Source organism: Coffea eugenioides, chromosome 11 (assembly GCF_003713205.1).
Source record: "Coffea eugenioides isolate CCC68of chromosome 11, Ceug_1.0, whole genome shotgun sequence".
Lineage (NCBI taxonomy): Eukaryota > Viridiplantae > Streptophyta > Magnoliopsida > Gentianales > Rubiaceae > Coffea > Coffea eugenioides.
Genome location: NC_040045.1, coordinates 32776515 through 32848603, shown reverse-complemented (window position 1 = coordinate 32848603; position 72089 = coordinate 32776515). Strand labels below are relative to the sequence as shown.

At 36.1% G+C, this 72089-nt stretch overlaps 5 protein-coding genes and 1 pseudogene across 6 annotated transcripts; 2 read left to right on the top strand and 4 right to left on the bottom strand.

The window, feature by feature from the left end:
* The first annotated feature begins 1644 nt into the window (after nucleotides 1-1644).
* On the top strand, nucleotides 1645-9447 carry LOC113754213 (receptor-like protein 9a). Of its 2 annotated transcripts, XM_027298569.1 has the most exons (5): nucleotides 1645-2187; nucleotides 4452-4607; nucleotides 5126-5200; nucleotides 6587-6724; nucleotides 6947-9447. In XM_027298569.1, exons 1-5 carry the CDS (start codon nucleotides 1782-1784, stop codon nucleotides 9196-9198), a joined length of 3027 nt encoding a protein of 1008 aa, XP_027154370.1. In that variant the 5' UTR covers nucleotides 1645-1781; the 3' UTR covers nucleotides 9199-9447. The 2 variants fall into 2 exon arrangements, with proteins under 2 accessions (XP_027154370.1, XP_027154371.1); XM_027298570.1 differs by lacking the exon at nucleotides 5126-5200.
* Nucleotides 9448-13061: 3614 nt separating this feature from the next.
* On the top strand, nucleotides 13062-14501 carry LOC113752307 (receptor-like protein 9a). The gene is made up of 2 exons (XM_027296424.1): nucleotides 13062-14041; nucleotides 14201-14501. The coding sequence occupies exons 1-2, from the start codon at nucleotides 13062-13064 to the stop codon at nucleotides 14499-14501; spliced, it is 1281 nt and encodes a 426-aa protein (XP_027152225.1).
* A 5993-nt stretch (nucleotides 14502-20494) lies between these two features.
* Nucleotides 20495-25308, bottom strand: LOC113753526 (transmembrane 9 superfamily member 2-like). The gene is made up of 8 exons (XM_027297703.1): nucleotides 25192-25308; nucleotides 23878-24030; nucleotides 23230-23270; nucleotides 22538-23093; nucleotides 22284-22421; nucleotides 22029-22185; nucleotides 21465-21949; nucleotides 20495-20925 (listed from the first exon to the last, which is right to left on the bottom strand). The coding sequence occupies exons 1-8, from the start codon at nucleotides 25209-25211 to the stop codon at nucleotides 20709-20711; spliced, it is 1767 nt and encodes a 588-aa protein (XP_027153504.1). The 5' UTR covers nucleotides 25212-25308; the 3' UTR covers nucleotides 20495-20708.
* A 30183-nt stretch (nucleotides 25309-55491) lies between these two features.
* On the bottom strand, nucleotides 55492-58045 carry LOC113753769 (macrophage migration inhibitory factor homolog). Its single transcript, XM_027298009.1, has 4 exons — nucleotides 57903-58045; nucleotides 57116-57589; nucleotides 56091-56291; nucleotides 55492-55761 (listed from the first exon to the last, which is right to left on the bottom strand). Exons 2-4 carry the CDS (start codon nucleotides 57224-57226, stop codon nucleotides 55726-55728), a joined length of 348 nt encoding a protein of 115 aa, XP_027153810.1. The 5' UTR covers nucleotides 57227-57589; nucleotides 57903-58045; the 3' UTR covers nucleotides 55492-55725.
* A 2415-nt stretch (nucleotides 58046-60460) lies between these two features.
* LOC113752306 lies at nucleotides 60461-63492 on the bottom strand (annotated as a pseudogene).
* A 3803-nt stretch (nucleotides 63493-67295) lies between these two features.
* On the bottom strand, nucleotides 67296-70371 carry LOC113752881 (probable ribosomal protein S11, mitochondrial). Its single transcript, XM_027296920.1, has 2 exons — nucleotides 70211-70371; nucleotides 67296-68417 (listed from the first exon to the last, which is right to left on the bottom strand). Exons 1-2 carry the CDS (start codon nucleotides 70350-70352, stop codon nucleotides 67666-67668), a joined length of 894 nt encoding a protein of 297 aa, XP_027152721.1. The 5' UTR covers nucleotides 70353-70371; the 3' UTR covers nucleotides 67296-67665.
* Nucleotides 70372-72089: the final 1718 nt, after the last annotated feature.

Below are 72089 nucleotides of genomic sequence, written 5' to 3'. Positions count from 1 at the left end.
TAAAAATGGATAATTGACTGTGAATAATGTAATTATAAAGAAATAGAATAAATTTTTTTTCTTAATTTCTTAAATTGGAAAATAGATGAAATTAATTTGTAAAAAATATAAATAGTTTTTCTAATTTTGTAAATCAAAGAATAAACATTCTAATTTTTTGTTACAGAAATTTATTAGTTTCTTAGAGATAAAAATTTGATAACAGAAAACTGATTTGGAATAAAAAAGAGATGAAACGAAAAAAGGACAAAAACTTACATAGTAGAGGGGTATTTTTTGTCTCTCAGGGGGTTAAATGACATAAAATAAATGTTAGGGGATAAAGTGAGAATCAAGGTATACCATAAGGGAATAAATTGCAATTAACCATTTGGTAGGGACAGGGTCACAAATACAAAGAGTGCGTGACAGTTCAACAGAACGTCATATTAAAACAATGTCATATTGAGATAAAGTATTGAAAAGGAAAAAAAAAATCCATTAGAAAACTGGAAGGAGATTTTTTGGAAAATAGGAATTGTTTGGAAAATTGTTGTCAGTTAAAATCCATTAGACACCAACTGATGTTTTACTGTGATCTTTCTTCCAAATATTTGAGCTCCAGCAAACAGTAACTACGGTTTGTGCGTACTCCATAATGTTGGTATAAAGATTTGCACAACAAATTTGGCTTTTTTTTTCAGGAATAAAATCTTGAAGTGGAAGGAAATTGTTATGTAGGGTGGTCTGTCCATGGAGATGGGACATTGTGTTGGGATGGCCTAACAAAACTAAACAGAAATGCAAAAAAAAAAAAAAGAAATGTGATAGGGAGAATTTATATCTTGAACTAACTTAGAGAAACATACAAAATATTTTTGTATGTTTCCTGATACAAGAGAATATTAAGATCCACATTACAACATGATTAACAGGTTAGCGCATGAAAAAGGTGAAATGAAAAAATCCAACTAAAATACTTTAATTTTTTAAAAAAAAAGTAGAAAGAAAAGCGAAACAAAAGTTGAAATACTGGTTCTGTCACAAAGATATTAAGTGAGAATGAATATGTGAACGAGTTTATTGTTCAATATTTAGAGTAAAACCGATAACGATGTTGCAGCTCTTAGTATACCACTAAGAGTTGGGATTGTTGACACATTTTAAATCAAGTATATTTAGAATTTTAATAGTTTTAAAAATTAATTTGTTATTTGGTAACTATATTAGATTTGGTGTCATATTTAGTCTTGGAAATATAGTTGAATCATATTTTGGTATTTTAATTAAAATAGGATTTATGATTATGTGTATGTATTTAAGGACTTAAAATTCTAATTTTGTAGTTGAAGAAAATTAGTAAATTGAAACACAATATTTTGTTTCTCGTGTCTTTCTTATTGTTTATTATTTATAAAATTTCAACGATACTTCTGCTGCGTGATTTTTCGTGCTAACAAAGATCATGGAGATGAACAATGATAATCTAAGACTAAGAGTTTATTTTTCAATATTTATTGCCCAAGGCACCTTGTGAGCGTTTGCTCGGCCAACTCGACCACAAAAGCTCCCACGTGTCCATGTAGCATTTGGCCACGCATCAACGCATTCCTACCACAAAGGGAGTCGACGTCGATCAGACGCATAACAGACCGGCATCCGAGTTGACTTGACTTGTGTAGTCTTCTGCCGTCCCCGACACTCCGCCCAGCTGGAAGCCTGGAATATGGTGGGATTATAAACTATTCTGCCGCCCATTTTGGTTACGACGCTTTCCTCCACCAATTCTCCATACTGAAATCATGCGCGGTCATTCCATCCTGATTGCCTTGTGGGCTCTCGTTGTATCTTTGATACTCGATGGAAGGCAACTTTGTTTAGGTTGCTTTTTAGAAGAAAAACTTGCTCTATTAGATTTCAAGGCTTCCTTAAATGAGACTGAAAATGCTCACCTTATCCTTCCTTCATGGACTGGAAAAGGAGGTGATGGTGCAAACACTGATTGCTGCACCTGGGAACGGGTCAAATGTAGTAATATTACTGGGAGGATTGTTGAACTCCAGCTCAGTGATTTGAGAAAGAAGATGGTTGAGGAATCCTTAGGTGATTATTCTCGGGATTGGTATCTAAATATCAGCACCTTCATAAGTCTGAAGGGCCTGCGAGCTCTAGACCTGAGTGGTAATGTTTTCCAGAGTGAAGTGACAGGTAACTGCGCTGCCATATATCTTTCTTCAAATCATTTGTTTACTTCAATTTTGTAATTGTTTTTGTCGTATGGTTTGGGATTTCTTGTTCTTGGTAATTGCTATAAGGAAACTTCTAATCAATAATATTTTTACCATCTGAAAGAGGTTTTTGCACACAATATAAGCAGATTTTTGGGGAGTAATACATTTATCTTGACGTTTACAAATGTTAGATATTGTAAAGTGTAGTTATTGATATATTGGTTGAGAATCCCACATTGATTGCAAAGCTACAAGAAGATGACAACTCATATAAGTAAGTATCTTGTTTTATACCAATCCAATTGGAGGGATCTTCATATCGTTATGAGAAATTTTAGTTTGGCTTTGTTAATCTTGCAGGAAAGTGCTATTTACCCAACAGCAAACATACTGAGGGCTTAATTTCCTTGAAGATAATTGTTTTCGCATCAAATCCTAGTTTTCACATTACGTTGTTTTATAAATTTTTCAAACAACAAAAGGAGACAAACTTTTGTTGGGGTCTGGAGATGTTAGTATGAACAATGAAAACTGATATGGATGCCTATTTGACTGACGTTTTGCATATGTATCAGTCAAGTGCAAAACAACAGAGTTGAACCACTGAAGTGAATCTGTAATTTGTCAAAATGGGTGAATTGGATAGGTTTAAATTGGTGGTCACAATAGGGTGGTGGTATAATTAATTGGATCAATCATCAGTTATACAGTTTAATTATTTAGTCAAAATTGGTATGCGATTGTGTGGGTCGAGGTCTTAGACAGCTAGATTAATCCAATTGAGCAAAAAATCACCTTTAAGGTGTTTTCACTGCCAAAGTCATGAACTCAAATTCCAATTCATTTGCTTGAGCTATTGGTAATGTGTATTTTAGTTGGACTCCATTTGCGTGGTTTTAAAACTTAGTCCGAACAATTTGACCGAACAGGTTGAATCATCAATCGGAATCGGTTATGCATCAAACCCAATCAGATAATAAAATTGCTCTATTTTATAAACCCAGTTGATTCAACCGGTGAACCGTTGAACTGGACCGGGTTGCTAAACTAGTCTGGTTCTTTGTATTGATTAAAATTGGTCAAGCTTGAAAAATAAAAAGTCTTTAAAAAAGCAAAAGTTTGACCAAGACTTCCAAGAAAGCTGCCGGTCATCTCAAACTTCTTCCATCGTTAATGCATCTTCATCCGTCATCTTTTCTTTTCTTTTTTTTAGGCTTATTTTCAACATTATTGCCAGTGGCTGGATACAAGTTTTCCACATTTCTTCATCTCTATTTTTTGGCCTTATTTCTTATAGTTTCTCTTAATCTGGGTGTATATCAATATTATATTTGTAGAAGACTCAAAATCTCTCACAAACTGATGACTAGTTTAATTCAGCAGGAAACTATCTTACAAATCATATTCATCCTTCCATCCTTTACTTTTCTTGACAACATTTTATTCCCAGTCAGTATTAGTGCAATTAAAGTGATCTTTCATTTTGGTTATTATACCATTGTACTATATTTCTGGTGTTTCTCGTTTCGGGTCTAAGGTTTAAGGAAATGGACGTGCAGATACAAGTGTAGTAGCAATATATTAATTATTTTTATTTATTTATGATGTCACCAATCGATAATAGTTAGTACGTCCAACAGTTGAATTAATGACCCTTAATTCAATAACCTTTTCTGCAAAACCTTGTCTATTTGTATTCGTCCTTAGTTAATTGTACTTTATACCCTTAGTTTTTAACACCAAAGTCAATCAATTTTAAAAACCGAAGAGTCATCTAAACATTTTGGGTAGGTAGAAGAGAAAAAACAAAAGGAACAAAATAAAAGAACATCAAAAAGTTATTTAACACAAGTCACGAGACATAACCAGGAGGCAAAGTGGACGGTAAAAATAGATGAAATGATCCAAAATATGCACGTTTGGGAGTTGAGTGGGTAATTTCATAATTTTGAAAAAAACATTATACTCTTAAAAGTTGAATAGCCAAAACTATACGATTTCAAAAGTTTAATAGGTTACTGGGTAATTTGCCCAAAGAAAATACTAAAGTGTGACAAAATTCTAACCACGTCCTTTGGGATGATTCTGCAGGGAACAGCCATGGTGAATTTCTACACTCTTTCTTTTGCAAGAAAGCAGTAGCGAATAAGCTTTTTTCTAGAATTTAATTTATACCATGAAATATTTTTAGAATTATATTTTGACCCCAAACTTCATTTAGAATATGACCGTGCTTTGCAGGTTGCAGGAATTGGGCTAAGTTGCAAAATCTCGAGTCCTTATATCTCGATTGGAACAAATTCAACAACAGTATAATTCCATTTATAACCGCAATTACTAAACTTAAAAGGTTGTCTCTGGCTGGTCTGCAGTTAGAGGGATTGTTTCCTTTAGAAGGTATTTTCACTTAGAATTCATAATTCATATTTAGTCCAGTATAATTATTACAATTTTAAAGGCATTGTTTCCTTTCAGTATAATTCCATGGATAGTCCAGTAAAATTCTTTTATGAGGCTTTCTTGAACTTTGTTTACGCAATTTTTCTTTTTTTGCTTCGATCTGTTATATTTTGTTTTTTCTATTTCTTTGGTTTTGCATATAAATATAAATGAGAATCTAAACTTAGAACTCTATTGCAATTAATACCATTGAAATGTGAACTTTATTAAAGAGGAACAAATTGTAAAGAATCTTTTTTTTTTTCATTTTTACCTTCACAAATATTGGATTAGAGGGGTAAGTTAATTAGTTTTTTGTTTTTAATTGCGAGAGATGTTGCATGTACTAAAATTATGAAAGTATAGATATACCCAAAAAAAAAAAAAAGATACAAGGTCCAATCTATAGGCATGAGAGTTGTTTTGGAGCACAATCTGTGCATTCTAACTGTTCTTGGATCATCTTATTGCTATAGAATTCTATCGACTGGAAAACTTGGAGCTTCTTGACTTAAGTCGTACTAGATTTTCTGGTTCCTTGTCGTTTGCAGGTATGTGTATCTAATTTGATATAAAGTTGTATATGATTTACCTTGAATTACCTAAATTAGAGATACTCCATTCGTTTTAGTAGGTTTAATGAACATTAAATGGAACATAGATAAAAGGCAGGAGATCTATTTGTGAATCTAGAAGGATCAGTTATGTAAATTTTTCTTTCATTTTTAATTCAAAAATCCATTCACTAACAATCAGGAAATTCAAGTATCTTATGCTAAATTTCAATTAATTTAATATTGCAAAGGCTATTTGGTTTATGAAGCTACACTTCTAGTAATGAAGTCAAACTGTTGTTTTTCAGGGCGAAGTGTGAAACACGAATCACTAAAACTTTTCTAAAATCTCCTTTAACCTATTATACTAGTTTCTGTGTCAACTTGCTCACTAAACTCCTAAAAGTAATCAATTGCATCATTCCATCTATTTTTCTCAAATAAAAGGGGCAAAATTTACGTCACGTAATTAAATTGCACGTTACATTTGCAAGAATATTTCCATCAATTCATATATGAAAATAGTAGAGTGTACTAAAGTGAGAATTTAGAAAAGTTTAGTAACTATAGATGTATTTCATTGGCAAACTTTTTGGTAATTAAAGAAAAATTATATTAGCGAAAACTTAAGACGCAAGTGGTCCTTGTACTCCTAAATCTTTTGAGAAATAATATAAGTACTGTAGTAAGAGAGTTAGTTGATTTACGAAAAAATTTAGAAAAAAAAAATAGAAGAAAGTGTTACAGCAAAATTTTGGAAAAGAAATTCAGCATTTCCTCTTCTAAAAAGAAGTATTTTCTTTTTATTCTTCTTTACTTGTTCATCAACACAATACATCCTTCAATATTTTGTACCGACTCTTTTTTGTAGTTTTTCTTTCTTTGTTTTCTTGAAATGGAAATCCTCCTTGCTAAAAGCACTTCTGTAATCTTTAAAAGAATTAGAAATGCAACGATTAATTTGTGGTTCTAACTTTTCTCTGAGAGATTTTTGTTATTCTTCTTTAGTTTCAAAAATTTTTCCCAAAAAGGTGTATTCTTCTAAAGTCCCATTTAGCCGACTAAACAACTTTTCCACTACAATATGACAAAGATGCCCTACTTAGTGTGCAGCTCACATGCTGTAACTTTCGTCCACTTTAACCAAAAAAATGGATACAATAACCCAATTTGATCACTTTTAGTAGTTCAATGGGTCAATTGACAAGAAAAAATTATAGTGATTAAATAATATTTTGAAAAAAATTCGGTTGACCTGATCTTACTTTATTATTATTTTTTTTAGACTACTTGAGTTTCTAAAAGAATACGGTATTCAATGATAGTTATTTAATTTTGATATATCCAAAACTATAATACGAACGTAAAAGTTTTGAACTGCAGAATTGAAGCTGGAGAACTTGAAGCTACTCAATCTTGAAGATACAAGCTTTAACACACTCTCAGACATTGAGGTTTTAACTTCCCTTAAAGCCTTGTCTTTGAGTGGCATCGGTATGAATGATTCCTCCATCCTTCAAGGTAATAATCTAGGCTATGAAAGGCTCACTTTTTTCGCTTAAAGTTGCTATTTACTTTTAAAAGGTTGATTGAGAACGGACTGAAAATTGACAACAACATTTCAGTATTTTTGTGTGTAAGATATGATTTCATGGTTTCTGAATTGGCTATGTATTGACAATTCATACCTATCATCAACAATTACTGTATGAAAAGTTTATAAGGAACTGGTTTTCTGGGCAGGAATTTGCAGTTTGAAGAATCTCCATGAACTTGAACTAGGTCGGAATGAATTTAACGGGTCTATTCCTATGTGCTTCAGCAACTTGACATCTCTTCGACTTCTTGATCTCTCCGAAAATAAACTTAGCGGCAACATACCTGCAGCTCTTATTACTCCTCTCATACACCTTGAGTTTCTCTCCCTCTCTGGTAACCCTTTTGGAGGTTCTTTCTCTTTCAGTTCTTTGGCCAACCATTCGAAGCTTCAGGTGTTCGAACTTGTACCTCAAAGCAATGATTTACATGTCGACACTGAGAATCTTCCTCTCCCCCCACCATTTCAGCTAAAGGTTCTCTATTTATCTGGCTGCAACTTGAACAATCAGACTCGAAAAATCCCAAGTTTTCTGCTCTATCAGAAAGAAATACAGCTTCTTGATCTTTCTTCAAATAAGTTAGTCGGCCAGATTCCTACTTGGCTTCTGCAAAATAATACACACTTGGAAACTCTCGAATTAATGAATAACTATTTTAGGGGTCCATTTCTACTGGATGACTCTCCAGGATTAAATCTAATCCGGTTAGACATCTCAAACAATGAGGTCAGCGGTAAGGTTCCTCATCATATGGGTTTATTATTTCCATATCTGAGCCACTTGAATTTGTCAAGAAATTTTCTTGAAGGCAATATCCCCCAATCACTGGGAAACGTGACAGAATTAGGGTCCATGGATTTGTCCCATAACAGGTTATCAGGGGAAGTGCCAGATCAAATTGCAACTGGATGTTTCATGCTTACAAGCCTGGTGTTATCTTATAACAATCTGGATGGGAATTTCCCTTCTAGGTTCATGAATGTTACAGGCCCAGAATTGCTTTACTTGGATAATAACAATTTCACTGGGAGCATTTCGGATGCATTATTTCCAAATGGATTGATTACTTATCTGGACATCTCCAATAATGGTTTTCGGGGCAGAATTCCTAGTTGGATTGGAAATTTTTCATCTTTGGATTCTCTTGATATGTCAGCCAACTTGCTAGAAGGTAACTTACCAGATGCTGTATGCAATCTTGAGATGCTTAGTTTTTTGGACCTTTCCAAAAATCAGTTGATCGGACCTTTACCAGCTTGCTCCCAACTTACGTTCTTGAAGTTCATCCACCTGCACCATAACATGATCTCAGGATCCATATCAAAGATGCTGTCTGGAAGCTTCAATTTGATGACACTAGATTTGAGGTACAACAAGCTATCTGGTGGTATACCACGCTATATTGGCAAACTTAGAGACCTCAGGGTTCTTCTATTGGGGGGAAATGAATTGCATGGTCATATTCCTTTGCACTTATGTCAGCTGAAGAAACTAACAATTATGGATCTTTCTCAAAATAAATTTTCTGGGCCACTACCTTCATGCTTCAGCAACATCTCTTTCGGCAGAGGACACTTTGCCGCAGATGCATTTCTTCCTCTTGACATGACAACCAGTACATTGGGAAACCCAATAGGATTCAATAAGTCTAATTCATTGGGTATTGACGAGTACGTGAGTGAGGATGTGTTAACTTCTCCCGAGCAAGAAGAAGTGGAATTCACAACAAAAAGTAGAGCCGAACGCTATACAGGGAATATATTAAATTTCATGTCTGGACTTGATTTGTCATGTAATCAATTGATTGGAGCAATTCCGTCTGAATTTGGTGATCTCAGTCATATCCGGGCATTAAATTTATCCCACAACTACTTGCAAGGATCTATTCCCTCAAGACTTTCCATGTTGAACCTAGTAGAGAGCTTGGATCTTTCTTACAACAATTTCAGTGGCGAAATACCTTCAGAGCTGGCATCCTTGAACTTCTTGTCCATCTTCAATGTGTCATACAATAACTTGTCTGGCAGAACACCTGATACAGGGGAGTTTGCAAACTTTGACGACAGCAATTATAGAGGAAATCCAGGTCTCTGTGGACCATTGCTCAAGAGAAGTTGTAACCCCTTTGCTCCACACCCTGAAAATGTTGGTGATCATGACAAAGAAGTTGATGGTGCAATTGATGTGGCAGCATTCGCTTGGAGCTTTTTTGCTTCATATATGGTTATCGTGATTTCATTAGTGGTAATTCTTTATGTTAGCCCTTATTATAGAAGAGCATGGTCTTTTTATATTGATTATTGGATCCTATCTAGATTCTATGAGTATTGCAGGTCTCGTTCCTTAGAGAAAAAACAAACATGGAAAGTGTTTAATTGGAACATGAGAAGGAGATGAATTGGTCCTAGTTTCTCTATTGAGATTCTCGAATTTGGAAAAGGTCCAATGAATTTGCAAGCATCGAAAGAGGAACTCTATGAGGTGAAATTCTCATGTCCAACACTGTAGAGTGACAATAAAAGTGGACTTTTCCACTATCATCCCAAAAAAAAAAAGTACTGGTTCAGACTTTTAAGTACTTCGAAGTGAAGTCCCATATGAATCTATGTTGTTGATTCAGAATAAATGAAGCAAATTTCAATCATATTCTTGTTCTCATAAAGATTGAAAATATTAGTGCCACAGAACACAATTAGTTGCTTTTGCTCCCACAATGGGTTCATGTCCATAACCAGAAACAATAATAAACTGAATTCTTGGTCAGACAAAATAAATTTTAACATGTTGATTATGTGTTTGTTAGTTTCAGCATTCCTTTCTATTTGTGGAAATTAATATTTATTTTCCAATAGAGTTAATCTTGGGGAAGGGAGTGCAGCAATGAAAATGAAACAAATTAGAAAGAGTTGAGACCATCAACAATATATTTTGCACTGCAGCTTTTTTTTTTCTCATTTTTTGTGGTTTAATTTTCTTTATTTGCACAATTACTATTTCGTTTCTGAGTAGCCTTAATTTTTTTTACTAATTAATGTATGAAGATGAAGATTAGAGCGGCTTTGGATAATTTTTAATTGGTCAAAAGCAAATGAATGATCAAGTTCCCATTTTGCAATACAAATGGCCAAATTGTACAGTCGCTCAACTTTTTGTTTTCCTTTTTCTAGCAATGTAGGGAGAGGAGAGGGGGATTAAAACTCAAAACCCTTATATTTTGAGGTTTCAACATTAGCCACTAAACGATTAACAAAATGTGGCACAGCAAGTAAATGATTTTTATTTCTTGATTTATTAGTTTAATTAACTTGTAAAATTTGTGTATATTTCACTAATTATTTTTTTTTACAAAAAATTCGTATCAATATGAAAATTAGAGCAGTTCAAACTATTTCTAACTTGATAAAATGGGTTAACTCAAATCAAATCTGCGCCCCATCCCCCCCCAAACTGCGATGGTCTTCAAACTTTCTACTTTGCGCACTTTTAGTCCTCCAACTAATAAGTACGTAAATGTAGTCCTCTAATTAATAAAAATATGTAATTGTAGTCCTTCCATCCAATTTGAAACACATCACACAATGCTCACATGACATTTATTTTAGGGATAATTACAAAAAACTCCCTAGAGGTTTCTAAAAATTTCACTCAGCTCCCTAATGTTTGGAAAATTACACCTACTTCCCTTGATTTGATAGTTTAGTAACAAAATCTTAAAATAATATTGATTTGGTCAAATTTTTAAATGAATTTCCAAAAATACCCTTGTGCAATGAGTTTTAATTTACTTCCCTATATAATTATAAGATTATCTAGTATAATTATAATAAAAAGGTGCCCAATTTTTCATATTCGTACCTACTATTGATAAACGGCAATAATAATAATTTTATCACTATAATAGGATACTTTTGATGGTATTTTATTATGGATTTAAATTTATAAGATAGAAAAGAAAATGTTCAAATAATTCATGTAGTGTTTATGAATTTTTCAAATAGCTGGATTATCATAATTTAATAGTGATTTTGGACCATTTTCTTTTGATTTATTGTTATTTAATACCAAAAAATAGAAAATGAAGATCAGCAAAAACATTGGATTGCATATAAAGTTAACTCATAAAAAAAATCACTAATTGGACATTTGATTGCAATAGAAACTTGAGATAATAGTGATAGTTTCATAGTTTTATTGGCAAAAAATTAAAAAAAAAAGGAATAAGAAGGAAAAAAAATAAAAAAAAATTTATTCTAAATATAAACATACCAAACAAGGAAATTTCATTAAATATTCAAGGGTAGTATTGTCATTTTAAATGATAAGGGATGTATATGTAATTTTTAAAACATCAAGGGAGCTAAATGAAATTGTTAAAAACCTCAAGGGAGGTTTCTGAAATTATCCCTTTATTTTTTGTACCATATTTGTATCTTCCTGTCCATCTTAACAGTTAAATTAGATGGAAGGACTATGATTACACATTTTTATTAATTGAAGGACTACGTTTACGCACTTATTAGTTGAAAGACTAAAAGTGTACAAAGTTGAAAGTTTGAAAACCACCGCGGTTTTTTGCCCTATATATATATATATATAGACTATAATATGGATTAACTTTTTATACACAAATAGTGTAGTAATATTTTTACATTAGCAATTTTGGATGAATATCACATGTGCATGATTTGAATTTCAATTTTTTGAATTCATGTTACGTGACATGATCTAAATTTGTTAGTGTAAAAAAAAAAAATTACACATAAACAATGTATAGAAAAGTTATCCCTATAATATAGCGGGTTGACATCACAAGTCCTATAATAAAAGGGCATTGGTGCAATTATGGGCAATTGCGAGAGAGATTAGTTAGTCAAATAAGACATTTTCAACCATTAAACTTTACTATAATTCTATAAATTAGGGGGAGTGCTCACGCATCGCGTGGGTATTTGGCGTTTGTGGTTAGAGAGGATTTTTTATTGGATAAATAATAGTACATTATCGAAAGAAATAGTCATCAAATATGACAAAACTAATAATAGTATATTTTAATTGCAACACACACTTGTAACCTTTGTTTTATCAATACTTTTACAATTTTACCATTTCCAAAAGACCCCTACAAATGTTAATTGAAAATCGTCCAAGAGCCGACATAAGTTGTTTTAAACAAAAAAATATCCTCCAATGGCTAGTTATAGATGGGGATGTAATCGAGTTGAGTCGAGTGCGAATATCGTTATACTCGAGCTCGACTCGACAGTAGAGATATATTGCTCGAGCTCCACCAAGTAGCAGAAATGGAGTTCAGACTCGAATTCGAAAAATTGCTTGAAAATTCAAGATCGACTCGATTTTCTTGCGAGTATGATCAAGCTCAAGTACTTGACTCGAACTCAAGATCCTTGTCCACTTCCAGAATTACAGAATTTAACTCTTCATGCAAAGTAGATTGATGCAAGCCCAATTTCTTGATTTAGAATAGGATATTAGCAATTGAAACAACTTGGAACATTTGCAATTAGTCACAAGAAAGGTCCATATCCTATTATTGACATGCCCCCTTTTTTTTTGAAAAATAATAAAATTGATTTAGGTATTAAAAGAATGATTTTTGATGAAATAAATTTTTAGTATTGAAAGAATGAAAAAAATGAATTTTTAGGTGTTAGAAAAAATTATATTTTTTTATTAATATTTTTTATTTGAAAATTAATTTTTTGATATTAGAAAATAAATAAAGGAAAAGAGCCTAAAATGGAACTTAAAATATGCAACGGTTTTGGCCCAAAATAACAGTCTAAAAAGGGTTTTTAGGAAAAAATAAGAGTCACTACTTGGTATTGAGTTTAAGTGTGCCAAGTCACCCAAAATATTTTTTTAAAATAAATAAATAAAAATTAACATCCCTTTTAGATGACTCCAAATCTTTGAAAACCAGAACAAAGGATTCAGGAGTCACTGTTGAAGAAAGGAAAGGCAAATATTTGATGGAATCAAATCTAAGACACCCTTTCAACCTAACCAAGATTAGTTGCTCCAATAATGGTTTTCGGGGCAGAATTCCTAGTTGGATTGGAAATTTTTCATTATTGTATTCTCTTGATATGTCAGCCAACTTGCTAGAAGGTAACTTACCAGATGCTGTATGCAATCTTGAGATGTTTAGTTTTTTTAACCTTTCCAAAAATCAGTTGATCGGACCTTTACCAGCTTGCTCCCAACTTACGTTCTTGAAGTTCATCCACCTGCACCATAACATGGTCGCAAGATCCATCTCAAAGATGCTGTCTGGAAGCTTCAATTTGATGACACTTGATTGGAGGTACAACAAGCTATCTGGTGGTATACCACGCTATATTGGCAAACTTAGAGACCTCAGGGTTCTTCTATTTGGGGGAGATGAATTGCATGGTCATATTCCTTTGCACTTATGTCAGCTGCAGAAACTAACAATTAAGGATCTTTCTCAAAATAAATTTTCTGGGCCACTACCTTCATGCTTCAGCAACATCTCTTTCGGCAGAGGACACTTTGCCGCAGATGCATTTCTTCCTCTTGACACGATAGTCACTACATTGGGAAACCCAATAGGATTCAATAAGTCTAATTCATTGGGTATTGACGAGTACGTGAGTGAGGATATGTTAACTTCTCCCGAGCAAGAAGAAGTGGAATTCACAACAAAAAGTAGAGCCGAACGCTATACAGGGAATATATTAAATTTCATTTCTGGACTTGATTTGTCATGTAATCAATTGATTGGAGCAATTCTGTCTGAATTTGGAGATCTCAGTCATATCCGGGCATTAAATTTATCCCACAACTACTTGCAAGGATCTATTCCCTCAAGACTTTCCATGTTGAACCTAGTAGAGAGCTTGGATCTTTCTTACAACAATTTCAGTGGCGAAATACCTTCAGAGCTGGCATCCTTGAACTTCTTGTCCATCTTCAATGTGTCATACAATAACTTGTCTGGCAGAACACCTGATACAGGGGAGTTTGCAAACTTTGACGACAGCAATTATAGAGGAAATCCAGGTCTCTGTGGACCATTGCTCAAGAGAAGTTGTAACCCCTTTGCTCCACACCCTGAAAATGTTGGTGATCAAGACATAGAAGTTGATGGTGCAATTGATGTGGCAGCATTCGCTTGGAGCTTTTTTGCTTCATATATGGTGATCGTGATTGCACTAGTCGTACTTCTTTTCGTTAGCCCTTATTATAGAAGAGCATGGTCTTTTTATATTAATTATTGGATCCTATCTAGATTTTACGAGTATTGCAGGCCTCATTTCTCTGAGAAAAAGCAAACATGGAAAGTTTTCAATTGAAACATGAGAAGGAGATGAATGGGTCCTAGTTACTCTATTGGGATTCTTCAATTTGGAAAAAGGTCCAATGAATTTGCAAGTATTGAAAGTGGAAATCGAGATCTCTGTGGACCATTGATCAAGAGAAGTTGTGACCCCATTGCTTCACAACCCGTAAATGTTGGTGGTCAAGACAAAGAAGTTGATGGCGTAATTGATGTGGTAGCATTCATTTGGAGCTCTTTTGCTTCATATGTGGTGATAGTAACTGCCTTGGCCATAATTCTTTGTATTAGCCCTTATCATAGAAAAGCCTGGTCATATTATATTGATTATTGGATCCTATCAAGATTCTATGAGTATTGCAGATCTCATTCCTACTGATTAAGATTTGAAGTGCTTCGAAAAAAGTGAATGCCCATTTGAATGTATTTTATTGCTTTGGAATAAATAAATGAAAATTTTATGGACTTAATCAGTTTTCTTTGCGAATGATGAATAGTAAGCATCCTTGATTTCTACGTCTAGACATGACTCCAAAATTATTGTCGACACAAGTCAAGTCAACAACTTTCTGAAGCCGAATTCCAACCATATCCTCGTTCTTATAAAGATTGCACTTACTTGTTTAACAACATATGAACAACAGTTTACACAATTTTTTTTTAAAAAAAGGACAATTTGATATTTTAGCAATCTGAAAGTCATTTGTATATCTTACAGGCACGCAGCCAGAAATCAAAAGTAAATATCATTTTTATTTATTTATCTAACTGTTAGATGTTATTAAAAATTCAATAAGTCAAATAAACCCAACATCCACAAACTTTTCCTCCTCAAGGCAAATATCAAGAGAGATAGTCAGTTAGACCTTGCTAAATCCGTATAGAAAAAGAAATTCTCATGCAAGACAGAAAGGATTCTCAAGTCCAAGAAGAGAACAAAGACTATTTCAACAAAGTGTATGTGATTGAAAAAAAACAATCAAGCAAATCCCAAGGAGCAAGAAGGGAAATTAGTCCAAGAATCAATACAACAACAAGAAAAGGAAGAACAAGGGCAAATGCTTCTGCTAAAAAGGACATTACAAGTCCGAATGCAGAATCCTTAAAAAAAAAAAAAAGGAAAGGCAAGATTCTTCCGACACTTGAGCAATGATGTGGTTGTAATGATCTCCAAAAGAAATCCTGTTGAAGATGGCTTTGCTTGGTGGATTGATTTTGGAGCTATTTAACATACTTACAAAAACAAAAATTCTTCAAGACCACGAATCCAGATGAAGATGGTACCATAGTATACATGAGAAATTCTGCCGCCATTCTAGTTGTAGGATTTGGTGAAGTAAACTAAAAATTTACTTCAGACAATATTGTATCTCTTATAACGTAATCTATGTGTCAAAAATTATGAAGAATTTAGTGTCAGGTAATTTATTGAACAAGTTTGGTTTATACGTATTTTTTAGGCTGATAAACTTGTTCTGTCTAAGATTGATATATTTGTAGGAAAAAGATATCTTTATAATGATATGTTCAAATTCAATGTAATGGCAATAAATAAGAATGCTAATATTTCTATATATATGCTTGAGTCAACTTCTATATTTCGCATCAAAGGTTTAGACATGTTAATCAAAATAGAATACATGATATGATGATATTAAATTTGTTGCAATATTGTGAAAAAAAGGGAATAAAAATGCACAACATGCATGCTGATAAAAATAATAAGAGATCTATTTCTTAAAGTTGAAAGAACATCAAAAGTTTTGGATCACATTTCTAGTGATTATGTGATTTACACGGTGTTGTTCTGACTAGGCCGACCTAGAGAGGGAATAAACAGATTGATATGTAATTTTTGGGTTTATTTCAAGGGTTTAGCATTAAGACAAGGTTCATTATAATGACCTGAACAAAACAGTTCCAACACAAGTAAACTTCACAAATAAAAATACTTGCAATTAGACCAACAATTTTTATAAGAAACGAAGTATACTAAAGGAAGGATATGGTCATTCGAATTTGAAAAGAGTTTGAGTCTAAACACAAAAGTGTACTAGAAAATGTACCAAGAGATTTGGATCAAGTCAACTTTAAAAAGCTTTCCAAAGCAGAAGAGATTTTGCAATAAAGAAAAGATCAAAAATAATGGTGAGAATGTATAAGGAAGGATATGAAATACAAAATTCATTGTTGGGTTAACTAAAGGTTGGTTAAGAACTTGCCGTAAATAGGGCAATATGGGTTTATCCTAATGGGTATAGGATGACCTAAAGAGGTCAAACAGAAAATTTTCAAGTAAAGTAAGTTCAAGATTCACCGAGAAATTACCCTATAGACACTCCATTGACTTAGAAAATTTTCAAGTAAAGTAAGTTCAAGATTTACCGAGAAATTACTCTATAGGCATTCCATTGACTTGATTCCAATGCCGCAACAAACTTTAACTTTGTCTTCCACTCCATTCGACATAAGGATTTCAATCAATTTCTTGCAAAGTAAATTGGCGACTGAATAAATTTAAGCAAACCTGCCAACACTTGATAAACTATTAATAATAATGTTTGTCATATAAAAAACTTGACATAATTAAATTAACACGTGGTGCACCTACTTTAGGCGGTGAGAGATATTTTGTGTTACTTATTGATGACTGTATTAGACCTTGTCATGTATATTTCTCACACTTTAAAGAAGAAGTCGTGCATAAATTCAAGTCACGTAAATCAGAAGTTGAAGTTCAGTTTGAAACATTTATTAAATGTCTAGGATCGGATGGGGAGGAGTGTTTTAGCATAATGATTATTTTGAGTCTACGTAAATTAACATGATGTCCCTGTTCCTTGCACACCTAAACAAAATATTGTAGCAGAACGCAATAATTGTGTATTAATCTAATTGTTAATGCATTGTTGTCAAATTCAGATGAAACGGGGTATTGAAGCATTGTTTAATTATTGACAAGATACAACTCTTGAATAACAACAATCCTAACTATATAAGGTCAAGTGGAGAATTGGTTTTGCTATACGAAAGCATTCTTTACCTTTAGAGTATTCTGAAACTACACTTCACTGTTCAAACGGTTTGTCACATAAGTGCACATTGTAGACAAACAAGTTTTATCTTATCTTAATGGGTATTTGTCCTTTGTGCTTGATAGTGTACTAAATTGTTATATCGTTTTTGTCAATTCTCCTTTCATTTTAGTAGATTATTTCTTTTTTGTGTAGATTCTACTTAAGTTTTGTGTTTTGTTGGTATTTTAGATATTTGGAATAAAAGAACTTAAAAGGAGTTGCTGAAAAGATTATTTGATGTTGAGCACGGGTGCGTTATAAAGAGGTTTCACAATTCAGAAGTGCGAGACTCAGAGATTAAGAGATTGAATCCTATGGTCATACTTATAGTTATTTCCTGATTAGAAAAATAGTTAACAATCGTACCTTAACTATCGATACAGTAAAAAAAAGTTGATTGTCAGAATTTGTTGACAATTATAAACTATTAATGAATAAATGAAATTATCATTGCATGAACGAGCAATTGTGTGAACCACTTCTAAAGTTTCTCCTTTGGCTAGTGTTTTGCTATTTATTGACTTGATTTTAGTTTAATTCTATTTAATTATTTTAGTGTGAATTAATTGTTTACTTTAATTATTCAACACCCCCCCCCCCTACACATTTGATTCTTGCTTGAAAGGAAACAAATTCCTCCAATCCCTGTGAAGACTATCCTACTCATTGGTACATACAAATTTATATTTTCTCGAGTATATATTTTATTATTGAATAGATTCGACACTGTCAATGCGGCATATTAATAGTGGACAAATGAAACCTAAAGTGAATTTAATTCACGATTTCAAGCCTATTCTTTCTTTGTTCATCGTATTAGTGTTTACATCAACACAACCAATTTGTATTATGTACCAATACAGTCAAACGCGTATCACAAAGTTACGTCTTTAAATATCCTCTTTCATAAAAATCTCAGTATTCTTCAATTCTTAGCTATTTTGACCAATATGTGCAGAAAATGCACCGCCCTCGTTTAGAAGCTACCAGAAGTAACCGCTAAATATGTTCCTAATAGGGAAGCTGGCTATGTTGTGACGATATAGAATCCAAGGACAATGTCCCCAGCTGAGCCTGTGGTGTCTAGCAAGCTCCAAGATTGTTGAGCTAGGAAAAGTTTTGCTTACTATTGACAACACAACCACAAAGAAGAAAAAGCTCTTCAAATTTTCGGAGTTATAACCTATAATGTTTGACAATATTATTAAACCATCAAAAGCTAGTTTCAGTGGAGTTTCACTTTGAATATCAATTCAGGGCTGAGCCACTTTTGGATTGTGGTTTCCCTCTTATATCATTTTGGATTGAAGATTTTTTTTTATGAAGGTAGAATTTGATCACAGACAATTGTATGCAGTTGTTCTTTGACACTATATTTAGAATGTATGGTCCTGATTTCCCTGGATAAAATGCATAATGGGATAATCCCTATAAGTAGTTATATTTTCTGTTGTGTTTAAGTTTAAAGGTAAGATTAATGTGCTGGGGGGGGGGAGGGGGGTAAAGAAGTGTAATTTTGGTGACAGCAGGTACTGATATGAAATCTTGTGCTTGGCTGTTTGCTATGCTCTTTGTATACATGTCTTACATTTTGATAATGATAATGAAAAAATTGATGGCTCATGGGCAGCCATAATTTAAACATATTTCATACATCAATATTTTATCAAGCTTCTTATTCAAATAAGTTTACTGTTACTTATATTGGTAGGTTTTACTTAAAAGAAACAAAACGTGAAAATTTATGTTACATTTTGGAATTGACAAAAATACCCAAAAAAGAAAAGAAAAGAGGGGAAAATTGGGCTACATTCACTCTTCCCATAAAGAGGATTATCTTGCAATTCCCATTAATTGCATTATTTCGTACTAAATGACATTGGAGTTAGCTTAGCCTCCTTTCACTAGTTGAAAATAAACAACATTTAGGGTATCGAAGAAATTTGAAGCATGAAACTCTTGAAGGGCGTCATATTAGTTTTCTGGGAAAATGAAGTTGAGGAAAAAAATAATCATATCATTAATTTAGGGAAAATACATAAGAAATACCTCTATAAGTTTCTTTTAATGTATCTGATGCTAACCCTTCTTATCCTCTACCATTAAAAACTTGCTCATATTTGCCTTTGGAATTGTTGGCCAAAGCTACCTATGTACTTTTCTGGCCCTTCTTAATACGGCCAATAGCAGCAACAATGCCATACGTTTAATTTGCAATTTTTGGGCTGGATGGTTAGTGGTGTAGCTAAACTTTTTGTTCAGTGGAACATAGAAAGAAATCAGCTCTTTTCTTTCTTTCGACTAGAGATGTTGCAAGCTTGAGACACGAGATTTTGATGTAGGACTTGTACCTTTCATTACAAATGCTTTAGTAACATATGTTACCTGGCATGAGCCCCAAGAAAATGAATGCATGCTGTGAATATTTAAGTTAGAATTCGATTCACATCAAGAGCTTGGCAAAGTTAGAATTCAATTCATACCAAGAATTACATATTGTTAGTTTGTTTTTTGTAACCGCAGATATTGAATTGGAACCTCAAATATTGTCCATCTTCCTTTGACAGAGGAAAGCATATGCATAAATGGATGATCTATTGTCATCATTATCCATTTCTCCATTACTTTGGTGGGCTATATTACATGAATGTTGCAGATAATACCTTCAACCAACAGATATTGGAAAGCAAGATGAGTTTTGTTTTACCAAAGCCATACTCTTCTCCATCTTTCTTTTGGCCTTTTACTGCCAAATGCAGCATGTATTTGCTTGCTCAGGATCCAATGTTCACATTTTCAATAATCTGCCTAACAATTCGTTTATACACTCCATTGCCAGCTCAAAAAGGAGGCTATCAGATACTGTCATCTTTATGGAAATCACACTTTTCCAGCAGTTTTCTGACTCAGATTTTGCTCAAACTCCTTTTCTATTGTGTCATCTTCACTGGGGTCCTAAATATCGAACCTATGGAGGCTATCGGATACTGTCATCTTTATGGAAATCACACTTTCCAGGAGTTTTCTGACTCAGATTTTGCTAAAACTCCATTCTGTTGTGTCATTTTACTGGAGGCCAAAAAATCGAACCTATGCTGTTTTCAGTGACCATATAGCTAATGCCTGTTGTCTAGGAACTGCTACTTACAACTGTTATTGGTCAGTAAAGGAAGATTGTTTTATATTGCTAATGTGACTTCAGATTGTATCTTTAACTATTACATTTGGTAATAGATTGTGGTGGTGATCATGATTTCATGACAAAAATATAAAACTCATCATAGCCTTATTGCCTGACTATATATACAAGCTGTAGACATGGGGATTTTTGTGCCTTCTGTTTCATGAAAATATCTGACCATATCGAAACTGATAAAACTACATTCCACAGACAATCTGTTTTCCTCTCCAGAAATAGAGTGGAAATCTATTCTTTTTACACCAGTCAAAGCTTTTCCTTATAAACATGACGAACACAACTAAAGAATTCATTCAAAACCTACGGTGAACTAGTCACACTTTATGGAACCATATATGTACCGAATGAAAAGTAAAGAGGCACGAAAACCTACAGTACCTAGCATGAGAAAGATCCCATTGCAGATGCAGGCCATGTAGCCAAAGAAGAATGAGGTTTGTATGAAGCCCCTCATTTGGGATTTAAAGTAATAGTAGAAGCAGTAGCCAAATATGTAGAGACCAGTTGAACCACCACAAAGAAATGATCTGTTCAGAATGTAGTATAGAGATCAGTCTCAATGATAGGAGTCCACAACAAAACTCTATAGATTGTAGAAAGGAAGACAAATGTAATAGGGAGATGTAGCAGTCTAATGAACAGCACAACAAAATAGATGCAGAGAAAAGTATTTCCCATAATAAGCTTAGAGCCAGAAATTTGTACAACATTGTAATATCTCTGCTAATTCTAACACAAGCATCAAAAATTGTTAAATCCAGAATAACTAAGCAACCAAATAATGCATCAAAACATGTCTCAGTTGTTTGTGTAATCAGAAAATAAGGAGGACACATAAAATTGTAGGTTTGACAAGGTCGGAGAATTTTCAGTACAAAGATTAAATGTTAGGTAGAAAGGAGCTAAGTACACAGAGACAAGACAACCAGAAACACATCTACAATCAGGTACAAATTGCAAATCCAAATTAATGTTGATCACCATGAAAACCAATTTTAATTACTCAGGATGAGCTAAAAAATATAGGATAAGCACCTAAACAGAATTGCTAAACAGAATTGCTCACCTCCACCACCATTGATGATCTTCGGCAGCAAGCTGAAAGTATGTCAAACCAACAGAAACAAAAGCAGTAGCGATTATAACAAGCACTACGACAATGCATAGAATCCCATACAGATTGTATACCCTGTAACCCCATACAGCGTCAAAGATGTCATAGAGTTCAATAAAGATAAAAACAAATGGCAGAAATCCTGCCAAGGCCATTTGAGGAAGAGCACCCCTGTACCAATGGAGAGCTGGAATCTCTCTAGGACAGTTTGAGGTGTGGCAAGGAGCTTGAAAGTGCCAATCAGTTACTTTCCCAAAAAATGCTCCCAACAATAGCAATGGCAATGCTAAACACATCCACAGAAGAAAAATCACAACAATTCCACCAATAGGAAGTGCTACAGTAAGCCCATATATAGTGGCAACAGCATTTAGGACACAGAAAGAAAGAAATAGAGGCCCACCAAAAATACATCCTGTTAGGAATACATTCCTCATCTGTCAAGTGATCAAAAAAATAAAAGAATTAAAATCCCAAAAAAACTGAGGATGGAAAGCAGAAGTTACTAGAACATACCCAGTCAGTTCCTTCAAGCTGATGATAGAAAGAAACTGCAAAGAATCCAGCAACCCCACATGTAATTGCATATGATATGATCAATGCCGTCTTGTAAACTCCTCGATCATACGGATGAAATAAACCAGTAAGGCCTAAGACCAGTATTAACATTGACCTGCAGCATGAACAATGTAGCGGATCAATAAACAGATATTTAACCAACCAAATGTGGAATTATATTCTTGAGCAATGCAATTTCTTCTTGATACTGACAATATTAATAACTGGGTACCAGAACCAATAGCTGCAGCAAACAAAGACTTGTACTTGGGGTACCGAAACACATCTGCATGGAGAATCTTCCACCCTGTCTCTTCGTGATCACGAGCAGATTCCTGATCACTTGCATACCTTTACAGAATTCAAAAGAAAACAAGCACGTGTGAAGCAAAAGAAGAAATAAATCAGAACATTGCGAAATAGAGAGTGCTTCACTAGCTGAAATGATCTTATGCTGAGTGTCTTACTCATAAATGTCTTTTCTAAGGACTCGCACATACAGTACCACCAGACAACCAAATAAAATGAGAACTGTCCACAATGAATTTGAGATTGCAACATGATGGATTTTGATATTATGTGGTAAATGCCTTGAGATGTCTATGTACTCGTCCATTCTTTTATCAAATGTGATGTTTGTTTCTTGCCACATTATTGCATATGTGAAGTTTAGATCAACTTCCTTTCCGTCTGCCAGCTCAGCAGGATGTGTGTTCATAGCAAGAATCCCAATCACATGGTCTCCGCTATAAAGAATTTTAAAGTCAGTATGTGTGAATATGAAATATCCAGGCCTAACATAGCCGATAAAACCCCAAAATGGCAAGTCATCGTAGTACATTTCCCACAAGTAGTCTTGCTCAATGGCAGTTCGAAACAAAGATACTTCATGCCTGGTCAGATTTTTCCCACACACAACCTGTAATTTATGCTCCATTCGGAAATCAATCTTATATGGAGAAGAAGCAAGGTGATCTCCATTCAACACTTCGCCAATAGATTGTTTCTTCTGTTTCAAAGGATCTGCCAGATATTATTTCAATATACACACACACAAACACGTGTGTGTGTGTATACATATGCATTTAGCAGAAAGTCTGGAAAAGTTTCACTGGTATATAAGTATATAGGAAAAGGTATGTAGAGCAAAGAAAAGAACCTGGTTGACAGAAAGGAAGACTGTAATATGGAAAAGTTTCACTGGCATCACAATCCAATAACAAAAAGAAAAGTAGGAATTAGGAGTACAGTTATAATGATGTGAGCTAAAAATCTGTGAAAGCAATAGGACAGTCCAGAGCTGTGCAACCACTTATTCTCACTTAGCACAAAGGGTCACTACATGATTCAGATCATATGACAAGATCATGATAGGTAGGTAGAATTCATTTAATTACAGGGTTAATTCATTATTCCACAGTAATCATTTACATAGATGAACAGCATCGCTCAGGTAGTGGCAGTGTCATCATTTTCCATGTTAAACATATAAGTAGGTTCGATTTTCAGCCACCCTTTACCCTTGTCCCATCAATGTAACAGAAACAATACAGAAAAGGTTGTAACTGCTTTTGACATATATGAATTGGAAATCAAGATATAAATTGAATGGTTGAAGGGTATATCCATGCCAATTCCTATCCTACTATCAAGACAATTGAAGCAAAACCAGTCTATATAAGCCATAAAAGACCAATCATTCATTCTCAAATAAATTAAATTGAATCTAAATGGTATGTTGATCAATAGTCATTTAAGAATAAAATTCTTACAAAACTGTGATTAATAGACAAAATGCGGCTGTTACCTGGGGTTGCCATATGGACCAGCCCAGTTGGCATAGAGTGGGACTGGATCTCCTTTTTGATATATGTGCTTGGAAGCATCTGATTTCACTTGGCTAGAAATACTGGTAAATATGACAGTGACAGCAAGAATGTCCACAAACCCTTTCATGCTCCTATGGCATCATAGAGAAATAGAGACAATTAAAATGAAAACCCAGCAAACTCAGATGCACAGCTGAAAGGAAAGCAAGGTAGCCTACAGACTGAGTTCCTAGAAATTGTAACACAGCATAAAGAGTCTAGAACTCAACATTTTCCCTAATTTCCCATGTCTTAAGAGAAATCCACATCTTCCAAACCTCATACACAACAGCATTTAATCGTTTTTACCAATATTAGCAAGGATATGGTACAAGTCAGCACCAGCCATAATCCAAGCTTACAATAGTTGGTTTTCTATCCAATAAAAAAAAAAGGTTGGCCGTGCAGAGTCATTTTATTGCTAAATTCATATTCTTGAAGCCTCCAAGGAACACCAGATAGGTGCCATTTATAGTTGATTTGATGAACTTACTCCTTGTGATATAGGTAGGATGACTTGACATGATTAAATTACAATGTTGTTTTGGCAGGAGCAAACTAATTTGCGCAGAGATGGGCTCAACATATATGTTTCACAAGTCTAGCTTTTGGGGGGATAACGATTCATCATTTCTCTTGAAACACAAAGCTCCTTTTGTAGTTCAGATCATCTCACCACATAAACTCAATCATTTTTAAAATTATTAACTTATCTTTAGCCATCCTCCTTCAAAACTAATCGCCCAATGCTACAAAATAGACAGAGAAAGCCAATCAAGTAAGATAAAATAATGCATTGTAACATCCCCACTGTCCATGTTTTGATCCTAATCACAATTCAGAAATACAAGTATCAGCTTCTACCTAGCTTTCAAGATTACTCACCATCCCTCACCTTCAAGTAATTGAATTCGTCATTTTTCATTTAAAAGCCACATGTCAAGGTAAAACTTACGTTTTCACACATTCCACAGCTAAAGCAAAGCCCAGTTCTTGCCATCCAATATCGATTAATTAAACACCATAGTTCGGCTATACACCCCTATACAGTTAAAAATCATTCAAGCCCTTCATTTAACTAAGCATCAACTTCCTGAATCTATCTTATGATTAGTAGATTGTAGAGGAATGATTGCAATTATGCAAAAGCAAAACATCAGAAAATACAGAGCAGGTCCAAATGCAAATTTGTAATCTGCAGAAATGTTTGAACAGAATGTTTGCATTAATGCAGAAGGTTAAGGAATTCTTACAGAAGAAACGGGAAAACCATCCAATTCAAATTCAGTCCACCAGAAAGCTACAAAGATGGAAAGTTTTCTTTGATACAAAGACAGCAAGGTTTCTTTGATTCTTTCTTTCGGCATAGTGTCATAGACTTGACTTGGAGATATTTCAGACAAATTGGGCATCCCCCCTTACAAGGTTGTTGACTTTCTTTGCGTTGATGTGGATGGGCAAATTATGTATTGAGAATTTGAGACACTATTGTACCATTGTACCTAATTTAGATCTTTACTCTTTTTCTTTTTTCTTTATTATTGTTTCTTTTTACCAATTAAGTACTTCCTGTAAAAGTAATTTGGCTATGACTCTAGACTCTAGAGCAACTGAAGATGTCAGTGCATTTTTCTCATTTTGTTCTGAACTAGAGTAGTGATTTACTGCATGGTGTCTAAAAGTAAAGAATCGAAAATACGTAAAATTTTAGAGAAAAATGCAGCATGAGAGCATTGCATTAGATGGTGGGAGTAGGCCTGTCAACGGGTCGGGTCTAGACCCGGATCCGGATCGGATCCGTGAAATTATTGCGGGTATGGGTAGGGATTTAATTCCGTTTCCCGGATCCGGATCCGGATCCGTTTTGTCAAACAAAAACGGGTCGGATACGGAATATAGTATTCCGACCCGTATTAGACCCGAATCCGGATATAAATGAATTAATAATTTAAAAAATATATATTTATCAATATAATTTGATTAGGGTGATGTATTTTAATAAAGTTAATTTGATTTCTTTTCTTATTTGGTTTTTTCTTTGCATTAGTTAGAAATTAGTTTACAAATATATTTTTTTCTCATTTTTATTAGAAATTATAAATTTTGGTAAATTTGTTCGGGTAGACCCGGATCCGGATCCGAAACATAGAATAAAAGACCCGTCGGGTAAACGGGTCGGATCCGGATCCGGCATAGTAATTCGGGTCCGGGTCCGGAATAATGAATTTCGGCCCGGACCCGGCCCGTTGACAGCCCTAGGTAGGAGTGAGGTGGCGTCAGGACGTAAGTAAAATTAATCAAATCGAATATTCAATCTTCAACCTCGTTTGTTTATTTTGATGAATTTGAAATTATGTTCAACTTTGGTTTGTTCGTCCATCGAATTAAATTTCAATGACTTTTTACCAAATCAAACTCGAGTCTTGAATATTTTATATGTAAATTTTAATTATTATACTAATTGAGCCAAGTTCAAGTCAAATTTGAAATTTTGCTATACGTAAAATATTGTTCATGTGTGGTTTTATTTAATAACAAGTAAATTTCATTAACGAATTGTTGAAAGTTGTCCAACACGATTTGATTTACATCTCTACTCTAGTGGCAGGTCAAACATGCACTTAAAATAACAGACTTGCAACTTAACAACAAATACAGTAAATCCGAATGATTTTACATATCTGAAAAATGTAAGAAAATTTTAAATTGCCATTATTAAGGAACACAATAAAACGAAATTCATGGGAGGGAGATGATGGTGGTCTTCCTTCTACAGAGGAAAGCCTTCTAAGAAGATAAGAAGAAATAGAGAGAAATTAGAGAAAAAGGAGAGGTATAAAGAGAAATTGATTTTGGATCTGCTAGTTTATATTTGGTTTGATAGGTTCTCAAATTTGAACGAGCTCAATTGGAATATCAAATAACTTGTTCTAACTTTTCAGCCCTAGATAAATTATTAATTGAGAATTTCGAAAATTAGAATTGTTAGCGGGTGCGAATGACCGGGTCTTCCTTAGGTACCATTACCAACTTTGACAAAATATGGGCCTTTGGTAAAATGTGCCAAGACCATTAAAGGCGTTAGAACTTACCAGGTTTTGTGGCCCGTGGCTTCCTCGGGTGTCCATTATTGATTGTATTAGGGTAATGTAAAATTTATTTAGTAATGTATAGTTAGAGTGTTGTGTATGATAATGGAGTTGGAATTATGGATAGAGGATTGATTTATTTATAAACAAATATAATAAATTTGATGTGATCTGTATTGTGTTCTTTAAAATTAATATGATTTAAGCATTTGATGGATAATATTGGTTTTAAAAAATTTAGTTTTTTTTTATTTTAATTTAGTGATAATTAAATGTTATTTAAATTAATGGAATATATATATATTTTTTTTAAAGTTGATAGGACAAAGAATTAAGTGGAGAATTACATTAAGAGTGTTATAATTTGGGCATTGTGTGATGAGATAAATTAATAATTTGGAATAATTTGATATTATAGGTTGGTAACATGTGTGTTTATTAATTAAGTAGGTTTTTTTCGATGAGTGAAGATGATATTGATTTAGTTATGAATGAATGTGATTAAAATAGAGTTGCAAACGAATCGAGCCGCTCGCGAGGAGCTCGAGTCATCAATATCGAGCTCGAATCGAGTTCGAGCTGGCCCGAGTCAAAATCGAGCTCGAACTCGAGATCAAAATATTAAGCTAGTTATCTCGCGAGCCAGTTCGCGAGCTCGAGTATATATGTATATATATATTTTTATTTTTAAGTATATATATTTTTATTTTTTATTTTAAGTATATATATATTTTTTTATATTTTTTAATTTAAATAGTAAAATTACATATATATCCTTAATATTTTATTATTTATTAAGAAAAAAATATTATTTTATCTATTTTTTAAAATATAAAATAATTATTTTTATTTTTTCGAGCTCGAGCTCGAGCTTGAAATTGTCAACTCGTCAAGCTCGAGCTTGAATTCGAGTTCAATGAAATTAAGTCAAGGCTCGACTCGATTACCCAAAGTTCGACACGACTCGACTCGTTTGCAGCCCTAGATTGAAATTGATGGAAGTTATATTTTTTTTAATTAATAGAGTTTGAATAAGTGAGGGATAATATTAATTTTGAGAGCTAAGAGATTTTATATTAATAGTTTATTGATAAATGGATATTATTGAAAGTAAGGTGATGTGTATAAATTTTTTTATAAGAAATAGAAATGATTGCATATGAAAATTATAAAGCTTAATTACAGTAATTTGTAGTAGAATTTTTAAAAATTTATTGTTTGATGTTTATGTGACTTATTTTATGTTACTCAAAGTTGTGGTGAATTTGTATTAATATATAGATATAGGTATATAACATATTTTTTAATATGTATATATGTGTGTGAGTGTGTGTTGTGCATGTTTAGTATTTTATTTGAGGTGATATAATGGTTTATTTTTTTTGTGTTTATATTTTTTGTGGTTTTGTCAATTTGTCATATTTTTATTTTTTGTTTATTTATATATGTGTATATATACATATATATATATATGGATATTTAATATTTTATTTGAGCTTGTATGATTGTTTAATATTGTTTTAATGTTTATATATTTTCTGGTTTTGTTTTTTTTTTATAGATGTGGCATTCTTATTTGTGTTGTGATTCATGTGTGAATATGAATTTTTTTTTAGTTGCATCATGTATATTTTTGTCTATATATCTGTAGGGGCGTGGTTTGAAATATTTGTATGTAAATTTGTGGTAGTTTGGCTATTTTTGTTATAGTTTCGAAGAAAAGTTTATCTTTTTTATTTTGTTTTTTAGTATTATATTTTTGAATTCTTTAATTCTTTAAGTCCGTTGTTTTTGGGGTATATTAGAAGGATTTTGGAGAAGGGCATGTCTAGAAGTCAATATATGAGTAGGCTGATTAGTAATGTTGGAAATTTTGTAATGTTGGATAATGAGAGAAATTTAATAGTTGGTGAGAAAATTCTGATTTTTTTACAATGAAGATAGACAATTTAGGGAAATATAATTGTTATGTATATATTTTCCAAACAATCAATATTTTTGTCCATACAAATATATAATTTGCAAAAATTTTATATATATATATACATATATATATAAACGCACACAAAGAAAGCGCAAGGATACATAAATTATATAAATTTGTATAGCGGAGGCCAAAAAAATTCACATCTGTATCACGGAACTAAGGGTAGCCGCTGCAGTGGTACAACAAACAAAAAGACAAAATTGACAGTAAATTTACACAGAAACCAGGACAAAAGGGCGTAATCGGAATAAGATGACAAAAGGAAAATTGAGAAAGGAAGCAACAACAGACAAAGTTGTCCACGGGAGGCCCCATAAAATGCTAAAGACAAGAAATGCCAAAATCAAGTGCAGAATCACATTAAAATTGGGACAATTCACTGTAGGTGGAGTCTTGGCGCTTTATGCAATTTAAGATCAACGAAATGGGGTTTTAAAATCATAGGTATAGTTGTAGAGGTCAATTCATCATCCAAATCGAACAACGATTGATATGCCTCGATTGGAGTTGGTCAAACCTATATTTTAAAAAAGTTAATTTAAAATCAACAGCTCAAGAAGGATACTGATTTTACCAAGAGCAATAGGCAATCTACTCTCCCCTTAAAGCTGTGAAATTGTTAGTATTAATAGTTCAATAAAATTTCCATTTCATTTCAACATTATGTTTGTTATTTGCTTATTTGATGTACACGTTACATTTTTCTAGCATCATTAGAGCATAGTTTTCTCTCTAGAATTGAGAGCATCTCTCTCTAGAATTGAGAGCTTCCCTCCTCGGTATAGGAGCAAATACTTTCGAACACCTTTTCACACCACTTTCCACTGTCTGTACCAAAGCCCACCTAGCTTTCAAAATTTTTCAAATCTCAAGAACACAGCTAGCGGAAATCAGCTGGTCCAAAATTTGGAAAATCCTGAAGGAGTTATGCAGGGGAATAGTGAGGAGTCTAGTAACCCATGAAGAAGATTCAGCTCACTAATGGCCAGTAGCTTCAGTCATCTTCATTTCCTTGCACTTTCTTCTTTTACTTCTTTGTCGTCGTCATTTCGGTTTTCCACTTAGTATCCACCTAACAAAGGGTAGCAGTAGGCTTCTGTGGTACGCATTCAAACTATGAATATCCAGAATTCCAAAAAGGAAGAAGGTTTAGCTTTCCTTTTTAGCTTTTCTTTTATATAACCTAATGTGTTTTGAGTTTGCTGTGTGTTTTTTATCTCTTGTAAACACAGGTGAAAAGGCTGTTTGTTCATCCTAAGATAGTACTGGGAACACTGTAGGGTTTTGGGGGAAGATGGAGGAAGCTCTAGCAACTGCTTTGCGAAGGTTTGATTTATCAGATAAGGAAGTGGGTGGGATAGATTTAAGTAATGATGATGTAGAACAGAGCGTTCAAGATTGTAGAGGAAGTTTGGTAGGCCGAATTATGGGAGATAAGATAGCCAATTTCACTGGGGTAAAACAGTTCACCAACCATGTTTGGGGTTATCCCAGAAACTTACGAGTCACTGAGATAGGCCCAAATGTGTTTCAATTTCAGTTTGAAAGGGAGGAGGATAAGGAAAAGATAGTGGCAGGAGGTCCATGGATTTTAGACAATCAGGTGCTCGTTATTAGGGAGTGGTCTGTAGGATTTGAAAAACAAGCTGAGTGCTTTAGATTTGCCAGCTTCTGGATCCAAATCTGGAATCTCCTGGTACACTAGATGAGTAAGGCAGCGGGGAAGAAAATAGGGGGGATGTTCAGGAAAGTGAGGGAGGTCATATTACCACCTAGGGGTGGAAAGGAGGGGAGGCATATGAAAATATATGCGGAAGTAGATTTGCACCAGCCACTAGTAAGAGGGACAGCAGTGAAACTAAATGGAGAGATGGTCTGGATTGAATTTCGGTACGAATGCTGCCCAGATTTTTGTTATAAGTGTGGTATCATAGAACATGGAGATAAAAATTGCAGAATGGAAATAAGGGCCAATCAATCCCATAGGGAAGCACAGTTTGGACCGTGGATGAGAGCAGGGAATATAATGACATCACCACTTAGGGGTGAACATGGAAAACAAATGCACCCTAAAGGACAATCCAACATACTGGATAGGGTTGACTCAGGAGGAAAGGAGGATGGGATAGGGGAGAGAGCAGTACAACATGAGAGGATGAGATAGAGAGCAGAGGGAAGGGGACAAGATCTGGAGGGAAATGTAGGAAAAGGTAGGGAAGAGGGAGGGTGGGAAAAGGCTTTAGTAATTAGTAATATGGTAGAGAAAACGAGGGAGCCAAGGACATATGAGGTGAGCATGGGAGATCAGGCTTCTGGAAAAGAAATTCAAGTACAAGAGGAGGAGAAAACGACAAGGGAGGTGGAAGGTCACATGGATTTCGAAATGCAGGGAGGCGAGTTAAGAGATGTAATAAAGGAATGGCCAGATAATAAGGAGAATGTTCAGAAGCTAGGAATGGGGGAAGGCCAAAAAATAATGATTCCTCTAGTTTCTGTGAAGGTGGAAAACAAATTAAAGATGCAAAGAGGGTTCTATAGGCTTAAAAGAACACCATTGGGAGAGATAAAAATGAATACTCATGTAGGGGATCAGGAGGAAAAAAGAAAGAAACCTATAGTTAATAAGGAGGGAGAGATAATGGAAGAGGATGGAGGGGAAGAAGGATTTTAGGAACAAGGAAGAAGGAAAAGTCAGAAAATGACTAAAATGAGGGAACTGGAGACAATTCCATTAAAGCCTCCACAGTGCAAATGAAGGTTTTGGTGTGGAATTGTAGAGGTGTAGGAGGACCCTTGACAATTTCCCAACTAAAGGAGGTGATAAATCTCCACTTTCCAAGTGTTGTCTTTTTGGCTGAGACAAAGAATCAGAAAACAATCATAGAAAAGGTTCAAAAACAATTAAAGTTTGATAATTGCTGTGTGGTTAACTCTAATGGTAAAGCAGGAGGACTTGCAATGGTATGGAAGGAAGATATAGAAGTGATAAGTATCGACCAGGGGACTTTCTTCATAGGAATGAAAATGAAAGACAGTGATTCTGGTTGTGAATGGTGGCTGGTGGGAGTTTATGCAAGCACAGATGAGAACACAAGAAAGGTACAGTGGAAAATGATAGAGCAAAAAAAAAGGGAGTGGGGGAACATTGGGTATTGGTAGGGAATTTTAATGATATCAGATCTGGGGAGGAAAAATGGGGAGGGAAGAGGAGACATGAGAGTAGCTTTAAGGAGTTTAATAGGTTTATAGAGGAAAATGAGCTGGTTGATTTAGGCTTTGAAAGGAAATCATGGACATGGTAAAATCAGTGGGAAGGTGAGGGGGAAGTAAAAGAAAGATTGGATAGGTACTTGGCTAATGTCAAATGGTACCAAATGTTTGATAGAGCTCGCTGCAGTCATATAGAAAATGAAGCATCAGACCATAGTATGCTGATTTTGGACCTTAACCCCAATCAGAAGAAGGTAAAAAGAAGATTCTATTTTGATCATCGTTGGGCCAAGAATGAGGAAACCAAAGAGGTGATAGAAAAAGCTTGGGGTTCAGAACATAAAGGATCCAGGATGTACAAGGTAACGAAAAAGATAAAGGAGTGCAGAATGGCATTACTAACATGGAAAAGGAAAAAAAACATGGACTCAGGGAAAAGGATCCAGGTGATAAAGGAGAGAATTCAGGAGCTAAAGGATAGCAACATCATAGGAAAAAAGGGCCAGTTGGTGGAACTGAAGTTGCAACTGAGTAAGGCATATCGAGAGGAGGAATTATACTGTAGCCAAAAGGCAAGGACAAGGTGGTTACAGGAAGAAGACAAAAACATAGCTTTTTTCCATGCGAGTGTAATGAATGCAAGGAAACAAAGGCAAATCACATGTCTGCAAAAGAATAATGGACAATGGCGCAAGAACGAGCAGGAAGTGAAGGAGGAAATTTGTGGATATTATAAATAGCTGCTCACTGCTAGAGAAGCTAATCAAATAGAGGAAACACTACAGGGAGTTCCCAATACTATATAACACGACAGATGAACGAACACCTGATTCGACCTGTGGGTGAACAAGAGATACATAAGGCATTGCTTTCCATGCATCCAAACAAATCACCTGGGATAGATGGTATGTCTCCTCTTTTTTTCAAAAAATATTGGAATATTGTTAGACTAGATGTGGTAAATGCAGTCACTAGTTTCTTCCACTCTGGTAACATGCTTAAGGTTGTCAATGAAACTTTGATTACTTTGATCTCTAAGGTGGAACATCCCATCAATCTGACTCAGTACAGACCTATTAGCTTGTGTAACACCTTGTACAAAATCATCTCAAAAGTGCTTGCTAATAGACTTAAAGTTGTCCTAAACAAATGCATTAGTGAGTCGCAGTCAGCTTTTGTGCCAGGTAGACAAATAGTGGATAATGTTCTCATTGCTCATGAAGTGATGCATTTTTTGAAAAATAAAAGAAAAGGTAAGACAGGATTCATGGCTATTAAACTTGACATGTCTAAAGCGTACGATAGAGTGGAATGAAAATTCATAGGAAGAATGATGATGCATATGGGTTTCTGTCCTATCTTTTTTAGGTGGATCATGGCTTGCATTTCTTCAGTGTCTTGTTCCTTCAATCTTAATGGAGCTAAGGTGGGATATATTAATTCGAGTAGAGGCCTGAGACAAGGAGATCCCCTCTCCCCTTATTTCTTCTTAATCTGTGCAGAAAGTTTGTCTCATTTGATACACACAAAGGTTGAAAATAAGCTGATCGTAGGAGTTAAAGTAAGCAAGAATAGTCTGCAAATATCACATTTATTTTTTGCAGACGATTCTCTGGTTTGCTGCAAGGCAACAATCCAGAAGGCTAAGCAAGTGAAAGAAATGTTACAAAGATATTTGATGGCTTCAGGACAGCTAGTGAATTTTGAGAAATCTATTGTGTACTATAGTAGGAACATCCAAAGGACAAGAAGAGTAGATATCTGTCAGGAGTTGGGGAAATTAAAGGAGGCAACAAATGGAAAATATCTGGGGCTATCAATGGCAATAGGAAGGACAAAGAACCCAATGTTTAGGTACATTAAAAGTGCAGTAATCAAAAAGCTAAAAGGTTGGACAAACAAAATGTTGAGTATGGCAAGAAAAGAAGTGCTCATCAAGTCGGTGATACTTGCGATGCCCAACTACGTAATGGCCTGCTTTAAACCTCTGTTTCTAAACTCGGACCGGATCGACCGGTCCGACCAATCGAATCGAGAACCGGCTAGTTATCCGGTCCGAGTTAACTCTGAAAATCAGAAATTTAAAGACTTGGTCAAACTAGTTCAAAACCCGGGTTTGACCGAATTTGACCGAAAAAAGAACCCGGTTTCTTCTTCTTCTTTTTTTATTTTTTTTGAAAGGTCAAAATATTTTTAATATTATGTTTTGACCCCTAAGCTATTAAAAATTATTAATATATCTCAAATATTTCATACTTTATAAATGTTGTCTTAAAATTTGGTGTTATTTTTCAATTAAGTCCATAATTTTTATTCTAAACTTGTTAATGCTCATTAAATAATATAAATTGCTACTTGATTGTTCTAATTTATTTGTATTTTCTTATTAAATATATTTGAAACATCAAATATATATGAATATACCTTTTATTAATATTAACATGTTATTAGGTATTTTATATATAATATTTTAATTTTTAAATAATTTTTATTTATGACATCATCTGGTTGAACCCCGATCGAATCCGGTTGAACCCATTGACCCCTGACCCCTGAGTTTGACTGATTCGATATCCGGTTCAGTTCTGAAAATATAGCTTCAAACTACCAAAAGAACTGTGTGATGACATTTACAAGAGTATTGCAAATTTCTGGTGGGGAAATACTGAGCGGGGAAAGAAACTCCACTGGATTAGCTGGATGAAACTTGCTGAAGTAAAAGGAAAGGGGGGGATGGTGAGGAGTTCAAAAGTTACAAGATGGGTTAGAAGATTTGTTGATCTTCAGTGGTTAGGAATGTACACATGGAATTGTCTGCTGAGGTTTTGTGTTCAGAGTTTGGGTTGGTTGAGAGTGGATACACTGTTGCCTATAAACGGATTAGCGCAAAGAATGTAGACAAGATTTCTATGAAGGGGTACAATGACCTAGAATTTCTTGGAGAGATCAGGCAAAATGGTGACAGAGTTATGAACATGGGCAAAAAAACTAAGTTTTATGCGCCATATATGAAAGTGTTGCCACGGCTGTTACATCTGATAATAACTCATAACATTGTACCTAAAGCCGAAAGTATCACTTCCGTTAGTGCATTAGAAAGAGTTATATTGTGGCATATGATACACAAACAACCCGTTAACATAGGCAATTTGATCATTGCAATAATGCTCAACAGGATTAGGAAGATTAAGAGCAGGGAGAATAAGAGAACACATCTCCTTTTTGGTATGTTGCTGACCAGGCTCTTTAGGCGCTTTAATGTGCCATTCTTGGCTGACCATATTAACAAAGGATTTTACGCCCAAAAAATGGGAGTATCGTACTTCAAAAAACTGGCATTCAAAGCTGAAGATGGTGGTTGGATGTGGAAGAAATCCTATACCTCTGATGCTGTCATTGGTCAGACTGGGGACGCGAATAGAAAAGTTGAAGAAATAAAAGAGATGGATAAGGGGGGAAAGTGTGCTGGGGTCGAGGTACGGCCTGTTGTGGGGGAAAAGGCACACCTTGAAAATGTTATCATACTATCTAAACAAACCAGAAAATGGGCAAGTGTATGTGACAATGTTATTTTACTCCTTTTTGTTTCTTCTTCTCCATGGCAACACAGGAGCATAACCCAATATTTGTATGACTAGGTTGTAGATAACGTGACACAAATTTTACAAAGGGTTGGTGCCATCGAAGTGAAGGACTGCGGATTTGAGACATTGCCATTTCTACGAGATGTAAGACATGCTCTTGCATTTTCCTGTAATCCCCTTTATATATGCTAATACCTTTATTGTCCAGTGTCTACCACAAGCTTCCGGCGTAGCACCTGATGAATTAAAAGAAGCCGTATGCTTTCATGTCAGAGAACTCGTCCCGCAGATATATGTTAAAGTATCGGTTTTTGTCAATGGCTAACAATGATCTCGCTTTCATTTGATTATTGTAATTATGTCAATCATTGTTCACAACTGTGTCAGTACACTAGATAGGCAGCATCTCTTTGATATTACAAGAGAAGAACTGGAGCAAGTGATGCTTCAGGAGACATGTCTCAATGACAAAGTAAGTTTTTTATGCGATTGCACAGGCCTACCTTGTTCACTGATCTCGCTTTGTATTTTCACTCTTATTGAATGTTTGAATTTGTTCCATTCTGTGAAGATTGTGACCCAGTACCTTCACTTACTCTAGAAAGAATATAAGCAATTTGTTTTCTTCAATCCTATGTTTTGGGTACGTAAAGAAAATTATTGTATGTGTTGTTGTGCCTTGCAAAATGTGGACCTAATACTTGCTTCTCAATCACTTCGTTATAGCTGAAATGCGTGTTAGACTATCCATGCATATCTCCTGCAACCAAAAAGACATTCATTGATCAAAGCAATGACGACTATCAGTCAAATCCTGAAAAGGTAAACATTAGCTATCATTCTCGCCTTAACATTCTTACACAATATGAGTAGCAGCTGCATGTTAGTGGAATTGGATTTAGCCTAACATGCCTTAGCTTTTAACACATTTTGGTAACATTGCTTGTTGTATGCGATTGCAGATTTTTTTCCCAATCATTTATTCAAATCATTGGTTGCTCATGATTGCACATGTCAAGGACAAACAGGTGTACATTGTTGATTCTATGGACAATTACAAAACCATCTACCAAGGTTTGATGCAATCTGTGGTGAGTATACTCCAAAAGCGTACCTTACCTTCGTTTCCGAAGAAGGCAACATTTTTCTAACATTCGAAACCTGCTGTATTTATTTCCTTTTTTAGGAATGGATTTTGATGGAAATTTTCCACGAAAATCAACCCTGGACATTTATTCTTGTAAAACACAAACTAAAACAGACAGACGGGGCGAGTTGCGGGGTTTTCACTTTGAAGTTTGCGCAATGTTGGGCAAAGGGGTGTTGGCCAGAATTTGTAAGTGCACACATTGACAACCCCTTGTGGCAAGCTGACTCTATTGCGTCTGACTATTGTTTCTGAATGTATGTACAGCTTGATGTTGTCATTGCTAGAAAATTTATTGCCTGGGAGATCGCTTTGGGTAAACTTGCGGACCCGTTCGCTTATGCTGCTTTCCTGATAGAAAATAAACAGGCACATGAGGCTGTAACCAGAGGAGATTTGCAAGATGATGCTACCAAGGATGTGGGCCATCAGGAAACAGGGAACGGTACATTATGTCTCGCCTTTACTGTAATTGGTTCGTTGCATATGAAGGCAATATTAAATTTTAAATTCTTTAGGGCTGTAGCAAATTATTGGTACGAAATTAATCATTGTATAAAGGAAATCATAAAAAGTGTATGTACCTCTGTTCCGATGCATCTCCTCGTGATCATCGCATTCAGAAATTGCTTTTCTACTCCTGCTATTCCATTATTGCAGGGTTGCTGCTCACGACATTGTAATAAATTCTCGACCCCAGAACTTTGCTTTACACTTTCCAATTCCTCTTGTTTGATTTCGCATTATGACATTCAAATGGATCTCACATGCAAAATTCATGTGCTGAAATGCTGTATGCCTTCAATTTTTCCCCAGTCGAAGGTACAAGGGTAACAAAAAGTCCGTCAGAACTTGCGTCCGTCAATGATTCAAATAAGAAGTTTCTTATTCTTGATTTGAATGGAGTGCTTCTGAGCAGTGCATTTACAAGGATGACAAGAAAATGGTGAGGAAATGGTGAGGAGTTCAAAAGTTACAAGATGGGTTGAAAAATTATGGGTTTCAAGGAAGGGCGGAGAAGGGAGAAAAGAATAAAGGGGATTATAGGAATATGAACAACATGATGCAAAAAATTTAGAGAGAGTTGTACCATGATATAAGATATGAAAGTACTAGGAGGCGTCTGATGGATAAGGGACAGAAAAAAGAAGAAGGAAATGAAGATGCATTTTCACATTTTTTAAAACTCACCCGAACATATCAGTAAACAACTTTTTTTTTAAAATTTGTGTTCAGATTTATCGGAACTGCTACCGTAAATATTCACAGTCAACAATTTTATGGTTACGACATACCACTTACACTTGTTTGTCAAGAAATACAATGATCAAATTAGTTATAGATTTTTATAATAGTGCAAGTACTGGTAGATGGGTATTTATTAATATAATTTATCGGATATCGATACATTTTTCAAAAACTATTTCTAATCTTCCCAACCAACCTAACCTTCTCATTCACTATATTTAACAATCCTTCTGTTATGTAAATCATTATACATTACAATTTTTTTAGCATGTCATGCATCACTTATTTCAAATTTTCTGTAATATATACATATATACATATGCATATATATTTTATTTATTATTCTGTACAATAATATAAAAAGATGTAAAAATATTATTTTCATTTTCAATACAATCCCGGGTCTAGGACGTGTCAAAATACTACTGTGTCGAATTACGCATAAGTTTGGGGAAAAATTATGGAATAATTGTTGGATAATTAAGGAGCATAATGAAACTTTTTTTTGGATGATTCAGCAGCCGAATTTGTAAATTTCAATTTATGCAATCAACTCGTAGGGGACCATGACAAAATAAAATGAACAACATCGCTTATTCTACCCTTGCAATCAAATAAAATCAACAACCCATTTGCTAAACCCAACTCTTTAATTCTTTCGCTAATCTTTTTAATGGCGAATTGTGAATTACTAACACTTAAATTTATCAAATATAAAGAAAACTGTGAATTTGCTGATGTGTCATGACTAATATCTGCGGCTGCACAGTGCATATGGCCTGTAAAGATTGGACTAAATTTCAAGGCGAGAACATGCTTTCGTCCTTTCGCAATACGCGGTTGGAACCGCCAGTGTTGCCGCCCCTAAGCAAATGTGAAGGGGTACGGTGCAGTAGTCATTCAAAAACGATGCCTTCTAATCTCATATTGGAATTCACGTTGAAAGGTGGGCCACCATTGAAGCCACACCGTTCATTATCTGTCCAACCGTACACCTTTGTGCATCTTCTCCTATAAGCAAGACTGGCGCCAGTCTTGTCATCTTGGGGAATTACACCCCAACCGAGCTAAATTTGCTCTCTAGCACAAGCTCCCTGTAACCCATGTGACTCGTATGATCACCGGAGCCAAATTTTCTGCTGCCTTAAAAAATATAACTGGTGTGCCTTACACCAGTTGTTGAACCTAGTTGGGTTTTATTAATCCACTAACTCGTACAACGGCTTCCGTAGGCTCCCATCCAACATAGATTAAGATACAGTAAGTGATACAAATATATTCTTACTGATGATAAAAAAATCTCTCTTGCATGCCCCATTCAACCTAGATTAGGATACGTATTTGTTTACTTGAATGGAGAAAAGCCAAGTATGGCCGGTGTTTTATGCGAGAACTGCCTGGCATTTTTTGTCATCCCAACTTCATAACGCGTTTTGGGCAAACGAGTAGTCAAAGGTCATGAAGGAGGAAAGATTTAAAGAGCTGGTGTTTTAACCTTCTCAAATTATTTTCGGGGGACGATACTCCGAATTCAAGCAAATTCGTTTTGATGCCTAAAAATGGGTACTCCGATTACAATGGAGCAAACCCAAGAAAAGCGTATGTTGAAGTGGACAAGGGTTACTTTATAACTCAAATACATAATTTGGTTAGTAGTATTCTGCTTAAATGTGCACTGTGGTATTACTTGTGCAACATGAAAGCCATAAAGTCCGTTTTGTTTAACCGTCTTCAATTCGTTTATTGTAATAATCAAGCTACAAACTTGTTCCAAGCAAATAGGGGTAGGAAAAGCATAAAGAGTTATTCTTGTCTACCAAAATGGATTTATTATTGTTTCAGCCAAAGGAGGAACTGAAGCCGCTAATGGGAAAATGAGTACCGTCATCTTATAACGAAGGATAGGCAGAAAATAGTTGGTATTTTATTCAAAAATATTTTTATTTATATTTTATCCCTTAAATTAAGTTGTGTATGGAACAATGGGTATTCTTTTGTTGTAATGGAGGAATGGCGTAAACAGCTGGTATTTTCTTCGAAAACGGTTGCATTGTTGTTCGACCCACAACTAAATGTATTTGTAGAAGGGAAAATGAGTACCCTGTTGTTCTAATGGTGGAAACACATAAAAAACTGGTATTTTATTGGAAAAATCATTGTTATTATTGTATTCGGAAAAACATGTCTATCTACGGAAATGGGTACTCTGTTCTCATATTCCTACTGAACCCGTCCACATCTGGTCTTCTACAGCGGAGTAGTGCAATTCAGAAATATGCATTCGATTTGGTTCTTCTAATTTTCCCAAAAATAAATTTAGATGTAGTGCCTACTGTGACTTATTATCGCACTAACCTAACTTAGGTTCGTTAACCGTAGTCCTCAAAAGGATGCCTGAAAGAGGTCAAACTGCTCTTAACCACTCAGTCGATGCACTGCAAGCTCCTCCATTTAAACTCATGTCCGTCATCCATATCTCCTCCTATAAGAGTTTCACACAACTAAAATTCTTCCTTGCATGCCCATTCACCCCCGTATTGGTTTCGCACAACAGCCTTCGCTATTGCATGCCGCTTCAGTTTCATACAACCATCTTCTGTAAGTTTCGCATCTTCCTTTACCACCTGTAACATGTAACTAGACGAAAGATTCGCTTCGTTCTGTATGTTCTAACTCCTGAATCGACCAGCTTCTTCGTAACATAATCCTTTTCCAGACTGACTCATGACACTTGGACGACTTCCTGAAATACATGTCCTCAACAACGGAGGCATGGTCGGCTGCGTTCAAGATGAGGTCTTACCACTTCACCACATTGGAGTGAAGTGGATAGTTGAGGAAGCGCTGGTTCGGTTAGATAGGTTTCCCGGAGTGGAGTTTTCGCAGTCGATGCTGATGTCTTGCATCCCCGTTCGCAACCCCATTGCAAACGAGGAAGTATTCCGGACGCTGGTCAAGTGGCGCCGTCATCCACTCCCCCTTATTCAGAACCTGAAGGCATTTTATATCATGACCTACAATGCCTGGTTTGTGGGCAATGAGGAATTTGTTGCACATTTCCTCAGTCTAAAATCACTGCTCCATACTGACGTGTGGATCCACTTCGGCGCCAACTTTGAAGACTGATCTGTAACACGATTTCTGGCTGAACAGGGGTATCCCGCCAGTATGACACGCAACGTTGCCATTGCGGACAACCTTCACACCGCAAACATTTACTGGAATCTATCAGCTGTAGAAGATTTGTTGATCTTCAGTGGTTAGGAATGTACACATGAAATTGTCTGCTGAAGTTTTGTGTTCAGAGTTTGGGTTGATTGACAGTGGATACACTGTTGACTATAAACGGATTAGCGCAAAGAATGTAGATAAGGTTGCTGTGAAGGGGTACAATGACCTAGAATTTTTTGGAGAGATTAGGCAAAATGGTGACAGAGTTATGAACATGGGCAAAAAAACTAAGTTTTATGCGCCGTATATGAAAGTGTTGCCACGGCTGTTACATCTGATAATAACTCATAACATTGTACCTAAAGTCGGAAGTATCACTTCCATTAGTGCATTAGAAAGAGTTATATTGTGGCATATGTTATACAAACAACCCGTTAACATAGGCAATTTGATCATTGCAACAATGCTCAACAGGATTAGGAAGATTAAGAGTAGGGAGAATAAGAGAACACATCTCCCTTTTGGTATGTTGCTGACCAGGCACTTTAGGCACTTTAATGTGCCATTCTTGGTTGACCATATTGACAAAGGATTTTACGTCCAAAAAATGGGAGTATCGTACTTCAAAAAATTGGCATTCAAAGCTGAAGATGGTGTTTGGATGTGGAAGAAATCCTATACCTCTGATGCTGTCATTGGTCAGACTGGGGACGCGAATAAAAATGTTGAAGAAATAAAAGAGATGAATAAGGAGGGGAAGTGTGTCGGGGTCGAGGTGCGGCTGGTTGTGGGGGAAAAGGCACACCTTGAAGATGTTGTCATACTATCTGAACAAACCAGAAAAACGGCAAGTGTATTTGACAATGTTATTTTACTATTTTTTTGTTTCTTCTTCTCGATGGCAACACAGGAGCATAACCCAATATTTGTATGACTAGGTTGTGGATAAAGTGACACAAATTTTACAAAGGGTTGGTGCCATCGAAGTGAAGGACTGTGGATTTGAGACATTGCTATTTCTACGAGATGTAAGACATGCTCTTGCGCTTTCCTGTAATCCCCTTTATATATGCTAATACCTTTATTGTCCAGTGTCTACCACAAGCTTCCGGCATAACACCTGATGAATTGAAAGAAGCCGTATGCTTTCATGTCAGAGAACTAGTCCCGCAGATGTATGTTAAAGTATCGGTACTGTCAATGGCTAACAATGATCTCGCTTTCATCTGATTATTGTAATCATGTCAATCATTGTTCACAGTTGTGTTAGTACACTAGATAGGCAGCATCTCTTTGATATTACAAGAGAAGAACTGGAGCAAGTGATGCTTCAGGAGACATGTCTCAATGACAAAGTAAGTTTTTTATGCGATTGCACAGGCCTACCTTGTTCACTGATCTCGCTTTGTATTTCCACTCTTATTGAATGTTTGAATTTGTTCCATTCTGTGAAGATTGTGATCCAGTACCTTCACTTACTCCAGAAAGAATACAGCAATTCACTGAAAGAATATAAGAAATTTGTTTTCTTCAATCCTATATTTTGGGTACGTAAGGAAAATTATTGTATGTGCTGTTGTGCCTTGCAAAATGTGGACCTAATACTTGCTTCTCAATCACTTCATTGTAGCTGAAATGCGTGTTAGACTATCCATGCATATCTCCCGCAACCAAAAAGACATTCGTTGATCAAAGCAATGACGACTCCTTGACAAATCCTGAAAAGGTAAACATTAACTATCATTCTCGCCTTAACATTCTTATACAATATGAGTAGCAGCTGCATGTTAGTGGAATTGGATTCAGCCTAATATGCCTTAGCTTTTAACACATTCGACATTGCTTGTTGTATGCAATTACAGATTTTTTTGCCAATCATTTATTCAAATCATTAGTTGCTCATGATTGCACATGTCAAGGACAAAGAAGTGTACATTGTTGATTCTATGAACAATTACAAAACCTTCTACCAAGATTTGATGCAATCTGTGGTGAGTAAACTTCAAAATCGTACCTTAGTTTCATTTCCGAAGAAGGTAACATATTTCTAACATTCGATACTTGCTGTATTTATTTCCTTTTTAGGAATGGATTTTGATGGAAATTTTTCACGAAAATCAACCCTGGACATTTATTTTTGTAAAACACAAACTAAAACAAACAGACACAGCAAGTTGCGGGGTTTTCACCTTGAAATTTGCGCAATGTTGGGCAAAGGGGTGTCAGCCACAATTTGTAAGTGCACAAATGGACAACCCCTTGTGGCAAGTTCACTTTATTGCGTCTGACATTGTTTCTGAATGTATGTACAGCTTGATGTTGTCATTGCTAGAAAATTTATTGCCTGGGAGATCGTTATGGGAAAACTTGCTGACCCGTTCGCTTATGCTGCTTTCTTGATAGAGAATAAACAGGCACATGAACCTGTAACCAGAGGAGATTTCCAAGATGATGGTACCAAGGATATGGGGCATCAGGAAACAGGGAACGGTACATTATTTCTCGCCTTTACTGCAATTGGCTCGTTGCATATGAAGGTAATATTAAATTTTAAATTCTTTAGGGCTGTAGCAGATTATTGGTACGAAATTAATCACTGTATAAAGGAAACCATAAAAAGTGTGTACCTTTGTTTCGATGCATCTCCTCGTGACTATCGCATTCAGAAATTGTTTTTCTACTCCCGCTATTCCATTATTGCAGGGTTGCTGCTCACGACATTGTAATAAATTCTCGACCTCAGAACATTGCTTTACACTTTCCAATTCCTCTTGTTTGATTTCGCATTATGACATTCAAATTGGATCTCACAAGCAAAATTCATGTGCTGAAATGCTGTATGCCTTCAATTTTTCCCCAGTCGAAGGTACAAGGGTAACAAAAAATCCGTCAGAACTTGCGTCCGCCAATGATTCAAAGAAAAAGTTTCTTATTCTTGATTTGAATGGAGTGCTTCTGTGCAATGCATTTACAAGGATGACCAGAAAATGGTAAGAAAATGGTGAGGAGTTCAAAAGTTACAAGATGGGTTGAAAAATTATGGGTTTCAAGGAAGGGCGCAGAATGGAGAAAAGAATAAAGGGTATTATAGGAATATGAAAAACATTATGCAAAAAAATTTAGAGAGAGTTGTACCATGATATAAGATATGAAAGTACTAGGAGGCGTCTGATTGATAGGGGACAGATAAAAGAAGAAGGAAATGAAGATGCGTTTTCACATTTTTTAAAACTCACCCGAACATATCAGTAAACAACTTTTTTTTTAAATTTGTGTTCAAATTTATCGGAACTGCTACCGTAAATATTCACAGTCAACAATTTTATGGCCACGACATACCACTTTCACTTGTTTGTCAAAAAATACAATGATCAAATTAGTTATAAATTTTTATAATAGTGCAAATACTGGTAGATGGGTATTTCTTAATATAATTTGTCAGATATCGATACATTTTTCAAAAACTATTTCTAATCTTCCCAACCAACATAACCTTCTCATTCACTGTATTTAACAATCTTTCTGTTATGTAAATCATTATACATTACAATTTTTTTAGCATGTCATGCATCACTTATTTCAAATTTTCTGTAATATATACATATATACATATGTATATATATTTTATTTATTATTCTGTACCACAATATAAAAAGATGTAAAAATATTATTTTCATTTTCAATACAATCCCGGGCCTAGGACGTGTCAAAATACTAATGTGTCAAACTACGCATAAGTTTAGGGAAAAATTATGGAATAATTGTTGGATAATTAAGGAGCATAATGAAACTTTTTTTTGGATAATTCAGCAGCCGAATTTGTAAATTTCAATTTACGCAATCAACTCGTAGGGGATCATGACAAAATAAAATGAACAACATCGCTTATTCTACCTTTGCAAACAAATAAAATGAACAACCCATTTGCTGAACCCAACTCTTTAATTCTTTCGCTAATCTTTTGAATGGCGAATTGTGAATTACTAACACTTAAGTTTATCAAATGTAAAGAAAACTGTGAATTTGCTGATGTGTCATGACTAATATCTGCGACTGCACCGTGCATATGGCCTGTAAAGATTGGACTAAATTTTAAGGCGGGAACATACTTTCGTCCGCTATACGCGATTGGGACCGCCAATGTTGCCACCCCTAAGCAAATGTGAAGGGGCACGCTGCAGTAGTCATTCAAAAACATTGCCTTTTAATATCACATTGAAATTCACATTGAAAGGTGGGCCACCATTGAAGCCACACCGTTCATTATCTATCCAATCGTACACCTTTGTGCATCTTCTCCTATGAGTAAGACTGGCGCCAATCTTGTCATCTTGGGGAATTACACCCCAACCGAGCTAAATTTGCTCTCTAACATAAGCTCCCTGTAACCCATGTGACTCGTATGATCACCGGATTCAAATTTTTTGCCGCCTTAAAAAATATAACTGGTGTGCCTTACACCAGTTGTTGAACCTAGTTGGGTCTTATTAACCCACTAACTCATACAATGGCTTTCGTAGGCTCGCATCTAATATAGATTAAGATACAGTAAGTGATACAAATGTATTCTTACTGATGATAAAAAAATCTCTTTTGCATGCCCCATTCAACCTAGATTAGGATACGTATTTGTTTACTTGAATGGAGGAAAGCCAAGTATGGCCGGTGTTTTATGCGAGAACTGCCTGACATTTTATGTCATCCCAACTTCATAACGCATTTTGGGAAAATGGGTAGTCAAAGGTTATGAAGGAGGAAAGATTTAAAGAGTTGGTGTTTTAACCTTCTCAAATTATTTTCGGGGGACGATACTCCGAATTCAAGTGAATTCCCTTTGATACTTAAAAATGGGTACTCCGATTACAATGGAGCAAACCCAAGAAAAGCGTATGTTGAAGTGGACAAGGGTTACTTTATAACTCAAATATATAATTTGGTTAGTGGTACTCTGCTTAAATGTGCACTGTGGTATTATTTATGCAACATGAAAGCCATAAAGTCCGTTTTGTTTAACCGTCTTCAATTCGTTTATTGTAATAAGTAAGTTACAAACTTGTTCCAAGCAAATAGGGGTAAGAAAGGCATAAAGAGTTGTTCTTGTCTACTAAAATGGATTTATTATTGTTTCAGCCAAAGGAGAAACTGTAGCCGTTAATGGGAAAATGAGTACCGTCATCTTATAACGGAGGATAGGCAGAAAATAGCTGGGTTTTATTCAGAAATATTTTTATTTGTATAATATCCCTTAAATTAAGTTGTGTATGGAACAAAGGGTACTCTTTTGTTGTAATGGAGGAATGGCGTAAACAGTTGGTATTTTCTTCGAAAACGGTTGCATTGTTATTCGACCCACAACTAAATGTATTTGTAGAAGGGAAAATGAGTACCCTGTTGTTCTAATGGCGGAAACACATAAAAAGCTGGTATTTTATTGAAAAAATCATTGTTATTATTGTATTCGGAAAAACATGTCTGTCTACGAAAATGGGTACTCTGTTCTCATATTCCTACTGAACTCGTCCACTGCCGGTCTTCTACAACGGAGTAGTGCAGTTCAGAAATATGCATGCGATTTGGTTCTTCTAATTTTCCCAAATAAAAATTTAGATGCAGTGCCCACTGTGACTTATTATCGCACTAACCTAACTTAGGTTCGTTAACCGTAGTCCTCAAAAGGATGCCTGAAAGAGGTCAAACTGCTCTTAACCACTCAGTCGATGCACTGCAAGCTCCTCCATTTAAACTCATGTCCGTCATCCATATCTCCTCCTTTAAGAACTTCACACAACTAAATTTCTTCCTTGCATGCCCATTCACCCCCGCATTGGTTTCACACAACAGCCTTCGCTATTGCATGCTGCTTCAAATTCATACAACTACCTTCTATAAGTTTCGCCTCTTTCTTTATCACCTGTAACATTTAACTAGACGAAAGATTCGCTTCGTTCTATATGTTCTAACCCCTGAACCGACCAGCCTCCTCGTAACATAATCCTTTTCCAAACTGACTCATGGCACTTGGACGACTTCCTGAAATACATGTCCTCAACAACGGAGGCATGGTCGGCTACTTTGAAGATAAGGTCTTACCACTTCACCACATTGGAATGAAGTGGATAATTGAGGAAGTGCTGGTTCGGTTAGATAGGTTTTTTGGAGCGAGTTTTCGCAGTCGATGCTGGTGTCTTGCATCCCCGTTCGCAAACCCATTTGCAAACGAGGAAGTATTCCGGTCGCTGGTCAAGTGGCGTCGTCGTCCACTCCCCCTTATGCAGAACCTGAAGGCGTTTTATATCATGACCTACAATGCCTGGTTTGTGGGCAAGGAGGAATTTGTTGCACATTTCCTCAGTCTAAAATCACTACTCCATACCGACGTATGGATCCTCTTCGGCGCCAACTTTGAAGACTGGTCTGTAACACGGTTTCCGGCTGAACAGGGGTATCCCGCCAGTATGACACGCAACGTTGCCATTGCGGACAACCTTTACACCGCAACTATTTGCTGGAATCCACCTGCTGTAGAAGATTTGTTGATCTTCAGTGGTTAGGAATGTACACATGGAATTGTCTGCTGAGGTTTTGTGTTCAGAGTTTGGGTTGGTTGACAGTGGATACACTGTTGACTATAAACGGATTAGCGCAAAGAATGTAGATAAGGTTGCTGTGAAGGGGTACAATGACCTAGAATTTCTTGGAGAGATTAGGCAAAATGGTGACAGAGTTATGAACATGGGCAAAAAAACTAAGTTTTATGCGCCGTATATGAAAGTGTTGCCACGGCTGTTACATATGATAATAACTCATAATATTGTACCTAAAGCCGGAAGTATCACTTCCGTTAGTGCATTAGAAAGAGTTATATTGTGGCATATGTTACACAAACAACCCGTCAACATAAGCAATTTGATCATTGCAACAATGCTCAACATGATTAGGAAGATTAAGAGCAGGGAGAATAAGAGAACACATCTCCCTTTTGGTATGTTGCTGACCAGGCTCTTTAGGCGCTTTAATGTGCCATTCTTGCCTGACCATGTTGACAAAGGATTTTACGCCCAAAAAATGGGATTATCGTACTTCAAAAAACTGGCATTCAAAGCTGAAGATGGTGGTTGGATGTGGAAGAAATCCTATACCTCTGATGCTGTCATTGGTCAGACTGGGGACGTGAATAGAAAAGTTGAAGAAATAAAAGAGATGGATAAGGGGGGGAAGTGTGCTGGGGTCGAGGTGCGGCCGGTTGTGGGGGAAAAGGCACACCTTGAAGATGTTGTCATACTATCTTAACAAACCAGAAAAGGGGCAAGTGTATGTGACAATGTTATTTTACTCCTTTTTGTTTCTTCTTCTCGATGGCAACACAGGAGCATAACCCAATATTTGTATGACTAGGTTGTGGATAAAGTGACACAAATTTTACAAAGGGTTGGTGGCATCGAAGTGAAGGACTGCGGATTTGAGACATTGCCATTTCTACGATATGTAAGACATGCTCTTGCGCTTTCCTATAATCCCCTTTATATATGCTAATACCTTTATTGTCCAGTGTCTACCACAAGCTTCCGGCGTAGCACCTGATGAATTGAAAGAAGCCGTATGCTTTCATGTCAGAGAACTCGTCCCGCAGATGTATGTTAAAGTATCGGTACTGTCAATGGCTAACAATGATCTCGCTTTCATCTGATTATTGTAATCATGTCAATCATTGTTCACAGCTGTGTCAGTACACTAGATAGGCAGCATCTCTTTGATATTACAAGAGAAGAACTGGAGCAAGTAATGCTTCAGGAGACATGTCTCAATGACAAAGTAAGTTTTTTATGCGATTGCACAGGCCTACCTTGTTCACTGATCTCGCTTTGTATTTCCACTCTTATTGAATGTTTGAATTTGTTCCATTATGTGAAGGTTGTGACCCAGTACCTTCACTTACTCCAGAAAGAATATAAGCAATTTATTTTCTTCAATCCTATGTTTTGGGTACGTAAGAAAAATTATTGTATGTGCTGTTGTGCCTTGCAAAATGTGGACCTAATACTTGCTTCTCAATCACTTCGTTGAAGTTGAAATGCGTGTTAGACTATCCATGCATATCTCCCGCAACCAAAAAGACATTCGTTGATCAAAGCAATGACGACTCCATGACAAATCCTGAAAAGGTAAACATTAGCTATCATTCTCGCCTTAACATTCTTATACAATATGAGTAGCAGTTGCATGTTAGTGGAATTGGATTCAGCCTAATATGCCTTAGCTTTTAACACATTCGACATTGCTTGTTGTATGCGATTGCAGATTTTTTTCCCAATCATTTATTCAAATCATTGGTTGCTCATGATTGCACATGTCAAGGACAAAGAAGTGTACATTGTTGATTCTATGGACAATTACAAAACCTTCTACCAAGGTTTGATGCAATCTGTGGTGAGTAAACTTCAAAATCGTACCTTAGTTTCATTTCCGAAGAAGGTAGCATATTTCTAACATTCGATACTTGTTGTATTTATTTCCTTTTTAGGAATGGATTTTGGTGAAAATTTTCCACGAAAATCAACCCTGGACATTTATTCTTGTAAAACACAAACTAAAACAGATAGACACGGCAAGTTGCGGGGTTTTCACCTTGAAGTTTGCGCAATGTTGGGCAAAGGGGTGTCGGCCACAATTTGTAAGTGCACAAATGGACAACCCCTTGTGGTAAGCTCACTTTATTGCGTCTGACATTGTTTCTGAATGTATGTACAACTTGATGTTGTCATTGCTAGAAAATTTATTGCCTGGGAGATCGCTTTAGGGAAACTTGCGGACCTGTTCGCTTATGCTGCTTTCCTGATAGAAAATAAACAGGCACATGAGGCTGTAACCAGAGGAGATTTGTAAGATGATGCTACCAAGGATGTGAGGCATCAGGAAACAGGGAACGGTACATTATGTCTCACCTTTACTGTAATTAGTTCGTTGCATATGAAGGCAATATTAAATTTTAAATTCTTTAGGGCTGTAGCAAATTATTGGTACGAAATTAATCATTGTATAAAGGAAACCATAAAAAGTGTATGTACCTCTGTTCCGATGCATCTCCTCGTGACCATCGCATTCAGAAATTGCTTTTCTACTCCCGCTATTCCATTATTGCAGGGCTGCTGCTCACGACATTGTAATAAATTCTCGACCCCAGAACTTTGCTTTACACTTTCCAATTCCTCTTGTTTGATTTCGCATTATGATATTCAAATTGAATCTCACATGCAAAATTTATGTGCTGAAATGCTGTATGCCTTCAATTTTTCTCCAGTCGAAGGTATAAGGGTAACAAAAAACCCGCCAGAACTTGCGTCCGCCAATGATTCAAAGAAAAAGTTTCTTATTCTTGATTTGAATTGAGTGCTTCTAGGCAGTGCATTTACAAACGCCTATTCATATCCGTTTGCTCGTTTCCTCTCATTGAATCATAAATTAATACTTTTTCGCTTGCCATGTCAACCACACACATATACCAATGCTCATCGTGCCACATTGGCACGAATATCTGAAGCATAGCAACGGTTAGTTAGTCATCATCATGGGAATCTGTATCTATTCCATTATGCTACATAACAGGGCAGCTTCTCGTACCTTCTCACACTTTTTTATATTACCTCCTACTTTACATTCCTGTAGATATGTACAGTAGAGCTCGTCTGCTGATTTGTTGAACTCCAAAATCTCTTGCTACAACACGACAGTAAAATATGACATTTTAATATGAATGTACGTACTCACACCCCCCAACTTTGGCCGAACACTTGTACCTGAAACCAAGTTGGCATGAACCACCATCGAATAGACTGATCTACAGCACGCCTTTGCTGCCTTGCTGTTTTCATCGCACAATAGCAATTTATTATCTGCACCAAACTCAAGTCACATCACTTCGTCCTCCATGAAACAGTCCACATAACACCACCCAATTTCAATCCCTCGATTTACTCACATCGCATGCCATGGGTTTTTCAGGAAGCAAGGACCCCATTGCATCCCGGCTTGCTGTCTGCCCCTTAATTGACACCAGTACTTCCCTGTCATTACAACAGGGTACATTAATCTTTTCCCTATTTGTATTACGGTTTCATAATCTACAAACTTGATATCATCATTTTCAATGATGAGAGTTAAAACGGCCAGAGTTGGTTCGCTCTTCCTCACTAATACAACCAGCAATCACGGTTTCAATGACTCAATCAGTCCTTAGGGTCATTGAGTTAGCCTAAGGCGGTTATGTACTCACCATAAGGGTCATTGAGTTATCATTGTAGTTCCATTCTCAAACTTCTTGAATACTCACCTTTTTTTCTATATGTTCACCTAAGTTACCTACCCTTGCTTTTTATATAAGCAGGCATGATTGACAGCACACAAAATGTAAGTTCTATGCTCACTTGTAAACCAATTTTAACTGCTTCCAACATTTTCGTTGCTATGCCCTCTCCCCTATGGGGATAATCATACTACATATTTAGTCAACCTTATAATTGCAAATACTTTTCTGTCCCTTTTGCCATTGCAATTTCAAATAAAGGATAAAACAAAATAGAACTGTTGATTTAACAAATCCAGTACATACCCTTGCGACAGCTGAGTGTCAAACAAGAACTTCAGTATTTTTGCTCGTCCCTCACTCAATTTTTCGCCGATAGATGCCAGCCTCGTTTCCTGCTACCACAAAAATATTTCATCTTTCATTGTCTATATTTTCCCATACTTTATTAATTCTGGAACGTTGGAATACTCACCTTTGCCAATAAAGCAACCATCTTCGTTTGACGCTCGTTCATCCCACTGCTATCCATCTGTACATAAAACTACAATTTATACTTTACTTTTCTAATGCTACGAAATACCTTGCCACAAACCGATGCATACCTTTATTCTTTTACCTTGCCTTCTGTTTTGTTTGTCTTCCCACACAGGCTTCTCCGTATTGTCCATCCTTAGTCTCTTTCTACTCCTCCACTTTGTAATTTTTGATGCACTCTTTTCACCCATTACAGTACTATTCGTAGTTACTCTATCATTTTCACTCCTGCTTTTGGACCTAACATCTGGCGTTGTAGGACTAATTTTATGTAACTCACTCCCTCTTTTAACATTACCACGCCAATCGTCCTTCTGCCCACCCTCCACACCAAGTGCCCGATTTGTTTTGCACACCCTTCCACTTTCATACATGCTCCTCAGCCTTTCAAAACGACATTCAATCATTGCTTCCATTCTACCAATACTATCCTTCACATCTTTATTACCACATTCAATTTCAATCAGTCTTCTATCAATGTCTTCTCTACAGCTTATGTTATTGTAAAACTGCACATTGCCCTGTCACTACAAGCCTTCAGTTTTGTACTACTAGTAACGTCACAAAATGCAGCTTGCAATTTCAACAACAATTCACACGAAAGGATTTTACATTACCTGTTCCCCCTCAAATATGTGATTCCTCCTCAATATTCGCACGCTTTCATTAATCTCGTACCTTCCCCAAAACCTTAGCCTCGGCCCTCTCGGCTGGAACTTGCGAAACTCGTCCTCACCCTCGATATAGAATCGTTCCAGATAGTAAATCTGCATGGACAAACACGCCTACCATCATTTACAGGTCCTTTATATCAAACTATAATTTCATTATTCCAGCAATTCCTTTCTCTAATACAAAATGGTGCGTATTTCTTATACCATCAAGAAAAGTGCACATCCCGCTATTCCGTTGCCGTCTCTATCACGGATGCTCTTCACCAAATTGTCTAATATGAATTTCGACCAGTTCAAATTTTCCATATTCTCCTCTGTAGCCACTACAGCCACCAGATCCCGGCTCACTGTGTCATCCAAACTTGGTGCTAACAACCTACCAACAACAAACAGTACGAACTTCACTTTGAATTCTAAGCCTTCGTTATGCAAACTACATATACTGTGCCTCAATTCCTCTACTACAATTTCACCGCTATTTATTCTGATATTCAATTCTCTTTCCAACTCTGTCTCCATATCTTGCCTTCGCTTTTCGCTTTCAATATCTTTCCCATGGCTGCTCAAGCCAAGTACACATTCCACATCCTCGGCTGTCACCTGTAGACAGTACCCATGAACGTTCAGTGTCCTCCGATCTACATCAAAGTTATCCACCAGCTAGTTCAACATCTCTTCGTCAACCTCTACTCCCTTCACATTCAAAATTGACCCGAATCCAAACTCTCTGACAGCCTGCCGCTGCTCATCCGAGAGCCAATTCACCATATTCTTCACGGAATGAGTTGAGTGGCTTACCATTGTTTCCGCCGTCCGACGAATGGCCTTCCTTTCACTGCTGCAACTTTTATAATTCGAAGGTGTTCCACTCTCATGCATCAGCGATACTACATTTTCGCTTTCTCCTTCACTATCCCACTGCATATCCGAAGCATCTATTTCGGCCGCCAGCTCCATAACAAATCCCTATCTTCTGCTATTCCTCCTGCTCCGGTTTTGGCGCTTCTTCCTTTCTAATACGCCTACACTGTTTAGCTTATCCAGTAAGCTTCGCGCCTTTTTTCCCTGCCGTACTTTCGCGTACAAACCCTCACTTTGCCAGTTGCTTAATTTCGCCCCCTCAACATTTCACATGCGCGGTTGGAGTCCCCTTCAACGCCCAATAGCTCTTCCGGTTGCACGTCACAAAAGCCCTTTTCACGTGCCCAGCCAACACACTTCCCCTACCGTTTGTGGCCACAAATGCTTGAATGTCTTTTCCCTTAACTTTCCACACCTCTGTTTTGACATCTAAACATGCCGTAGCAACATCCCATAAGCAAATAGTAGTATTAAAAGTTACTACGTATTCTTTCTCCAGTCCATATAATGATACGCGCATGACCTGACAGCTTGCATAAAAATTCAGAGGCGTACGCTAATGCTGTCTATCAAAACCCCCAACTGGAAAACTGCATTTCTTGATTAAATATGAAATCTGTTGCAGCAATTTTTACCCACCCTTTATTCACGTATGTAACCAAAAGTAAGACAAAAGCTATATATGTATGGTGAACGAGTAACAATTTTTATTTATTTATTTTTGGATAGAAAACGATAAACACTGCATGAGTGACTTTTTATTTATTGGATAATCGTGTGTGCGGAAAAATAGAACTTCAGGTTGGATGATGCGCAATAGTGTGGCAACGAACAGAAACAATCAGTAGATCCGTTGTAGTTTTATCACAGATTGTACCTTAATTAGTACTTCTGTTTTGCTTTCATTTAGTGCTATTTTATCGTGTAATATTGAGAGCAAGAAAGCATCGCGCGAGTTTGTTTGCATTGTAAATTATTTGAGATATTTTTACTATAGCACTTTTTGTGATGTGATGTATGTGAGATAAAAAAATAATTGACAAGATAAAAAGGTGTATTGAAAATTGTAATGGTGATGTAAGTAAATATATTTGGCTAAATAATTTGTTATCCAAACACACTCAATATTGCTAGGCAATGGGAAGAGTATATTGAGAGATATCTGTAGAACAGATTAACAGCATAAGATTAATCAGATAGAGGGTCTAGAGGAATATATATATATATATATATATATATAAGAGAATAAGAAGTTAGATCCTCATTTATTTTATCAGTTTTTTCCATTGTTGTAATCGCATAATCTATCATTTTCATCCAATTATCATCTAATTAAGAACCTGTATCCGGTGCTTTCATATGGCTAACTGGCTTGAAAGCAATGTTTATAGAAAGATAATAAGCAAAACAGGCAAGACCAAACTAATATGGTGATAACTCCTGGATTATCCTTTTCCAGGTGTAGGCTCAGGCATCTGAAGATTATTCTTTCCAATTTCCATCATCTTATATCCAGATAATTAGGAAAGTCTTCAACTAGAGATCTTTCTAGGTATATTGAATTGTCAACATATGATAGGCCAAACCTATTTTGATTCAGATGTAATTTCAACTGGGATCCAGTGTTGTTTTCACTTCTGGTCAGCTGTATATATTTCCATAATTTTGCAGCTTTTTTGCAAATGGATCAATGATAAAATGGTTGGCAATATGTGAATTTTTTGTACTGTAAATCAATGCCACAAGACTGAAAATTTTGCACCAGTTTACTTCAAATGGAGTATCTAGTGATTGTTTAAAAGGATCACAAAATATCCAGCATATTAAGCATACACCTCCAAACATCAACAGAATCAGCTTGGAACATGCATAATCCAAGCACTACCACATAAACATTATGTATTTTTTTTACAAATTCTGAGCCGTGTTGTCAACAAGCTCAACATAGCAAATACTCTTTGAACATACAAACAAGGGCCCTAGAAGGTGGACCCATTCCAGCCAAAGTTGGAACCCTGCAAAAATTAAACTCCCAGCACATCAGCATCATCAAAGTGGCAAAACATAGCAGCAAAGAGACAATTACAGCACATTTTGGTGGAAAATCAGTAAGTTCAGAGAAAGATCAGGTTTCTTGAAAATAAAATGGAGGAGAGAGTTTATTCATGGTTCAGAGTAACAAAAGTTGATCACATAACCCAATAATACTGGTGTAAAGCATGCAGGCATTTTGCAGATTCTTGACTTTGACGGGCCTAAACTAAAAGGAAGAATGCACTAACAAGAATCTACGTGCTTGGGATTTGACCATTTTGCTAACAATTTTGAAAGCTGAAATTCTTACCTCGGTGTCATGGAATTTCAGGAAGAAACGCGACTTTGGGACATTAAGCTTTGTCTCAAGAATGGTGGAAATCGCAGCACTTATCTTCTCGTTCACATCAGGGTTGAGTCCCCCAACAGAAACCAACTCACCAAAGGCAGTTGGCTGCTCAGTCCCACCAAATGTCATGGGTACAGATCCCTTCAACGAGGTCATAATATACTGCAGGATTACAGATGCAACGAGAGATTAATGTTATAATCGACTAATGGAATTCAAGACAATGTTCCAGTCACTGCAACATACTAAATGCAATCCTTTAACAGTGGACAGTTCAAAACCCATAGATATGGGAACAAAAAATTGAGTAGCAAATCAATTAGCTACGTTACTCAATCCTCCTAAATAGACATTTCTATCTTTTGAAAATTCTGCCAATAAGTGAGAAGTGAGACATAATCCATATTCACCCCTTCAAACTTCTTAATCTTATACATCCTTCAAGGATTTGAATCCGCTATGTCTTCTCAAAAATCAATAAACCAGCAAACATGTTCCCAACATTTTGAAAAGCTGTTTACTGACATCTAGTCAAAAAATATGGAGAATCAGATTAATGCATCCCCCAAATTTCCACATCACAAAATCAGTAACAAGCAAATCCCATCTTGGAGAAGTTAAAGTCATTAGGGTCGAAGAAGTTAGTGAAAATGCCAATAAACTAATTTAGGCAGTTTCCAATGGAATAGGAAACTATCAAAAGCCCAGAGTACGCTTAAAAAAAAAAGAGTACAGAATTCAAAGGACAAAACCTAATTTAAGTTTCCCAGATTAGTATGGCCTTAATCATTTAATTAGAGAGATATTGGACCTAAGCCCTTAATTATAGGATAAAGGTCTGTAAAAATTAAAACCCAGCAGCAAAATAAGCGATCGGAACAACAGAAGCAACAAAACGGTGGCAAATAACAGAGGAAGGACAAAAACAAAGAAGGAAGGAAAAAGAAATCCGCATCAAAGAGAGGCGGTTGAGTTGGAATATATACCGACTCCGGTAAGCCGGTATGTTTGGCAACAGCAGAGATGGCCTCAGACCGAATGGCGGAGGTGTCGACGGCGTCCAGGTTGACGTTTGTTGTCAGGTTCAAGCACGGCATTTTTCCTCTTCTCTGCCACCGCTTTCCGCTGCGTTTTCAACAAAAGATGCCCTCGGTCCTCCTGCGCTCTATTTTTCTCCCCTCTCACTCTCCCCCAAACTCCCGCTCATCTACCCAGTATATATAAAGTATAAAAAAGCCGGCCAGATACTGTAGGTAAACAATCACTGGCGTTGACTCAAATGGCCACCCCCACTCGTCGAAAGGCCAGCCATATTGTATCGTGTAGATGGCTTTCTGGGATTGACTCGATGGCCACCCCCAACGTCCCCTAATCTACCTGGAAGCGCCAGCCAGATCCTATAGGTAGCAATCACCGGAGTTGACCCAATAGCCACCCCAGAGGCCTCTCAGAGTTCAGTCCTATAGTGATCATTTATAAGTCAGAACATACTTTCTACAGTGGAAATTCATTTTTTGTTTTTTGATAAGAAAAATTTTAGATGTGCTTCAGGTCACCGTCACAGTTGTTTTTGGCATTATTCGTCGCTTACAGAGGTTTTTTATCCATCAAATGCAGTTTTCACGTTGATAGCAAAATTCGAATGCATAATTTTTTTTTATAGATTTTTACAAATTATTCACCTAGTATAACCTTTACATCAACAAAAAAAATTTGAACATACAATTTCGTGAGAAAGTAATCCGTTCTTACTTAACAACTGATTTGACTTACAGTGGCAGTAGGAATTCACTTCACTACAAGTACAGGACGTGCTGATTGTACTGAACATGCTGTGCGAGGAGAATTTGGTCCTGCGCTGTTGCTTTCCTCTTCTGGTGGATGAAGGTGGAATTTGGGATTTGTTATGAACTTGGACTAAAGCTACAAACTTTGGATAGTTGGATTTGTCATATATCTGTTTATGTTTCGAGGAGATGCAGAAAAGGGCCATCACTTTCTACGTTTGGTTTTTGTATTTTTTTTTTAAAGATATGTCTAATGGAGGTCTATTAGACATTTGTTAACATATATTTTAGGTGTCATTTTTTTTAAATGTAAGATTAATTAGAAAAAATAAATAAATAGAGAGGAGGGTAGGTAACATTAAATAGAAAAAGCATATAAATGTAAAAGAAGATAATAATTATTAGTATTTATATATATATATATATGGTAGATTAAATGAATTTGAAGTATTCTAACAAGTGCCCATTGTCCACCACTCATTAGAAAAATTCTTTATTTAATTTATTTACATTATATTCAAATATTTATATGTATGTTTCTAATGTCAATCAATTTTAGAGCTATTAAAAATTCATTCATGTTGACTGGACTTATATTAGATTTTCGCCGGATACTTACTTATTGACGATTATAAATTAATATTTTACATCCTTATTTTTTTTTGAAGCAAGCTTGCTTCAAAATTGCTACTTTGTGTTTACATTTCTAATATAAATACTATTTTCTAACAATGAATTTATTCTATGGATTCAATTCTTTACTTTATGTTTTCTAGTGCTCATTACACACCCAATGTGTGTACAATTAACAAATACATAATTTTTATGGTCATATATTTTAAATAAAATTTTTATTACCGAAGCAAACTTCAATCTTTTAAATATTTTTTATAAAATAATTTTATATTGGCAATTATAATATTTATGGGTAGTTATGTTGAAAACATATACTTAAAGAGTAAATCTTTTCTACACCGATGGTGTATACACTATCATCCTTGGATTCATGATATGCATAAAAAAGTTGAATTTTAAATTCAAATTTTGTATAATTGTCATTCATCCAACGCTGATAGTGTATACACTGTCAGTATAGGAAAGATTAATTTATACTTAAATAATTAAAAGTAAAAATAGTCATGGGTCACTTATGGGTAGTTATACGCCGCAAAAGCAAAAGTAGTTTTTATAAGTGTTAACCTAATGTTAACCCCAAACCCTTTCGTGAGACTTTATATATAGTATAGATAATGAAGTGTAATTATTAAAAAATCACTAATATTTTAATAAACTAATATTTCCCTCTTGTTTTTAATTGAGGGCAAAAGAACATTTAGGTCTTAAATTGAAGCTTTTATTTTGGTGAGTTTGATAATATCGCCAAAACACGAATGAAAGTGTTTTTTAAATAAGGAAAAAAATAGAAGATTACAAGATTTAAGAAATTGAAAAAATTTGGTAAATAAGGGAAGTAAAATTGACAATGTTTTTTTCTTTTTTTCCCTTTACAAGTTTGACTTATAGCATAAAAGATTGAAGGGCATTTTCTATCTCTCTCCTGATAAGATTTGGAGTCGCCCATTGAAAAAAAAAAAGCATTTTCTATTCTAAGATTAATGAATGGGGAAGTTAGTCGTATTAGTTAAAAAAGAGTAATTGTTGGTTTTCTAAAATTTTTATGGAATTCCAAAACGACTAAAAACAGAATTATTTTCTTCTTACTTATCTATTGATTGACAACTAGTCCCATGAGTCTTCGAGAAATATTTGAGAAACAAATAAATACACGAGTCTTGGGAAGAGAGCATGGGCTGTGCAAGAACCATAACTTTGGGCTGGGCTGACCAGACTGACTTCAGGCTAGCATGGACTAGCCATTAAATCCACCAGTAGGCAAGACTTACACGTATGTTGCAACTATGCTGAAAGTTTGTGGAGCAAATGGCACAAAATGATTGTTGACTTGGTTCAAATTTTCTGCTTTGATTAGGTAAAATTGTCACTGGGGTGAAAAAATATTTTTTATTAGTTAAGTGACAAAAAAAGTAACAAAAAATGCATATATTTATTAATTATGCGACCATATTGACTAAAGAAAGTTTAATTATTATGATAGGGAATTCTCAAAAATTTAGTAACCATTTACACTATTTACCCAATATTGTGAAAAGTGAAAAGTGAAAAGCAACTAGTAAATAGGGTTATGGAAAATTTCCTAATTAAAAGTTCATATAATATTTAGCTGCAGAAGAAAGCTAAAGAAAAGGGTAAATTGGATGCCTTTTTTATTAACCAATGAAACTACAATAGAGAGGAGAACTACTATCATTTTAAAAAATAAACCTTGTAAATGCTTCTATTTTTTCTTTTTCTTTTTCTTTTTCTTTTTTGTAAGAAACAGTTTGGGTGAATTTGGGTCTGATCACCGCCACAAATTAGAGTATGTCCTCAAATTCTAGGACTACAAGTCGGAACTGAAATATAAGACCTTTGTCGAAAAAATGGTACAACCTCACCAGCTGAACCAACCTGCGTTGGCGTGAATGCTTTCAATTCTTAAAATGACCACATGAATTAATATGTACTTCCTTTTCTTTTACATGGCTTGAAAGTTGAAACTTCTGCAAACTACTCACACTTGATGGAACCATATATATAGCGCACAAAAAGTAAAGAGGCTCGAAAACCAACAGTACCTGACATGAGAAAGAGGCCATAGCAGATGCAGGTCATGTAGCCAAAAAAGAAAGAAGTTTGCATGAAACCCCTCATATCTGACCTATAAAAGTAATAGTAGAAGCAGTAGCCATAGATATACAGAGCACTTGAGCCACCATAAAGAAATGATCTGTTCAAAATAAAGCATTGGGAATTAGTACAGAGTTCTTGTTGTAAAACGTTGTTCTTGTGAATGGCATCATAACTACAATGCAAGAAAATACCTTTAAGGAGGATGCTCATAACTAGCAAAGAGTTAGCTAATATACCAACGTAAATTTGAATGCATAGATATAGCCAAAAAAGGTAAGAGAGAATTTGAACTTTGAAATGAACAGAACAAGTTCAGTAAACGAGCATTTAGCAATGTAGCATGCAATGATAAGGCAAATGAACAATTGATTCATTGTCTTCTTGTTCAAGAATGCTAAAGAGTGTCAAGCAGCTTTTCATGCTGCAAGATTCTTTTCAGAGAAAAAATAGTAGTGTTTGCTGACCATAATCACTGGCATTGAAGCCTATATATAAATGACTGCGAAACTAGTAATAATTGAGGGAAGCAGTTCTGCAATTCTTTTTCCCTCTTTTCCAGCCCTCTATGTGAGGAAGTATATAATCAAGAATTCAAATTCAACCACCAATTAAATGCTATAGGAGAATGTTATATTAAAATCACTGACCTCCACCACCATCGATGATCCTCAGCAGAAAGTTGGCTGTATGTCAAAACAATGGAAACAAGAGCAGTAATAACAACAGCAAGAATGAAGACAATGAATAGGATGCCGTATAGAGCGTATACCCTGTGACCCCATATGGCAGCAAAGATGTAGTAAAGCTCAACATATAGAACATTAAACGGCAGCAATCCTGCCAAGGCCACTTGAGGAAGAATGCCTCTGTACCAACGGAGCACAGGAATCTCTCTAGGACACTTAGTGGTGTGGCAGGGAGCTTGAAACTCCGACTTAATTTTTTTCGCGAACTTCCCACCCAAAATAAGCATAGGGAAAGCTAGACATATCCATATAAGAAGAATTGCAGCGATTGTCTACAATGGAAGTGCTGCAGTGGTTCCATATGCCTTGGCAACAGCATTTAGGAAACAAAATGAGAAAAGAGGTCCACAAGAAAGAAATCCTGTTAGGAGTAGATTTCTCACCTGTCATGTCAAAAGAAGTCTATGTTCAAAGCTTGCTCAGAAATGAAGACTAATAAATTTCATAGTTATGAGGACAGAAACAAGTAACACAAACCCCATCAATTCCTTCAAGCTGACGATAGAAAGAAACTGCATTAAATCCAGCAATCCCGTGTGTAAGTGCACATATGATGACTAATGCCATCTTCAGACTTGAAGTACTACCTTAAAAGGGATGAAATATTCCATATTTTCACCAGGCAACCTATCAAAAAGAGGAGTGCCAACAATGCATTTCCAATAGCAAACTCATGGATTCTGTAGTGACGAGGTAAATGAGCAGACTTGAAGTACTTATCCATTCTTTTCTCAAAAGATACATTTACTTCTTTCCAGACTGCAACATATGAAAATTCTATCTCAACTTCTTTGTCCCTTGTTATGTCAGCCAAATGTGAGGTGGCTGTTTGAGCACGGATCTCAATTACATGGTTTCCACTGAAAAAGATGTTGAAGTGAATACGTGTGTATATGAAATATTTGTATTCCTCAGGGCTTGCTTTTCCCTCACGATCAACTTTACCAATGAAACCCCATAAGGGCAAATCATCATAGTACATTTCCCAAAAGTAGTCTTGCACGAGGGCAGTTCGAAACTGAAAAGCTTCTTCCCGGGTCAGATTTTTCCTGCACAAAACTTGGAGGCCACTCTTGATTAGGAAATCAAGCTTATATGGAGCAGAAACAAGGTGATAGCCATTCAGAACTTCAATGAGAGATTCCCTCTTCTCTATCAAAGGATCTGTCACAGTCCCAGTTAAACATCAATACATAAGAAAAAGATGGAGTAAACATGTAACTAAAATACAAAATATGCATATGCAGGGAAAGAGGAAAACCTGGTCGGCAGAATGGAAGACTGTAGTACGCATAAGTTTCTCTGAATACACCAGAATCGAAGAGAAAGAAGGCAAAAGTGGGAATCAGTCTGTACTCAATAGTACTAACAAGATTGTGCTAAGTATCTTTTAACAATAACAGGACACTCTTCAACTATGTCAATCGCTTATTTGTATAGTTGTACAATGAGCAAAACTGTCGATTTAATATGCCTCATGTCACCTCATATTAGCAGACCATTTTAGTCGGACAAAATTCATCTAAACCATAGGAAATCATTCACCTCCTTAAGCATTTTTCCCAACATAGAATTAGGTTGTAGACTAGTGGCAAGGATATGTTCACCATTTGTCTCTCAGCCATCCCTTCCCCTTGTGTTCTTAATGTATCAAAATAAGGAAACATTTTGTTCTTTTGAAATGTAGTCTTGGAGAAAAATCAGGAAATAGTTTCAAGAGATCAAAGATAAGGGGCTATGCCAATTCCAGATTTACCTGAGTGCATTACAGTAGAATTATGTGGTTAACCTCTGAGATACTGGAGTCCTACCATAAGTTATCCCATAAACCAACTAAATTGGATGGCACAGATTCATTATTGTGGGAAAATGCATTTAATTAGTTCTATTAGAATTTGGCTACTTGAAATAATATGAGAATTACCTGGGGTTGTGAAATGGAGCAACCTTGTTGACATAGAGTGGTACTGAATCTCCCTGTTGATATCGGTGCTTGGAGGCATCTGATTTTACTTGGCCAGCAACACTCATTAAGAAGATAGCAAAAACAAGAACAAGAATTTCCCAAAACCATGCCATTCTCTTGTGGCTTCAAAGAAAAGAGAGAAAGATAAATAACACAATAGAGTTACCTGTAATAACTAGACGAAGAGTGGGCAATGCAATAGAAGCAGACTTATCAGGATTTGACAACAGATGAACAGTTTCGACCTGCTACTTTGACATTCATTCCTAAATCATGAGAAAATCAAGTCTTATAATTTTAATACAACTGGAATGACTCTCAAGAATTGGCCGGAAGTTCTTCCGCTGGTTAAGACAGCAGGAGGATGGCAAACATGAAACTACAGGTGAAGATAATGATTTTGCCAACAAAATTTCTGCACAGCCTGGGAGATATTGACTTGCAAAGGAAGAGATGCACAAACGCTAAAAGTTTCAAAGGCTGGTGGACATGAGGTTCTTGGAAACATGGAGAACATAACCAAAAGATGAGCAGGATTTCTCTTGTATGACTAACTTTGATGGAACTTGAAGTCTAGAAGAAACAAAAGGTGAACTGTCATCTGTTGCTGAATATTGAGGCATGGTGTTACAACTAGAATGAGTTGCTTAGTTTATAAGATTTGCTACTGCAGAAGCACAAGCAGCATATTCCATTCATCATGGAATTTTACTGAATTCCATATGGATGAAGAATTTAAACAAAAATTGCAATTTGCAATAGAATAAGTCGACTGGCAAAATAGCAATTCATTTTTCTTGTCTGGTTGAAAATCCATTTAGCAAAGATGTAATGAACATCAATTGTACGATTCCATTTCCCAACGATAGCCTTGTGTCAAGTACTCTCTGCGACTCCATGATTTCCAGATCCAAAGGTGCCTTGCTATGTGAATTGCCCGGACTCCTCAACACATGATCATGCCAGTAAATATGCTAACACGTCAATTCGAACATTTGGACGTATCAATATCTTACTCCTAGTTCAGAATCTCTATAATAACTTTCTTTCAGACCTCCAGATAACTCACCTTCCTTCATATTCAACTTGCCAAATTTCTCAAACTTTTCAATAATGATGACCATCCAGATGAAGTTTTAAATTCTTTACAAATTCCATAACTCCAAGAAAAAAAAATCACTTATTTCAAAAAGATTTATTGATCACTCTATTTTACCCGTGTACCAAGATGCAGTTGACTCACATTAAGTCTTCCATCAAACTAAAATTTTTAAGTGTGGTCTAAGCAGTAACAAATTCTGTGTCATGGGTTCTTACTTTCTTTGTATATTTTTAACAAAAATCACCCCCTTGTTGGATTGGACTGTGCTTCTGTTCTTGAAAATCCATGCCAATGAATGATGACTAAGAACACTAAAAACAAAAAGTCAACTCATGGAAATGTAATATCTTGAATCACTGAAAGTTTAGCTGGTTAGGCATGACAAATAATTTTATCAAGAACATCAACATGTATGCATTCATGTAGTTGTTTACTTCAGACAATTATCGCATCAAAAGAAAATGGTTCAGGAATTGTTACCTGAATTCAAAAGAAAAAGGAGTCCACCTCAATCCTGAATCGCCAAGGCTCAGACTCAATGCCATCAGGAGTAGCTGAGACAAGAATCTATTTTTTTTGGGGCAATGGACTTGACCAGACAAAGTAGCCCGGTCAAATAATCTCTCCCTTCAAAAAATGCGTTGACTTGCACTTGTTGGACTAGTTACACTTACTCCTTGCGCAGCTCAACTGTTTTAATAAAACTTGCATCATGCAATCCTAACTTTTGTCTTGATCACTATGCATCTAAGAGCTATTTCTAAACGATCCAAAATCAATCGATGGCTTGCATTCCGAGAAAAAAAGATATATGCAGATGGATTTGCTTGCCATTATTTTGAAGCTGTGCAATATCCGTCACTAACAACAAGGATTTAAGATTATGCAGTCCGGGATTTGAGTAATGCACTGGCAAAGGAAATCCTAAGGGGGAAGAAGCCAAAAGAAAAAGATGGGGGAAGAGGCAGCAGGAATCAAGGAACCACAAAGAGCTGGAAGTTCATTTGGAGCATGAATATATAGCACAAATTAAAGCATTTCATTTGGAAATGCTTGCAAGGAATCCTCCCGGTCAATGAAATTATAAAGTCAACATGTGGCAAAGGAGATCACCTCTGCAAGTGCTGTGGGGAAAACACAGAAACTTTGGAACACATGCTGTTTCTCTGCAAGAATGCACAGGAAATTTGGAAGGCAAGTCCAATTCAATGGGATGGACTGGGCACGTTCAAAGGAAATTTCTGGTTATCGTGGGAGAGTCTCATGGAGGCTACAAATAGAGATGAAGGGAAGAAGCACATTGAAGCCAGAGTGTATATACTCTGGCACATCTGGAAGGCCAGGAACGAGGTAACTTTCAAAAACAAAGTTCAGAACCCGGCACATGTAGCCCAAAAAACAATGGCTGAATGGTTGGAATACCAAAAGGCACTAGAGGATGACCAAGGACAGGAAGATGGAAGCCAACGTAGATAGAGTGGAACAGAATATCAGATGGTCAGCTCCGACAGGGAAGAGCATAAAAATCAACACAGACGTAGTTATAAATCAAAAAGAAAACAGAGCAGGTTGGGGAATGGTTGCAAGGAATAAGAATGGGTAAACTGATAGTGTCTTGGGCATGCCTCACAAAAATTTGTAGAGAAGCAAAAGTAGAAGAAGCATTGGCGTTAATAACGGCAATGGTTCGAGCAAGAAGGGAAGGATGGAAAAATGAGGAATTTGAGACAGATTGTAAAGGTGTGATTGACAAACTTGAAGAGGATGCAGAGGATGATCCTCAAATTTCAACTATTACAAAAGACATCAAAAGACTAAAACTAAGTTTGGATAAATGTCATTTCTCCTTTACTAAAAGGGAGAACAACTATGTTAGCCATAGACTAGCAAAATTTGCTGTCAACTTGAATTTTGAGACTGTTTGGAAGACTGACTCCCCAGCTTGGCTGATTGAAGCAGCAAAAGCTGATATAGGAGAGCAGTTGCTCTAAGTCGTATTTATCTGAACTTTAATCTATGACATGTTGCCGTTTTTGACCCCAAAAAAAAAACGCTTTAGGGTTCACCTAATCAAATTTGGACTATGAAAAGCTTGGGAGGTATGTGTAGAGCCATTCTCCCAATATGCATGCAATTCGAACCACGGCCACGGGTGGAAGTGGGCAGGGGCCAGGGGGTTAGGCACTGTGCTTGGACGTCAAGAAGTTGGTAGACAAGTTTCATAGCACGTTATAATTTGTGATACTGACAAAATATAACTTCCCCTCCCCCGGGGTAGACCTTAAATGATAGCATATGCCGTTTATTGCTGCGGCCCTTGTGGAAACTCGGGATGGGATGTTGGCAGAAATAGCGAGATCACTGTCGTCAAAAAGCCCATACTAGTAAATTTGAAGAGCAATCACTCGTGTACAGTTGAGCTCTTATCCAGGCTTGGCTTGATTAGTTTCTGTGTCAGCATGAATTGGCACTTGGGGCAACGGAGAACCTAAAGACGCATGCTTCAAGCAAAAGTTTTCTTTATAGCAGACCCCCAGTGTCCCCTAAAGAAAATGCAAACGAGGCTTTTGTAAGAACAGCAATGACAAATATGCAACCGCTCCAACTCTAAGCTAGACTGATTGCTAAAATGGTCAGAGAACTGCTAAAGGAAGAAGCAGCACAGGAGATGCTGCTGGAAAGGAGAGAGAGACCTTTATCATGGAAGCAGTCAACCAGAAGGGTAGAAAAGATATTCAGAATTTTCAAGGGAAGATGTGCACAAGCACTTGCTGAATACTAACCACTCTGCGGAGCAGTCTAGAATCCAGGACGGATAAGAGAGTCATTCACTGCCTGAACTAATGGTAGATTTAACAAAATCTCCCGATCACATAGAACATGTAAATAGTTCTCTAAACATCTTTAGAAGCTGTAATGCTAACGCAGAAAAGATATCACCAGGCAATGCTTGTACAGAAGTCTAAGGTTTTCAAAAACCAAACATCACATAAGGAATTTATAGACCTGTGGCTGCGCTCAACTTTCTACTTGCCATTTCCTACATTTGACAGCACTTTTAGGAGGGAGGAGTCAATTTCTATCTCTTTATTTATAGCTCAGATGTGATCTACATTCTTCACTATCCATCAGACTAATTGCCTCCATCCCAAAATGCTGAAAGTTACAAATCCAGCTTCAACATCTATATGCGGCGCTTTTTTGGACGACGGCATCCATTATGAGAACGACGAGTCGTATCCTCAATATAGACTATTGGACTTTGATCTCCCCGGCCACGTGTAAAGCCTTCTCGAAAAGCCATTATTGCTTGTCTCTTTTTCTTGAAGAAAGTAAACCCATTAACTTTCACCACAATTGACTTTACTCCAGCTTTCCTAGCTTCACGCCCAACGTGTTCTGCAGCCGCTTCAGCACCATATCGAGAAACTTTTCCTCCTTTGTCTGGCAAAGATCCTGCAGAAGCAGATAGTCTCTCTCCAGGTTTTCTATTTCCTTTTGAATCTGTCAGGGTAATAAAAGTATTGTTTCGAAGCAGCTTCATATGCACGATATCAGCATTCTGCTCAACAGTATAGGGCGAAAGAGGAAATCCTCCAAATCCACGTATTCCACTTTCCTCTATAATTCCTCTAACAAAGTCCATTGGTCTAGTAGTGCTCCCTGTATCAGGTCTATAAGTGCTCCCTGTCTCGGGCCTAGAAATGCTCCCTGTATCAGGTCTAGAAATGCTACCTGTACCAGGTCTAGAAATGCTTCCGGTATCAGCCTTCTTTGCATCACCAGAATGTATAAAACTCCGAAAAGCGAGAGCACACGGCAAAGATGGCGTCTGCTTCACTTTCAAAGAAGCCAAATTTTGGCTCAAACTTCCCAAAATAGAGAACCCAGTGTTTCCACAACTGCTCACATTGCTTTTGTAGCTGTCTGGACAGCCTGCACTGATACAAAGAAACATATAAGCATTAGATTAGGATAAGGACCCCCCAGGCGAAAGTTCCTAGGGGTTGGGGTGGGTGGGAGGGAAGGGAACAATGTTTGCAGTCAGCTCTATCACACTTCTGACAGTCAGGATTCAAGAACAAAGAGCTAAAATAAAAATTGCAAAAAAATCTAAACTTCTAATCTCCTTGATATCTAAGCAACTCTCGGATGGCATCTAAATCTATCATGCACACTTAGATACATAAAAGACGGAATGATAACTCCTTTAAGTACAAGGAAAAAGATCCATCACATTTTTTCTTTACATAACCAAATGCTGAAGTTACATAACCTACTAGGTAATGAAACTTAAAAATTTCTGCCTAACTTCAAAATCAGTTATTAAGTCAAAATTACTTCATATAGAGGCTCAATCTTTTCCAATCCTCTCTCTCGATATCCCTTCTTCACTTGCTTTCTAATGATGAACAAACATGCATTACCCAAGTTGCCAAGGTATTTAGGATCTAAGATCACCCCCACCCCCTAAAAAATCAGTAGAATTTATCCATCAAGGAGATCAAATAAATAAAAGTTGGCACTTCTGAACCTAAAGCTAAAGCAAGTTAGATAGGCAGTAGCAAGTCAAGTAATGCTTCTCCTCTAAAATTTTGTTGACATTCACATTTGGCACATCATGGCAAACTATGGTTTGGCTCACTACAAATTATGTTGTTGCACAGGGAAAGAGCCAGATACCACTTAAGATGATGATGTACTACTTGAGAAGTAAGCAATACTTTCATTGGCGAAAAATGGACATCTTCCATTTACCTTTCTGGCATGTGATGAATAGGCCATAGTCAGCATACAGATATTGTTTTCAGACATAGTGACTAAATTATATAACCAGCTATTGGCTCTAACACTTCAAACACAGTTGACAACTATTATAGCAGCCAGTAATATTGGTGTCTCTTTTAGCTTTCCTAGCTCATCTACCAACCAGAGCAAGAAGTTACCTGTATGAACGTCTAATACAATTAAATTACGCACTATGGTCCATTCCAGTGTCAGTACTGTGAATTTACTTCAACACTACTCCTCAGCTCTGAAGATTTCCAACTATTGATTGTATGCCTTGCCAAAGTCACATCCAGATTCCCAACAGTGCAAAAAGCTTAAGGACAAACTTCCGTTTTCTCAAATACTTTACAAATTGAAACAGTAGTAGCATGACATCTACCCAAACCTTTAGCTTAAATAATTAACGATTACAAACTAATCTTCAAGAAATGCAGAAAACTAATAAAATTTTAAGAAATAAAGGTCAGCCTGGTGTTTAGCTTCTGCATTCCTTTTCCCCTCCTTTCTTTCAATTTTTATTTGCTTTTTGGTTCTGGAATTCAGTTCATCGTTACACCTTAACTCCATTCCAGAAGAACAAGTCATCCTCTAATTATCATCACTAACGAACAAAACCCTTCTCAAAATTGTCATTTCAGTTCCATAAACACAATCCCATTAGTTACAATTATTTCACCTGACATTCTCACCAAAAATTCTAAAAGAAACAGGAAAAAATTACAACTTTACTAGCCAAACAGATAAAATGACACATCTTCAAATGATTTTCACACGTTAAAAAGGAAATCAGATTCAACCCTGCAAAATTGAAACGTAGAAGAACCCCAATGCATTAAACCCAAAATTTCACGCTAAGAAACTAATCAAGATATGCACAGCCAACAGATTAGCAAAGTAGACAGAACCGAAATGGGGGAATTTAATGAAAAATAACATGCCTGAAAAAGTAGCTTGCTGGTTTTGAGAAAGAGAGTTTAATGAGCGTCCGGAGGAGCAAAAGAGCGAAGCTGTTCTTGGTCGGAAAGCCCGAGAAATAGAGCTGGAAAGTCCAGCCCCAGCTGAAGCTCGATGAAGATTCATGGCGTTTGCTGTAGAAAGAGGTAGGAAGTCGAGGGTTTTATTGTGGGATAATTTCATAAACCACTCCTGATATTTCTCATAATATCACTCAGTTCTCTTGACCTTTTTAAAATCTCACTTACATCCCCTGCTACTGCTAGCTTGATAAAACTAAATATTTCTGTCAAAGGTCACAAATTAACAATATTACCCTTACTCTTAGTAGCTACTCCCTCTGTCCCATTGAAAGTGTCATACTTTCTATTTTAAAATGTCCCAAAATATTTGTCACTTGCTAAAAATAGTAAAGACTTTTCATTCAATTTCACTCTTTTATCATTCTGGTCCCCACAATAATCAAGTTAAGTGTGCCCTTTGAGCCCACTTGTTCAATATTCATGTGTTTGAAAAGTCCATATGAATATGTGGGTGGAGTGAAAAACCATAAGGAGCTTGGTTGAGACCTCAACGTGCAAAGCACTCACAAGATATATGCAAACAAAACAAAACAAAAGTTCTGGTCCTACCTTCAGTAGTTGTTTAGGCTTTTAATTTGAATTGGCATCAATACCTGAACCTATTGCATTTACACAAAGAGCTTGGGCGAGGGACAAAACGGTAAGCAACTCACCTATGCTGAAACTATTCATAAAAGCACAGTTTTCTAAGTGCGCCAAAATTTTTGGATCGAAGGGAGTATTTAATCAAAAAATTAAAACAAAATAAAATTTTTAAACAAAAAATGTAGATTAAAAAATTTGATATCTAATGATGGTCCACATTTCTCTGTATCGAGATCATGGTGGGACAACAAAGGATATGGATAAATTAAATCTAGTCACCTAGTTAAAGTCAACCACTTAGGAGAATTTTAGTGAATAATTAACATCTTGAAAAATTTTGTAAATAGTTACAAGGAAGTCAAGAATTTTTTTTAAGAAATATGTCATAATTTTCTCTCCTTTCACACATTGAGCACTACTTTCATGCACTAGATTGGAAGCTGAGACTGCATCGGTCATTTATCTGAATGTGTATATCAAGATTTAAGTTAGATTAGATCGTCAACCTTTCAGCCGATGAGTTGTAACTGAACTCTGATACCAATGTGGGTGCTACTGAGTAGGGATGTAATCGAGTCGAGTCGAGCTCGAGTATCGCCATACTCGAGCTCGACTCGACTCATATACACAGAAGCTCGACCTCGACTCGAGCTCGATCGAGTCTAAAAAATGAATACTCGAAACTCGACTCGAAGAATTTCCTTTAGGCTCGAGACTCGACTCGATAAGGCTCGACATTTAGTCAAGCCTTATCGAGTCAAGTCTTATCAAGCTTTTTGACTCGATTTGACCAAAAAATGAGTTCAAAGGTGGCGTTTTGGGAAGATTCAAAGGCAAGCTGGATTGCTTGACATGGAACTTTCAAATTCAGCAATTACCCACCAACGGTAGGTGCCCACAAGAGCAGCAAAAAATGGATGATTCTAATTCTTCGGATCATAGTTCCTAAGTGTGCTGCAAAAGTACCCAAACTAACCAAAATTCCCCACAAAATTCCAAAACTCAGCAAAACATGAGCTGAGCCACCAAATTGAGAGACAAACAATTATCTCAAACAGCCACAATATCCCAACTACCACAAGCTCAATTCAGAAACCAATGCCAAGATCTATCCAGAAATTCCTTTTCCCCACAAATATCACTAATTACTAACTAAAGAAAGCTGCTTTAAACAAGAACATGTCAGAAAAATATG

What these genes read in the sequence shown, in the direction of transcription:
- LOC113754213 (XM_027298569.1), top strand. Translation starts at nt 1,782, where the DNA reads ATGCGCGGTCATTCCATCCTGATTGCCTTGTGGGCTCTCGTTGTATCT. An exon ending in TTTCCAGAGTGAAGTGACAG is followed by an intron (nt 2,188 to 4,451) that starts GTAACTGCGCTG and finishes CGTGCTTTGCAG; the next exon opens with GTTGCAGGAATTGGGCTAAG. An exon ending in TGGTTCCTTGTCGTTTGCAG is followed by an intron (nt 5,201 to 6,586) that starts GTATGTGTATCT and finishes TTTGAACTGCAG; the next exon opens with AATTGAAGCTGGAGAACTTG.
- LOC113752307 (XM_027296424.1), top strand. Translation starts at nt 13,062, where the DNA reads ATGGTCGCAAGATCCATCTCAAAGATGCTGTCTGGAAGCTTCAATTTG. An exon ending in CCTTATTATAGAAGAGCATG is followed by an intron (nt 14,042 to 14,200) that starts GTCTTTTTATAT and finishes ATTTGGAAAAAG; the next exon opens with GTCCAATGAATTTGCAAGTA.
- LOC113753526 (XM_027297703.1), bottom strand. Translation starts at nt 25,211, where the DNA reads ATGGTTTTCCCGTTTCTTCT. An exon ending in ATGGTTTTCCCGTTTCTTCT is followed by an intron (nt 24,031 to 25,191) that starts GTAAGAATTCCT and finishes ATGATGCCATAG; the next exon opens with GAGCATGAAAGGGTTTGTGG. An exon ending in AGCTTGAAGGAACTGACTGG is followed by an intron (nt 21,950 to 22,028) that starts GTATGTTCTAGT and finishes ATCACTTGACAG; the next exon opens with ATGAGGAATGTATTCCTAAC.
- LOC113753769 (XM_027298009.1), bottom strand. Translation starts at nt 57,226, where the DNA reads ATGCCGTGCTTGAACCTGACAACAAACGTCAACCTGGACGCCGTCGAC. An exon ending in ATACCGGCTTACCGGAGTCG is followed by an intron (nt 56,292 to 57,115) that starts GTATATATTCCA and finishes GTAATCCTGCAG; the next exon opens with TATATTATGACCTCGTTGAA. An exon ending in TGAAATTCCATGACACCGAG is followed by an intron (nt 55,762 to 56,090) that starts GTAAGAATTTCA and finishes TAATTTTTGCAG; the next exon opens with GGTTCCAACTTTGGCTGGAA.
- LOC113752881 (XM_027296920.1), bottom strand. Translation starts at nt 70,352, where the DNA reads ATGAATCTTCATCGAGCTTCAGCTGGGGCTGGACTTTCCAGCTCTATT. An exon ending in CCAGCAAGCTACTTTTTCAG is followed by an intron (nt 68,418 to 70,210) that starts GCATGTTATTTT and finishes GTATCAGTGCAG; the next exon opens with GCTGTCCAGACAGCTACAAA.